Source organism: Pituophis catenifer, unplaced genomic scaffold (assembly GCF_029215685.1).
Source record: "Pituophis catenifer annectens isolate HBS135680 unplaced genomic scaffold, rPitCat1.0.hap2 SCAF_17, whole genome shotgun sequence".
NCBI classification, from domain to species: Eukaryota; Metazoa; Chordata; class Lepidosauria; order Squamata; family Colubridae; genus Pituophis; species Pituophis catenifer.
Window position 1 is genome coordinate 6,176,033 of NW_027256897.1, and position 71,599 is coordinate 6,247,631.

A 71,599-nucleotide genomic window follows, 5' to 3' on the forward strand; every position below is an offset into this window, starting at 1 on the left:
AGCTGACAATGCCAGCTTATTTTACATGGATGGATGCCCTGATTTAACAGAAGGTGACAGCTTATGCCATCAAGGTGCGGGAGGGAAAAAGAAAAAAATAATAATAACATGGCTTGCTTTCGGTATGATCCAGGTATGTCGGGACTGAAAAGGACAAAATAGCAGAGTTGGAAGGGACCTTCGAGGTCTTCTAGTCCAACCCCTTGCCCAAGCAGGAGACTTTATACCAGGGGTCTGCAACCTTAAACACTCAAAGAGCCATTTCCCACAGAAAAGAAAACACCGGGAGCCACAAAACCTGGGTGGGTGTGGCCAACTCGATGTCACTCACTTCCACCAGTCACATGACCCCTCCTAGCCATGCCTACCCAGCTGGTCATTAGGGAAGAGAACTGGTTGTTAAAAAACACCGGGAACCACAAAATCCTTTTGACATCTGTCTCTTTCCTCTCCCTCCCTCTCTCCCCCCTCTCTCCCTCTCTCTCTGTATCTCTCTCTCCCCTCTCTCTGTATTTCCCCGTCTCTTCCCTGGCCACTTCTCCATCCCCCACCGTCGCCCTTACCTTCTCAGGCCAGGTGAGGAGAGAGTAGGAGGGGAGGGCGAGGGGTGGGGCCAGCCAGTGGTTGCTCACTCGACAGGGAGCCACAGCAGAGGACCCAAAGAGCCGCATGCGGCTCCAGAGCCGCAGGTTGCTGACACCTTCTCTATACCATTTCAGACAAATGGTTGTTCAATCTCTTCTTGAAAACCTCCAGTGTTGGAGCACCCACAATTTCATTCCACTGGTTTATTGTTCTAATTTGTCAGGAAATTTCTCCTTAGTCCTAGGTTGCTTCTCTCCTTGATTAGTTTCCATCCGTTGCTTCTTGTCCTGCCTTCTGGTGCCTTGGAGAATAGCTTGCCCCCCTCTTCTTTGTGGCAGCCCCTTAAATATTGAAACACTGTTATCACATCACCCCTAGTCCTTCTTTTCATTAAATAAGAAATCGTTTAGACAACTTCCTGGACTTTTAATCACAGTTGGCTTCGGCGCAAACTTTTCGTACCATTTTATCTGACCCCCTCGACGGTTTGTTATCTCGTGGCAATGTATTCCACAAATAACCACTGCAATATGCTAAAAATATATATTTATATATCTTTCGACTGATCTGATATTAGTGATTTGTATCTCTCTGCCTTCATCTCCTTCCAAACATCTGCAGGTCTTAGAGTGATCTTGTTCCTCATTTTTTAGCTGCAGCTCAACAAGGCAATCCAGGGAGGGGAAGTGCTAAACAAATTCCAGACCAAGTGAGTCATTTTGGCACAGCTCCGTTTTTGCCTCCAGATGGAACGAAGTGTCTGCAAAATTAGCCAAAGGGGTAATGGGGGAAAGTTTCTACTGAGATAGTTGTTGGGGTTTTTTTTTCAGAAGAAAGGAAAGGAAGATGAAAGGGGATGGAAAACAGAGAAGGTAGAAGCTAGAGGTTTGTGGAGATTCTTGGTCATCCAGGTCATGGTTGTCCCAAAGGTGCTTTTTCAAAAGGCAACTGGACTTTATTTTTCCTTGAAGATGTTTTGCTTCTCATCCATGAAGTATCCTTAGTTTTGAACTGATGAGAAACGAAACTTCTTCTTCTTCTTCTTCTTCTTCTTCTTCTTCTTCTTCTTCTTCTTCTTCTTCTTCTTCTTCTTCTTCTTCTTCTTCTTCTTCTTCTTCTCCTCCTCCTCCTCCTCCTCCTCCTTCTTTTCCTTCCTTCTTCAACATAATCTGCTCTTCTTCTTCTCTTCTTCTTCTCCTCCTCCTTTGTCTTCTTCTCTTCCTTCAACATAATCTGCTCTTCTTCTCCTCCTCCTCCTCCTCCTTCATCTTCTTCTTTTCCTTCCTTCTTCAACATAAACTGCTCCTCCTCCTCCTTCATCTTCTTCTCTTCCTTCCTTCTTCAACATAATCTGCTCTTCTTCTCCTCCTCCTCCTTTGTCTTCTTCTCTTCCTTCCTTCTTCAACATAATCTGCTCTTCTTCTTCTCCTCTTCCTCCTTTGTCTTCTTCTCTTCCTTTCTTCTTCAACATAAACTGCTCCTCCTCCTCTTCTCCTTCTCCTTCTCCTTCTCCTTCTTCTTCTTCTTCTTCTCCTCCTCCTCCTTCTCTTCCTTCTCCTTCTCCTCCTTCGTCTTCTTCTCTTCCTTCCTTCTTCAACATAATCTGCTCTTCTCCTCCTCCTCCTCTTCCTCCTTCTCCTTTGTCTTCTTCTCTTCCTTCTTCAACATAATCTGCTCTTCTTCTTCCTCTCCTCCTCCTCCTCCTCTTCCTCCTCCTCCTCCTCCTCTTCCTTTGTCTTATTCTCTTCCTTTCTTAATCAACATGAACTGCTCCTCCTCCTCCTCTCCTCCTTCTTCTAAAAAACAATCCAGTTGTCTTTAGAAAAAGCACCTTTGGGACAACCATGACCTGGATGACCGAGAATCTCCATAGACAAGAATTTTCAAAATCGTCCTATGCCCCTTTCTCAAAAAAAAAATTCTGGGAAGATCAGGGTACATGGATGTTATGATGCAACTTCTTGAACAAAGGCCCATTTGTTTCTTGTCCCACCAGGATGTCCCAAAGCCATCGGTGGTGAAAGAAGACCCACTCAACCCAATGTCTGGGGAGATTCTCAGTCATCCAGGTCATGGTTGTCCCAAAGGTGCTTCTTCAAGACGCAACTGGATTTTCTTGGTTTTTCATTGAAAAACCAAGAAGCTTCTTCGGTTTTGACTGAGGTCTTCAGTTCTGACTTCATGAATGAGAACTGAAACAAAAACAAAGCAAGTCCAGTTGCCTTTTGAAAAAAGCACCTTTGGGTAGAAGCTAGAGGTAGAAGAAGCAGACAGAGAACTAGCAAAAATTGGAGAAGGAAGTGTTTATAGGCCCTGTCAGGTATGGACATGGCATCCATTGATAAGACAGTTGTCAATACAGAGATAAGATAGCATTGAAGACTGAGTGACTGCAACGTGTAGATTGTAGAAGCAATGAGGAGATGCGGTGTAAAGATAGAAGCTGCAGAAGAGAGAAACTGCCTGGGTTATCCAGACTTCTTAGCCAGAGGAGAGAGGTTCAATCAATCAGAATAAAGCTGGAAGAGACCTTGGAGGTCTTCTAGTCCAACCCCCTGCTCAAACAGAGGAGACCCTATATGCCATTTCAGATAAGTGGATGTCCAGTCTCTTCTTAAAAACATCCAATGTTGAAGCACCCACAACTTCTAGAGATAAGCCATTCCACTAATTATTTGTTCTCACAATTAAAGACATTTCTCCTTAGATCTAGCTTGCTTCTCTGCTTTTTTTTTTTTTTTTTTGCTTTAATTTATATGCCGCCCTTCTCCGGAGACTCAGGGCAGCTTACAAAGCATTAAGCAATAGCCTTCATACTTTTGTATATTTATACAAAGTCAGCTTATTGCCCCCACAAACTGGGTCTTCATTTCACCTACCTTCGAAAGGATGGAAGGTTGAGTCAACCTTGAGCCTGGTGGGATTTGAACTTGCAGTAATTGCAAGCAGCAGGTGTTAATAACAGTGCTTTAGTCCACTGTACTACAGGCTCCTAGTTTCTTGATTAGTTGCTTGATTAGTTTCTATCTTGTCCTGCCTTCTGGTGCTTTGGAGAATAAATCAGAATAACAGAGTTGGAAGGACCCTTGGAGGTCTTTTAGTCCAACCTTCGGCTCAATCAGAAGACCTTGTGCCATTTCGGACAAATGGTTGTCCAATCTCTTCTTAATAAACCTACTGTGCTGGAGCCCCCACAACTTCTGGAGGCAAGCTGTCCCACTGATTCATTGTTCTCACAATTCAAGAAATTTTTCCTCAGTTCTAGGTTGCCGTCTTTCCGTGATGAGTTTCCATCCATTGTTTCTTATCCTGCCTTCTGGTGCTTTGGAAAATAGGTTGACAAACCCTCTCTTCTCTGTGGAAGCCCTTCAAATATTGGAATACTGCTCTCATGTCACCCCTAGTCCTTCCAGGTTAGGTGAATGTGGGAAAGAAGACAATTTCACCTTCAAGATCATGGGCAAGCAAACAATGATCTTGACAATGATCAATGACAAGCAAACAATATATTTTTAATCCTCAACCTCATTTCTGGACAAATCAGAGATTAGGAACTTTGGTCTTCCAGATATTATTAAACTCCCTTCAGCAACACCAAATACGATGAGTAATAAAGACACTGGAGATCATCTAAAGCCTATATAACTTGGATGATATTAATCTTCTTTAAAGAGAAAAAAAAAAAAAACACATCTCAGACCCATTCATCCCCAGGTCGATGCCATTTAAGTCCAGTGGGGTTGTTTCCTTAGTAACAATGGAGCATGGAGTCAGATATTATGGGCTGTGCAAAAGAGCCCGAGTTGACTGTTTATGCCTTTGATATTGTCAGATTATTGCGAGGGTCTTGACATCCCGGTAAAGATACCCAAGCTACGGTATTCTCTTTGTTCGTTTTTTTAAAAAAGTTGTTTGTTATATAGAGTACTTTAATTTATCATTGGAACGACTTGCCTCCAGAAGCTGTGAATGCTTCAACACTGGAGGTGTTTAAAAAAGAGATTGGACAGCCATTTGTCTGAAATGGTAAAGGGCCGTGATGGTGAATCTATGGCATGCGTGCCACAGGTGGCACGCATAGCCATATCAGTGGGCATGCCAGCTCAGCTCCTAGAGAGACTCTAGAGGCTGGGGACAGCAAAAAAGTCACTTCCTGTCCCACCGGGAGTTGGGAAATGGGCCGTTTCAGACCTCCGGAGGGCCTCCAAGGGAGTGGGGAAGGCTGTTTTCGCCCTCCCCAGATGCATAGAGAGGATCTGGAGCCAGGTGAGAAAGAAAAACGGGCCTACCTGGCCATCGCGTGCCAGGAGCGGGGGAGGAGGGTTGTGCATGCATGTGCAGGGTGGGGCGCATAGAATTATGGGTGTGGCCACACACATGCACGCATGAACCTCCCCCGCCCACCCCTCCTGGCACGCGATGGCAAAAAGGTTAGCCATCACTGGTATAGGATTTCCTGCCTGAGCAGGGGGTTGGACTAGAAGACCTCCAAGGTCCCTTCCAACTTAGTTATTTTGAGTCTGTTTTCCATCTCTTCTCTTCTCTTCTCTTCTCTTCTCTTCTCTTCTCTTCTCTTCTCTTCTCTTCTCTTCTCTTCTCTTCTCTTCCGTTCCTATTCCTATTCCTATTCCTATTCCTATTCCTATTCCTATTCCTATTCCTATTTTGAATCCTATTCCATTCCATTCCATTCCTATTCCTATTCCTATTTCTCTTCTATTTTGAATTCTATTCTGTTCTGTCCCGTCCCGTCCCGTCCCGTCTCGTCCCGTCCTATTCCTATTCCTATTCCTATTCCTATTCCTATTCCTATTCCTATTCCTATTCCTATTCCTATTCCTCCCTCCCCTTCCCTTCCTTCATGTCAAAAATGGTCTTAAGTCACTTTTTTCAGTGCCGTTGTAACTTTGAACAATCACTAAACAAACCGTTGTAAGTCAAGGGCTACCTGTATTTAATAAATACAGCCAACAGGGGTTTAGTGAGTTCTGTGCATGCACAGTGTCTCATCAAGAATTTATCTTTTGTTTGGGTACAACGTCATATGCGGGAAGCACATCCCGAACTCAGAAAGTAACCGTAACAGAGTTGGAAGGGACCTTGGAGGTCATCTAGCCCAACCCCCTGCTCACGCACGAGACCTGGACTAGGGATTTGAACTGCCCGAACTGCCGACCTTTCTGATCGACAAAGCTCAGCGTCTTAGCCACTGAGCCACCTAGCCCTGCTTTGAACTCAATTGGTGAATTTTCGATGCGGGATCATGATAAAAAGTTTCCACCCTGTTTAAGACGGCATTCTTTCCAAGTTGTTGCTGTTGTTGTTGTTGTTGTTGTTGTTGTTACTTTGTTCCTGCTTGGAAAAACGGAACGCGGAAGGCGTCTAATCAATCTCGCGCGCCGATTAATTATGTGCGAACTTTACAAGTGCAAAGAGGCTTTTTTTTTCATTATCGGGTTTGACAGTGTTTTGATTTCCCCCAACTGTCGCAGGAACATAGGTTGCACTGGATGGGGGGGGAGAAGGGGGCCAGAAAAGCGAAAGAACATCTCGTTTGCAAAGGGAACAGATGTTGAGAAGCGGTTGTGAGGTGCGAAGGGGGGGGGAAAGTGTAAAGTGGACTTGGTAGTCTCTGGCGGGCTTTAACAGAAGGGAGGCAAAATTGAAATGGGACGTTTAACGGACTTAAAATAGCGCTGTCTCCGGGTTGCAAGGCAGAATATCACCGCGGGAGGGAAATAATCCAGCTGGATCATGCCAGCTGCTCACCAGATCTCGCATGCATTAGTTCACACTATCCAATTTTAATTGTTGAAGAATATATTACCACTGATGATGACGGAGGTAGGTAGGTTTATGTCTCCTGCACAAATTTATATTTAGTGGGGATTATATGGGTGAGGTCCTTGGTCCCCTCTGAACTTGGTTGCCTGCTCGCAGATGTTTCATTACCCAACTAGGTAACTTCATCCATGCTGGGAGAGTGTGGGGTTTGCAGAGTGGAGGAGGAGGAGGAGGAGGAGGAGGAGAAAGATGGCAGTTGGGGTCCTTGGTGCTTTCTGAGCTTCATTGTCTGCTTGTGGATGTTTCATCCCCTAACTAGGTAACATCATCAGTGCTAGAAGAGAGTGGGGTTTGCAGAGTGGAGGAGGATTATGGGGCCCTTGGTGCTTTCTGAGCTTGGTTGTCTGTTCGGAGACATTTCCTTATCCAATTAGGCAACATCATCAGTGCTAGAAGAGAGTGGGGTTTGCATAGTGGAGGAGGAGGAAGAGGAGGAGGAGGAGGAGGAGGAGAAGGAGAAGGAGGAGAAGGAGGACTGACTTTGGTTGTCTGCTCAGAGACATTTCATTATCCAACTAGGCAACATCATCAGTGCTATTAGAGAGTGGGGTTTGCATAGTGGAGGAGAAGGAGGAGGAGGAGGAGGAGGAGGAGGAGGAAGAGGGAGGAGGAGGAGGAGGAAGAAGGAGAAGGAGAAGGAGAAGGAGAAGGAGAAGGAGAAGGAGAAGGAGAAGGAGAAGAGGATTGAAGGAAGTGGGGTGTGGGAGGAGGAGAAGAAAAAGAAGAAAGAGAAGGAGAAGAAGAAGAAGAGGAGGAAGAGGAAGAGAAAGAGGAGGAGGAGAAAAAGAAGAAGAAGGAGAAGGAGGAGGAGGAGAAGAAAAAAGAAAGAGAAGGAGAAGAAGGAGGAGGAGGAGAAGGAGAAGGAGAAGGAGAAGGTAGACTGAGCTTCGTTGTCTGCTTTGCAAACATTTCATTACCCAACTAGGCAACACCATCAGTGCCAGAAGGGAAGTGAGGAACCACAAAGACTGACAGGACAAGCTACTAGTAAATAGAAAGAGAACAAACCCCATTCCCTATTAGCACTGATGATGTTACCTAGTTGGGTCATGAAACGACGGCAAGAAAACAGCCAAGCTCAGAGAGCGCCAAGGACCTCCGAGTTCAACCTTGTGCTCTGTATATTCTCTTCAATGGGATTTATTTATTTAAGAATTTAATGAGCTGTGTTCAGAACCATATTTATACAACAACTTGCAGAAACGGTTTGACAATAATGCATAAATAAGTTGCAGAGCCTCATAAAAGCTTACATAAAATACGTTGGAGGAGATGGGTGGCAGGCAGGTTGAATAAGTAAGTAAATAAATATTTTAATACAAATCGTTGTCTTCTTTTCCTGCCATGTGCCACCCCTGAATCTATAAAGGGGGAGATTTATCCTAAATCTCCCGCTATAAATTTAAGAGAGTTGGCACGGTCGCAGCTGCTTAGTTGGATCCAAAACCAGATCCTGGGATGACACTATTAAAGCATCACAAATCCTGACCTTTTCTCTGGAGTAACTTTCCACGTTTTCCTTTGTTCCTTAAGTTCCTTTTTTTTTTTTTTTAATGACACCATCCATCCATTCCGATGCGGCAGCCCACAAATCATAGGCTTAATTACTCAACGTATTTACCTAATCGCTTCTGACAATGTTTAATTGCCTTTTGTTTCTTAATTGCTCGGATGCAGAGCTAACTTAGAAGTAGTTTGCTAACTGGAAGATGAGGGAGTCTAACTTCCACGAGAGTCCAGCCATAACCATTGGGACATAACTCTTCGAAGAGTCCCGTCTGCTTGCCAACTTCCGTGCGGTCACTATAAACTTTGGGTTATTATTTTTCCTGATTTGAACCACAAGTTGTATTTGAAGGCAGTTTAAAACAGATACCTGCTTCATGTAGTCCTCAATTTATAACAGTTCTGTCAAGCTTCGATGTGTATTCAGGCTGCCTTCACTTTTACGGCTTCACAGCTTGCCAACAGACCCCAGAAAAGGGAGGGAGAAATTGGAATGTTTATTCCAGACGATAACAAGAAACTGTCTCATGGGAACCAAGGACATTTCATCCGCCAGAGTCATGGAGATTTTCCCATAACAACACCTGGACAATGTGATCTGTGCTAATTGGGGGTGGGGGGAGGGTGGATTCTATACTTTTAATTATATTGAATTGCCCAGGAATTAGCCAGAGCTGGTTTTGCTTTCATTCTGTGCTAAAATAATATATTCAATAAAGTTTTGCATTAAGAGATTGGATCATCTCAACGGTGCTTGCTTGGCTGGGTTCGTCAGTCGGAACCTTGACATGTTCATTTAGTGACTGTTTGAAGTTACAGCGGCATTGAAAAAAGTGACTTAGGACCGTTTTTCACACTTATGACCGTTGTAGCATTTCCATGGCCACATGACTTACATTTAGGTGCTTGACAATGGATTCAACTGATTTCTGATGGTTGCAGTGTCCTGGGTTCATGAGATCACCTGCGAAGCTTGTTCCCGACAAATGCCCCTCCCACCAGCATCTCAGTCCCCAAGTGTGCCTTGTGAAGGTGGGCGGAGCACTCTCCTCTCTCGTAGCTGGCTCTGCGTTGTTCTCACCTTCTCTCTTCTCTCCGTGTTCTAGGATCAGGAGGGGATGGTCCTTGCTCTTCCCCTGAGCTCTGTCTCCCCTGCTCTTCCCTGACTGAAAACCTTTCTAATCCTGAAAAGCCTTGCCCGGACTGACTCTGCCCTTCCCCAGTTTCCTCCAAGGCCAACGGAGCTGCTTTGACCTAGGCTTCCTGAGAAAGCATAAATCATAATTTTAGTCCCCAAAAAACCTCTTTTATTGAGACGGCTATGAATGAAGTTCATTCACAGCCCGTAATGAGTCCTAATCAGTTTGTGAATAGTCCGACAGAAGTCTGCCACAGTCTTTCAGGATAAGGCTGATAAGCACCCACCTTTATCTCCCTTGAAACGCTGCCAAATACCTAATTGTTAATTAGCTTTGCAAGGCCAAATGGAGCACAAAGTCAAAACGGAGCTTCAGAGTTTAAACCGACCAGAACAAACAAAGTTGCTTCCTGCAAAGGCTCATGTCCCTTTGCTCCACTTTTATGTCTCATGGGAGGGGCCAATCATCTCCAAGCCTTACTCCCGAGTCACCCCTTTTGTCTTAACTGTTCTTGCCTTCTGGCAGCTCTGTGCATGCGCGCACTGGGAACAGGCTCCTCCTGTTCCTCTGCCTCGCTGACGTCAGACACTGGAGGCTCCGGAGTCAGCACAAAACTCTCCGGTGGCCCTGGCCCCACTCTGCCTCCAATGCAGAGCCCTTGTCTGAGCCTTCCCCAGATGGTTCCAGGACTGGCCCATGTTCCTCCCCAGCCTCCTCACTGTCCGACTCTGCTGCCAGCTCTGCAGGCCGGTGGCGGACAAGAACAGGAGCCACCCTCTTGATCTCTGTCGGCTCTTGTTCCAGCTCATCTTCCCCCACAGATTCAGATTTTGACAGGAGCATGACATCACCTTTTGTAGTCCATGGGGAAGCTGAATTCACCCTTTCTCTCTTTCTTTCTCTTCCTCTGCAGGAGTCCACGGAATGGCGCAAGAATGAGAGGGAAAAGGCAGACAGAAAAGCATGAGCTGGAGGGTTACTGAGTTCCTGTACTTCCTCTTTATATGGGACCATCTCACTGTCCACCCTTCCCACCAGGAGCCTGCCGTGACCAACCAACATGTCTCCAAGGAATTTGATTGGCTTATTTCAGACAGGGGGCCGTTCCACCATTCGCGGAGCTACTTATCCTTTGTGGAAAGACATCGTCAGGGATTTACAACCCGGTATAAAATATACAGGTAGGAGGAACGATGATGTAATCGTACTCGCAAGATCTGGGGATGTTATCGCCCAGTGGAATCTGATGCTGGCGGTCTGATGCTTTGGAATAAAGGGCGCAAACCATTCTTATCTGCTTAGGTACAATATACAATGGGGTCCTTGGTGCTCTCTGAGCTTGGTCATTTTCTTGCAGACGTTTCATTACCAAACAAGGTCGCATCATCAGTGCTTGAAGGGAGTAGGGTTTGCAGAGTGAAGGAGAATGAAATGAAAAGGACTATGGGTTCCTTGATGCTCTCTGAGCTTAGTAGTTTTCTTGCAGATGTTTCTTTACCAAATTAGGTCACATCAACTATGTACTGGAGAACCAGTAGCGGAAATTTTGAGTAGTTTGGAGAACCAGTAGTAAAAATTCTGACTGGCACCACCCCTCATTTATTCTCTGCCTCCCAAGTCCCAGCTGATTGGGAGGAAATGGTGATTTTGCAGCAACCTTCCCCTGGAGTGGGGTGAGAATGGAGATTTTACACGCCCACCAAGCCACACCCACAGAACCGGTAGTAAAAATGTTGAAACCCACCACTGTCCCGCTGCCTTTAGAAAATTCAAAACATTCTTAAAAATCCATCTCATCCTGGTCACCCCCCCCTTTTTTTTTTTTTTGAACTATTACCATCTGGCAGACGGTACCGGATCATAAAAACAAGGACAAATAGGCTGAAAAACAGCTTCTATCTCAGGGCAGTAACTATATTGAATTCAACTGTATTAATGCAATAGTAATGCAGTATCAGGGGTTTTCAATTCAGTTGTATAGAATGTGAAGAATGTGTCTTTGTGTTTCATTTTGATAGTTATAATGAACCCTGAAGGTGGCATTTAATTTCGTTGTACGAGGTGCCATGACAATAAACTAAACTAAACGAGAGAGAATGCTTGTGGGAATGCCCTCCCCTCGCGCTAGTGAAACTTCATGCGTGAGCCCAAGTGCGTTCTGCTCGCGTGAGTGAAGCTTGCTGTGCGAGGGGAAAGGCCCACCACTTGTGCAAGGGGAGGTTTGCACGCATTTGTGCTTGCTCGTCATTTATTAGGCCCAGTTTCATACAGGCTGCAACCATGGGGTTGGGTATCTCTGCTCTACATCACAAGATTGACGAGGACTTGTTATGGCAGACTTGTTATGGTGCGCGGCTCAAAAAAGAAAAAAATAAGAAGAAGGTATAACTGCCTGATTTGCAGAAGATTGGCAAGGATTTCTGAGCTCCTTGTTTCGCTAATGCAGCAATAAAACCCGTCTCTTTTATGCACCCACATGTGCCGTATTGCTGAAAGAAGAGCAATAAGAGGTAATTAGAAGTTAATTTTGAGGGTTGGAAGAGACTGTGAATTGGGTTTTGTGTTCTAGTATTCAAAACAAATTCCGAGATTCAGAATGTTGTTAGTTCTCATCTTCCACATTAAGCAACTTTAGTTACAGAATCCCAGGCTGCATAAACAGAGGGACAGAATCAAGATCACGTGAAATAATAGTAGTAGTAATAATAATAATAATAATAATAATAATAATAATAATAATAATAATAATAATAATAATATTGGTTGATACCTAGGACGCTGGCAGCAACCCGTATCAACCATTAGCACCAGTCAATGGTATTTGTGACACATTTTTTGAATGTTCAGTTGACTGAGTTTCATGTTTAATGAATAGTAAATAATAACTTTATTGTCATTGTATGTCGGGGGTGAAATGCTCCCGGTTCGGACCCAATCTCCTGATCTGGTAGCGATGGCGGAGGGTGGTTCAGAGATCCGGTAGCAAATTTCCCTGCCCCTTTCATGCCCAGCGCGATCATCAAAGGCTTTTTTTTTTTTTTTTTTACTTTTAAAAGCATTTTTTTCTCCAACCTCTTCGGCTGAAAAAATGCTTTTAAAAATAAAAGCCTCTGATGATCGCACGGCTTAGCTGGGATCGTCAGAGGCTTTTAAAAGCATTTTTTCTACAACCTCTTCGGCTAAAGAGGTTGTAGAAAAAAAATGCCTTTAAAAGCCTCTGATGATCCTAGATGAGTTGCCTGATTGTCAGAGGCTTTTAAAAGCATTTTTTTCTGCAACCTCTTAAGGTTGTAGAAAAATTGCTTTTAAAAGTAAAAAAAAAAAAAAAAAGTTGGCCACACCCACCCAGTCACATTATCCCCTCCCCACCAAGCCACGCCCACAGAACCAGTACATTTTACATTTCACCACTGTTGTACGTGTATACACAATATACCCATACAACGAAATTCACTTAACACCCAAAGACCAGGTCCAACACACATAACAATCCCCAAACACATTCCCACCCACCACAATTCTCCACCTCTAAATCACCCAAACATCCACACAACAGACCAAGTAATATTGTCCAACAGCTCACTGATGGTGGCTCTTTAGTTCATTGTTGAGTGCAATTATAACTATGGGATAAGAACTATTCAGAAAACGTGTGGTCCAGGGTTTTAATTGTTATAATACCTAATTATAATACTTTAATATTTATAATACCTTGGTAAGGCCACACTTGGAATCCTGGATCCTGTTTTGGTCGCCATGATGTAAAAAAGATGTGGAGACTCTAGAAAGAGTGCAGAGAAGAGAACAAAGAGGATTAGGGGACTGGAAGCTCAAACATATGAAGAACGCTTGCAGGAACTGGGTATGGCTAGTTCAGGGGTCTGCGACCTTAAACACTCAAAGAGCCATTTGGACCCGTTTCCCACCGAAAAGAAAACACCGGGAGCCACAAAGCCCTTCCCGTGCCCGACTATTCCTTGAGCAGCCGCAAAACTAGCATACAGTATGTAATTGAATTAAACGTTCTGTTTTCTTCTGAAACTTTTCTTTTCTTGGATTTATCCATGGTTGGCCAATCAGAGGTTGAAAAGCTCAATAAATTGCGTGCTGGGCGGGTGTCGCACATTGGTGGTTGTGATGCATATTTTGAGTGACAGGGAGCTGCAGCAGAGGGGTGAAAGAGCCACATGCGGCTCCAGAGCCACAGGTTGCTGACCCCTGGGGAGACATGATAGCAGATAGAAGGACTAGGGGAGACATAATAGCAGTCTTCCAATATCTCAGGGGCTGCCCCAAAGAAGAGGGAGTCAAGCTATTCTCCAAAGCACCTGAGGGCAGGACAAGAAGCGATGGATGGAAGCTGGTCAAGGAGAGAAGGAACCTAGAACGAAGGAGGAATTTCCTGACAGTGAGGATAATCCATCAGTGGAATAGCTTGTCTTCAGAAATTCATCACTGGAGGCTTTCAAGAAGAGACTGGACAGCCATTTGTCTGAAATGGTCTAACCTCTCCTGGGTGATCAGACAGTTGGACAAGAAGACCTCAGACACATAGTTACAATGATCCGTAAGACTGATCTTCTTCCTGCATGGAAGCGTTTTGGAGTTTCTGGAAATCCAAGATAGGATTTCAGGAAGGTAATTCTATCTACTCCTGATTTGACTGATTTGATCTTTCGGATGTTATATGGGTGTGTGGCTCCACGGAGATTAGATTTCAGCTTGACAAATTGATTTGAACAGTCCATTCAAGCTGCCAGGACGCATTGATTTGATTGGATAAAAGCATGTGCAAGAAGTCCTTCAGATCTTCAAATTGATTTTGAAGGCCCCTGATTGGATCTGATGTAGCAAATCGATCCGGTGATTTGACCTAAGGACACGGGAGGTTGAATTATCCTTATGCTGTAAATTCAATATGGGCGGATTGCCCTTAAAGCCAAGCATTGTATCACTCTGCTATCATCTTACTACATTTTAGGGTGTTAATGGTTTTTTTTAATCAAGTTTTTATTATTATTATTATTATTTTTAAATTGATACCTATCATTGTGTGAATGGCGCGATGTTTGAATAGCATGCATTTCAATACATATAAACACATTCCTAATTATTACATTCCATTTTCCTTATTTCATATTATTTACTCCTACCTTTTACACAAAATTTTAATTTTCATATAAATAATAACTAGCATGCAATAACATCAGAGGTGGGTTTCATCAGGTTCTGACCAGTTATGGAGAACCGGTAGCGAAAATTTTGAGTAGTTCAGAGAACCGGTAGTAAAAATTCTGACTGGCCCCACCCCCCCATCTATTCTCTGCCTCCCAAGTCCCAGCTGATCGGGAAGAAATGGGGATTTTGCAGTAACCTTCCCCTGGAGTGGGGTGGGAATGGAGATTTTACGGTATCCTTCCCCCTGGAGTGGGGTGGGAATGGAGATTTTATGGTATCCTTCCCCTTGGAGTGGGGTGGGAATGGAGATTTTATGGTATCCTTCCCCTGGAGTGGGGTGGGAATGGAGATTTTATGGTATCCTTCCCCTGCCACGCCCACCAAGCCACACCCACAGAACCGGTAGTAAAAAAATTTGAAAACCCACCAGAGTAACATCTAAACTGATGTGCTTTAGCATCCATATTATCTTCCATTATAGTTTCAATAGTATAACCCTCAAGAAAAACAAACAAACATGAAATTGTCCGTTTTCTCCTGTACACCATATTTCACGCATTTTTACAACATTCCTTTCCTTTTCTCTTCTTCCTCCTCCCTCTCTTCTCTCCTCCCCTCTCCTTCTCTCTCCTCCCCGCCTTCCTTCTTCTCTCCTTCCCTTTCTCCTTCTCTCCTTCCCCTGTTCCCCTCTCTATTTCCCCTCTCTTTTCTTCTCCGCTGTTAATGTTTTCACAAGGTATTTTTTTGTTGATCTTTAGGTGTGTTTCTCATTCTATTATGAGAGGGTATCACAGCGAATAGACTACCTTGCGCGATATCCCAAGAAATGACACAATTTTCAAATTCCTAGTGAATGGGAAATGTTTATGGCCAATGCTAAGAAGGGGACCAACCTCTGAGGAGGTTGTCAAATTGTATGGAGCATTCACAACTTCTGCCTCCAGAAGTTGTGAATGTTCCAACACCGGAAGCTTTTAAGAAGATGTTGGATGACCATTTGTCTGAAGTGGTGTAGGGTTTCCTGCCTAAGCAGGGGGTTGGACTAGAAGACCTCCACGGTCCCTTCCAACTCTGTTATTCTATTTCTATTCTGTAGAAGATGTCATAACATGTTTTGGATGATCAACATCTTCTCAGCTTTGGGGTGAGTTGACAGCTTCTCTTCTTGACATGGAAAGTCCACTGGCTTGTTCACTAACTGTCTTGGGAACGTCAGGGTGTTTCCCTCGTCGACGGTCATGGAAAAGGGGTTCGGTTTTAAATCTAGATTTTAAATGGTTGTTTACATCTGGAGACAAATTTGGTTTGCTTATTTATTTATTTATTTATTTATTTATTTATTTATTTATTTATTTCTATATGCCGCCCTTCTCTGGAGACTGAGGGCGGCTTACAATGCGTTAAGCAATAGCCTTCATACTTTTGTATATTTTATACAAAGTCAGCTTATTGCCCCCACAAACTGGGTCCTCATTTTACCCACCTTAGAAAGGATGGAAGGCTGAGTCGACCTTGAGCCTGGGGAGAATTGAACTCGCAGTAATTGCAGGCAGCTGGATGTGAAATGCTGTCTTAGTAGGAGGCATTAGCCTCCTACGCCACTCAGGCTCCTCTTGAGATCCGAAAACCTTCTAGAGAGCTTTCCGTGGAACCTTTGGTAGTCCACTCCTCCAGGCTAACTAAGATTGTAATGAAAAGCAGACACAATTCAAAATCTTTCCAGCTTTCTCTGTCATTTCCTCATGATAGCTTAAGATAGTCCAAATCCTCACCATCTCATTTATCTCTCTTTCTCTCTCTCTCTCTCTCTCTCTCCCTCTCTCTCACTATCACTATCTCTATCTATCTATCTATCTATCTATCTATCTATCTATCTATCTATCTATCTCTATCTATCTATCTATCTATCTATCTATCTATCTATCTATCATCTATCATCTATCATCTCTCTCTCTCTCTCTCTCTCTCTCTCTCTCTCTCTCTCTCTCTCTCTCATCTATCTATCTATCTCTCTATCTCTCTATCTTAGTACATATAACATAGAATCATAGGGCTGGAAGGGAGTTCAGAGATCTTCTAGTCCAACCCCCTGCTTCAGCAGGAAACCCTATAGCAGGGGTCAGCAACCCGTGGCTCTGGAGCCGAATGTGGCTCTTTCATTCCTCTGCTGCGGCTCCGTGTTGCCGATCGGCTCCACGATTGATAGGGCTTTCGGTTAGGACAGGTAGAGGAAAAAGGATGCTGTGCTAGGAAGAGACTCTATGGTGGGGGAACGGGACTTCCGGTCAGCAGAGGAAAAAGGACGCCGTGCTAGGAGAGGAGACTATGATGGGGGAACTGGACTTCTGGTCGGCTCCAGAATTGAACAGGGGGCTTCCAGTTAGGACCTTTGTGGCTCTTTGAGTGTTTAAGGTTGCCGACCCCTGCCCTATACCATTTCACACAAACAGCTGCCCAATCCCTTCTTAAAAACCTTCAGTGACGATGGAGCACTTACAACTTCTGGAGGCAAGTCGTTCCACTGGTTAATTGTTCTCACTGTTAGGAAGTTTCTCCTTCGTTCCAGGTTGCTTCTCTCCTTGCTTTGTTTCCATTCGTCACTTCTCCTGCCCTCAGGTGCTTTGGAGAATAGGTGGATGTAGACCCCATCTTCTCTGTGACCGTCCCTTAAATATTGAAACACCGTTATCATGTCGTCGTTGTCCCCCGTTATCCTTCTCTTCCTTAGACTAGACATACTCTAAAAACTATATAGCCCTTCTTCACTCGACAACCACACAATGGTGTCAAAATAAGCTGTAAATTGGAGATAGGCCCTCCTGCAACTGAGGCCAAGCCTTCACTTGGCTTTCCTTGGTAGACTTGATACCTTCGCAATCTTTGAAGTTGGAACCGAATTTTCCTTCTGATCGCACTGAGGAAAAAGTATTTTGTTTCCTTATGGTTTGGCGAGTCCCTTTTCTTCTTGGTTTCTACATTCAGTTGTCGCTATACAACCTCTCCTTCCCACCTTCCTTCCAGCACTTTCCTTCATTCTGAAGAAAGAAGAAAGTGCGCTTTTCAAATTACTTTCAAACGGAAAAGATGTTTCCCGAAAGGCTCAGAGGTATAGTGCGGTATATTGTTGAGTTTAGTGATGCTACGCTGAAATTTGCCTTGCGTGTCTCCCAAGTTTTTTTTTTTCCTCCCCTGAGAAAAAGTCTTTTTTTCTTCTTCTTCTTTTTTTTTTAAAAAAAGCTTATTCTCAAGGTGCTTTAGAATTACTTTCAAATTTCTGCTGGGGATGTTTTTATCGTTGTCTTTATTGCTGAAAGCCTCAAAGGAAGTGGCTGTTCTTTTCACTTAAGACTGTTTTTTTTCTCCCTCGTCGGATTGAGATAGTCTGACTGGCTGTTCACATTTGCCAATTCTAAAATAAAAATAATAATTGCACAGTCGGCCAAATGTTTAGATGGATCTGGAGGTTTGGGTCCACCTCCAGAGTCCTTCCCAAGGAACTGGGACAGAATGATATCTATATTATTATAATAAGGATATTTATATTTTTAGAAGTAGAATAACAAAGAGTTGGAAGGGACCTTGGAGGTCTTCTAGTCCAACCCCCTGCTTAGGCAGGAAACCCTACACCATTTCAAACAAATTGTTGTCCAACATCTTCTTAAAAACTTCCAGTGTTGGAGCATTCACAACTTCTGGAGGCAAATTGTTCCACTGATTAATTGTTCTCACTGTCAGGAAATTTCTCCTTAGTTCTAGGTTGCTTCTCTCCTTGACCAGCTTCCATCCATCGCTTCTTGTCCTGCCCTCAGGTGCTTTGGACAATAGCTTGACTCCCTCTTCTTTGGGGCAGCCCCTGAGATATTGGAAGACTGCTATCATGTCTCCCCCAGTCCTTCTTTTCGTTACTCAATCCCAGCAACTTTAATAGTCCTTGGCCGGGTCCTTGGTTAGGAGCTGAATTATTAAGTTTCCAGCAGTCTTAGACTGTGAATCTAATCCACACATAATAATAATTTTAGTTATCAATAGCTCTTAGAGAGAGGTTATGTGCCATGAAATGGCTTGTTAAAGACTTATATACTGCTTCACATTGCTTTACGGCCCTCTCTAAGTGGTTTGGTGGAGTGTCAGCATATTGCCCCCAACAGTTTGGGATCCTCGTTTTACTGACCTCAGAAGAATGGAAGATTGAGTCAACCTCTGCTGGCAGTCAGCAGAGTTATCCTGAGATATTGCATTGTAACAGTGGTGAAATGTAAAATTTGTTACTACTGGTCCTGTGGACGTGGCTTGGTGGGGGGGGGGGATAATGTGATTGGGTGGGCATGGCCAACTTTTATTTTTTTACTTTTAAAAGCATTTTTTTCTACAACCTCTTTGGCAGGGTCTTATTTTGGGGGAAATATAGTACTAAATGCATCCATCTGGCTGACGATCTTAACTGGGGCTTATTTTGGGGGGTAGGGCTTATATTAAGAGCATCCTGAAAAATCATGCTAGGACTTATTTTCCGGTTGGGTCTTATTTTTGGAGAAACAGGGTAATATATATTAATACATTTAATATTTAAATAATCATATATTTTAAGAAGGTACTTGGTTGATCCCTAGGATGCTGGCAGCAACCCGTGTCAACCATTAGCACCGGTCAATGGTATTTGTGACACATTTTTAAATGTTCAGTTGACTGAGTTTCATGTTTAATGAATAAAAGAGATAATAATAATAATAATAATAATAATAATAATAATAATAATAATAATAATAGGAGGAGGAGGAGGAGGAGGAGGAGGAGGAGGAGGAGGAGGAAGGAAGGAAAGGAAAGAAGGAAGGAAGGAAGGAAGGAAGGAAGGAAGGAAGGAAGGAAGGAAAGAAAGAAAGAAAGAAAGAAAGAAAGAAAGAAAGAAAGAAAGAAAGAAAGAAAGAAAGAAAGAAAGAAAGAAAGCATCAGAAGCCAGGCGAGGCTATTCTGTGTGTGCCTCGTGAACCGTGGGCTCTTCAGTAAAACTGGATTAAATAAACTATGGCTTAGTACGATATGCTAAATCCATTTAGTCTCTCCATTAGGGAAGAACTTATAATAAAGCAAAATCAAAAACCAATAGAATAGGATTTCTGGGAAAAATGTACAGGGTCAGAATTTTGTCTCTGTCTTAGAAAACAGCCTTTCTCCCCTAAGTCATAATTGGCTGACTAAATAACAGTTAAGGCTGATTTAATTATAATTATAATGAAAGGGTACAGAGAGACATCCCCCCCCTTCCTTTTATGGTTTAAAATTACTTATTTCACAGGATTTTTTTTTTTTTAAAGCCATTTCATGGCACATAACCTCTCTCTCCTCCCAAAATAGAAAGAATCAAGACATTTTTTTTTTTTAGAAAAAGAGCTGCTAGAAGATATTTACTTAATTCAGAGGGGAAAAAAAATCATGGTGTCATGTGAAAATGGCTGCATTTATTTCCCATTGTTGTGTGGGATGTTCGCACATTAATTTACAGGCTTTGCACGTCAATAAATGGCCATGCTTAGCTGGGTGATTTAATGGGAGAGTCCACTGGATATGGAGAAGAGAGATTTTATGGTGGTCGCTTATAAATGTAATTAATACCTACAGGAGCAACCCTACAGGAACAGATCAAGAGCTTCTCATTCAGGCTCAAATAGGTTTCTGCCTCCCCCCGAAAAAAATTAAATTAATTTATTAAATTTGCTAATGGACTGACTCCCAGCAACTCTGGGCAACCCACAGTTACTGATGAACACTTCCATTTGAACACTGATGATGTTACCTAGTTGGGTCATGAAATGTTTGCAAGAAAACAACCAAGCTCAGAATGCACCAAGGACCCCACAGTCCTCCTCCTCCCCACCTCCACAAATCCCACTCCCTTCTAGCACCGATGATGTTACCTAGTTGGGTCATGAAACGTGTGCAAGAAAACCACCAAGCTCAGAGAGCACCATAGAGCCCACAGTCCTCCTCCTCCTCTTCCTCTTCCTCTTCCTCTTCCTCCTCCTCCTCCACCACCATCACCCTTCAAACCCCCACTCTTCTAGCACTGAAGTTGTTACATAGTTGGGTCATGAAACGTCGGCGAGAAAACCATCAAGCTTAGACAGCGCCAAGGACCTCACAGAACACGTCCTTTGCAGCTTGATGACTATTTTTTAATTTTTTTTTTGAAATAATAATAATAATAAAAAATAGAGTAAGCTCATGTGCCAAAAATGCACGCATTGGTTCTCTCCCATCAACTTTTTGCCTAGCGGAAGGTATTTGGAGCCCACGTTTCTCTCCAAGGCCTTCTTGGAAGATACAAAAGGAGAGTACTCTTCAATATAGGGCCTGGTGGCTCAGCAGACTAAAAGCATTGTGATTAACACCAGCTGTCTGCAATTACTGTAAGTTCGAATCTCGCCAGGCTCAAGGTTGACTCAGCCTTCCATCCTTTCTAAGGTAGGTAAAATGAGGACCCGGATTGTGGGGGCAATAAGCTGACTTTGTATAAATATACAAAAGGATGAAGGCTATTGCTTAACGCACTATAAGCCGCCCTGAGTCTCCGGAGAAGGGCGGCATATAAATCAAATTAAAAAAAAAAAAAAAAATATTCATACAAGCAATGCATGTTGATTAGATCCTTGCATAGTGTGTGAAGTATGGAAGGGTGCGGTGGCTTAGAGGTGGAGCTCTCGCCTCACAATCAGGAGGTTGTGAGTTCGATCCTAGGTAGAGGCAGATATTTCTTTCTCTGGGCATGATGAGAATATATCTGCTGAACATAACTCTGTATTGGCGTCAGGAAGGGCATCCGGCCAGTAAACCCTCAGCTCCATTCAGTTGCCCAGATTCTCCACCCTGCAAAGGATTATGGGGGTCATTAAAAGACAATGATGATAATGTGTGAAGTATGACACCCGGTGCTTTTTTTTTTTCTAGAGACACTTTCCATATTGTTCTTCTCCATTGGTGAAATCACCTTAGTGTCATCCTCACTAATTGCTCCACTCTACAGTTTCGCACTACAGTGTGTCAGAAGACACTCGGGTTGTAGAGATCACTCCCCTTCAGCCACTCTGGGTTACTGCGGAGATAGCCTTGACAGAGATATGGCTGGAATGTGCTTTCGTTTTGACTGCCACACTGCCTTGCCGCAGCTGCAAAGTTTGTTCTCCCGTCCCCCTTACCTATGGCAACTCGAGAGCAGGCCAGGGATGCTTTGGAAGTTGGCACACTCCTTCTGGCTATGCCAGTAGGTTTCATCACACTAGCAATGAATTTCAGGTCCTCTGAAGTTCCAGAGAAACACCTCGCTGGATTCTTCTTGCATAATACATCACTAGGAAGGAATCAGAGATGGTTCTTTCATGTTAACTGCATTGTGGGAAGTAAGGAGACAAAGGGCATCATCAGGAGGTAGGGTGGGGATGGTCCAAACAAGACAAGAGCAGCATGGTTGAAATCTCGAGAGCAGGAAGATCATATGGAAGAACAGAATAGCCTGTTGGTACGTTGTAGCACTGATGCTCGATGCGAACTGGATTTTAGTTGCTTGTAGGTCTCAATTCTCCATCGTCAGTTCATTTGCTCACAAGGCATGGGTGTCTTTACTCAGGTGCCGGTTCTTTGGGCCAGGCACCCAGCTGGCATTCTCTTTTTGCAGCCGTTTCAGCTTCCATCATGGCTCGGGAAGGGGAGTAGATGGTCTTGACATGGATCGCCGAGCCAGCTCCTGTGGTTCCCTCCATGGCTTTCTTGTCCTCCTCCATCTTCCCTGAGTCTTTGGGTTGACGTTCTGGGTTCAGGACCCTGGACAGCATCCTGGTATTTGGGGAACTGGCTGACTTTTTTAAAAGGAGATTCAGGTTAATGTCAGGGTTCCAAGTAACACCCCCAATGAAAGAAGATTCCGAGGCTTGAAGTTCCTCAAAGTTTCATTTTATTAGAAATGTCATATTGGGTTTTCCCCACCCAAAGGAAAGTCCAAGTCCCTTCCCCTGCACCCAAGGTGCTTTTTTCCTTGAAAATATTTCACTTCTCATCCAAGAAGCTTCTTCAGTTCTGACTGGACTTTCTTTGTTTTTATTTATTATTTATTTATTGGTTCAATTTATTTATTGGTTCGATTTATATGCCGCCCTTCTCCGGAGACTTAGGGCGGCTTACAATGAGTTAAGCAATAGCCTTCATACTTTTGTATATACCTGCTTAGTAGGGCTTTTGACCCCACCCTAAGCGGTGTTCTTTTATATACAAAGTCAGCTTATTGCCCCCACAATCTGGGTCCTCATTTTATCTATCTCGAAAAGATGGAAGGCTGAGTCAACCTTGAGTCTGGTTCAGAAAAGGTTGAACCTTTTTCCTTGAAGACGTTTTGCTTCTGATCCAAGCAGCTTCTTCAGTTCTGACTGGACTTCCTTTGTTTTTCCTTGAAGATGTTTCACTTCTCATCCAAGAAGCTTCGTCAGTTCTGATTGGACTTTCTTTGTTTTTCCTTGACGATGTTTCACATTTGGAACATTTTCTGGGAAGGTTAACTTAAGTCTCACGTGGTTATTCAACTGATACCACTGATATACTTGATTGCCTTAAAAACATCCTCAATATGCAAAGGAGGTTTGTCAAGATAATTAATTCAGGCTCCTAATGAGAGATATGAAGATTTACTTTCCTGCACAACTTCCTATCTCGACCCGATAAGAATAGCATGGATTTTCTAATCTTGCCGAGAATATGCGAGTGGGGAGAACTTGAAGTGTCCTCGAGGGGGAAAAGCCGAGAGAAGAGTTGAACCGACAGAGAGAACCATTAGGGGGAAAAAAAATAGGAATGATTTGAGTCATGACATCAAACAAAGCTGCTGAAGGCAAATCCCTTGCCTTCTTTCTGGAAATTGCTGTTGTATATTCATTGGATAACTTAGGCCTAGGAGGTCTACAGTAGGGAGTAGCTGGTGCCTCTAAGATTTGCTTGAATGAAGGAGAAGAAGATGCTCTCCTTAATTCAAAACAGTTTGCTCCTTATAGGTAGTTCTCAACTTAACACCACCATTCAAAGTTACAATGGAAAAAGTGATTTAGGACCAGATTCAGCTGGTTCGGGCCGATTCGAGCAAATCGTTAGCAGAAATTTTAAGTTCGATTTTTTTCGTTCAGAGAACCGGCAAATACCACCTCTGGCTGGCCCCGCCCCTGCCCTGTCCGCTCGCTGCTCGCCCCGCCTGCCCGTCCCACCCCACCCCACTCCGTCACTCCTCATCTCGCCTCCCCCGGCATAGTTAGGACCATTTTTCATGCTCGCAACGGTTGCAGCATCTCCATGATCACGTGATGCAAATTTGGACGCAAGGAAACTGGCATGAACTTATGTCGGTTGCAGTGTCCCTGGGTCACGTCATCCCCTTTTGTGACCTCCTGACAAGCAAAGTCGATGGGAAACCCGGATTCGTTTAATTGTTCACTTAGCAACTGCAGTAAACAACGGGGGGCAAGAAAGGTGGAAAAAGGGGGCCAAGCTACACTTAACAATCGTCTCGTTTAGCAATGGAAATCTTGGGCTCAATTGTGGTCGTAAATCGAGGATTATCTGTACTGTCTCCTAACGAAATTTTAGCCCAGTGGCATTTTTCTCTAGTTTTGGTGTTCCCGCTTAGGGTTGTCCAAAAAACTCTACCAACTTAGCTTGGATGCCTGAAGACGAATATTGCTCTAGAGCAGCTCTAACCGCAGGCCCCATTTTGGGAAAGGCTGCTATAATGGTTATTCTTGGAGACAGGCCTTTCCCAGCAGACGGATCTGCAGCAGACAGGAAGGCACCACCAGAAAGGTGAAATCAATTACAGTTCTCTTGATTTTTACTTAAGATGTTTATCCTCTGCACTTCGGCCTGAAAGAACTTTCAAGTAATGAAAGTAAAGAACTTTCAAGTAATTAAAGTTCCAGTATCTGCCATGTGTGTGTGTGTGTGTGTGTGTGTGTGTGTGTGTGTGTGTGTATACAGGTGGAAGGGGGGAGGGAGGAGGAGGGGGAAGAGGAGGATGGATTCCAGGGTCCTTGGTGGTCTTTGAGCTTGGTTGCTACTTGGCAGGGGGAGGAGGAAGAAGAGGAGGAGGAGGAGGAGGAGGAGGAGGAGGAGGAGGAGGAGGAGGAGGATGGATGGATGGATTCTAGGGTCCTTGGTGCTCTTTGAGCTTGGTTGGTACTTGGCAGACATTTCATGACCCAACTGGGTAACTTCATCAGTGCTGGAAGGGGGGGAGGAGGAGAAAGAGGAGGGAGAAGGTGGAGGAGGAGGAGGAGGAGGAGAGGGAGGAGGAGGAGGAGGATGGACTCTAGGGTCCTTGGTGCTCTTTGACCTTGGTTGATACTTGGCAGACATTTCATGACCCAGCTAGATAACTTCATCAGGCCTGGAAGGGGGAAGGAGGAGGAGGAGGAATGAAGACGGAAAAAGAAGACAAAATAAGGTTGACATCAGCTCTTAATAATTGGGGGTTTCTATCGTGCAATTTTTCATGGAATTGAGTTTCTCAAAGCAATCCAGATTTTTTTAAAAAATTAAAACATATCTTAACCCCTTGGAACTATTTGGGATCTTCTACTTTGCTTTCTGTTTAGCTCCCAAAGTTCAGCCAAACCTCATTTGATAATTGATATTTTTTTGGGAGGCGTGGGTAGATTTACGCTGACCAATTTTCTGCCAATCAAGAATATTATTGGGTGACTGGTCTCTTAATGTTTCCACTGTTGGCAGCCGTAAATTGCCTTGAGGATTACCCCTTCGCAGAGTGCATGTTTCACAACGGCGTAAATATTAAGATTAAATTACTCTCCCCTTCCTCCAAATGATGGATGCTACTCTTAGAGGTGGTCCATTCACACTTGGAAGCTATGTGTCATTTTTGGCAGGGCTCAAAGTTGGTTTCCCCATATGTTTTGCTTCATGGAACTTCGCTCTGAGTCACCAGTTTTTGCCATCAAATGTTGACGGAAAGTGTGATCATTGCAAGGGAGTTATTCATGGCGGTTGGGCGAATCTTTAGAGGATTGGAAGCTGAGCGGATAGGATCATAGCACACTGATATTTCTAGACCCGATGAAAAACGCATGAATTAAGAGCTCCTAACTGCATTTCAAAGTTCAGCGGCAGTACGAGTGGAATTTCACTCGTTCTAACAGCTCAAGAGAGGCAAGCTGTGAAAAGGTTCGTCGTTCGAAGTTTTGCGAAGGATGGAGACGTGGTTTCTTCGACAAGGTTTTAAAAAAAATCGCTGTAAAGATTGCTCCCTGAATTGATCCCAAGATAGGCGAGTTGACAGCTTCGGAACCAGGAGTGGGCTGCTGGGGGTTCGCACGGGTTCGGGAGAACCTCTAGCTAAGATTCTGTGCAGCTTCAGAACCAGGGGTGGGCTGCTGGGGGTTTGCAAGGGTTCGGAGAACCCCCAAATCCCATTCCTGGCTGAGCCCGCCCACCCCACCCCTTCCCTCCCAGGAGTCCCCACAAGGCCTGTTTTGGATGCAGGTAATTGCAGGGTGCGTGTGGAGGCTCGGGGAGGGCAAAAAATGGGCCTACTGGAAGTTTGGGAAGGCTGGAAATGGGCCCATTTCCAGCCTCCAGAGCCTCTGGAGCCTGGGGAGGCTGTTTTCGCCCTCCAGGAGGCTCAAGAAAAGCCTCTGGAGCCTGGGGAGGGCAAAAAAAAGCCTCCCCGGCATGGTGCAGGAGGCTGACTAGGCCATGCCCACCATGCCCATGCCCAACCAGCAACCGGGCAGAGAACCCCTTGCTAAAATTTTTGAAGCCCACCCCTGTTGGGAACTAGAGGAACAAGACAGCAACGTCAAAGAAGCGGTGTGGACCGAAGCAACTCGGTCCAGGCGGAGACATTGATGGCTGTGTAACGTTGTCGATGTAGGGTTTGTGAAACCGGACATAGTCATGTGAGATAAACAAGTGGTTTGGAAAACTGAGAAAGAGAGATGAATTTGACACGGGGAGGGGATGAAGGATGGAACGGGGAGACAAGGGTGCAGAATGGAGAAGACCATCTGCCATGGATCGTCCCATTATCATCTAGCAGGATGGTGGTGATGCGGTCCTGAATGGCAATTCTCTTAGCCAACTGACAGGATCTGAACAAATGTTGTAGGAATATTCGTTGGCTAAGGACTTTAAATGTGTTATGCTGCTGGTGAAGTGATGCTTTGTCTATGGGTAAAATTTCAGATGATGCCTTGGTATTAAGTCAAGATAAAAGAGTCAATGGTGGGCTTGTTTTGGATCTGTTCCAAGCAATGCTATGTTACTTATGAGTAACATCATTGTCAAATATTATCTCTTCTTTTAAAATAGCCAATCTCTGTGCCTCTCTCCTTCCTTCCTTCCTTCCTTCCTTCCTTCCTTCCTTCCTTCCTTCCTTCCTTCTTTCCTTCTTTCCTTCCTTCATCCCTTCTCTCTCTCTTTGCCTTCCTTCCTTCCCTCCTTCTTTCTCCCTGCCTCCCTTTCTTCCTTCTTTCTCCTTTCCTCCCCTCCCCTCCCCCTCCCCTCTCCCTCCTTCCTTCCCTCCTTCCCTCTCTCTTTGCCTTCTTTCCTCCCTCCCTCCATCCCTTCTCCCTCTCTTTGCCTTCCTTCCTTCCATCTCCCTCCCTCCTTCTCTTTGCCTTCCTTCCGTCTCCCTCCCTCCCTCCTTTCTCCCTCCCTACCCTCTCCCTCCCTCCCTCTCTCTTTGCCTTCCTCCCTCCCTTCTTTCTCCCTTCCTCCCTCTCTTTTTCTGCCTTCCTTCTTTCTGTCCCCCTCTCCTCTTTCTCCCTCCCTACCCTCTCCCTCCCTCCCTTCCCTCCCTCTCTCTTTGCCTTCCTTCCTCCCTCCCTCCTGCCCCTTTCCTTCCTTCCTTTCTTCCTTCCTTCTTTCCCTCTCTCTTTGCCTTCCTCCTTCCCTCCCTTCCTGATCTGTCTAAACCACCCATCTTTTTTATGTGTCGTGTGAGAGTGAGAGTGTGTATCCCAACAGACCCGCCTATTATGGAGAGAGAGAGAGAGAGAGAGAGAGATAAAGGTCAGTGGGAAAGAAACAAGGAGTGAGTCAAGTGGGTGGGAGAAATAAAGATGTTATTTGGAAATTCTGGCTCTGTAATACACCCAGCGCATGGGGGTGGAGCGTCTGCCCAAGGGAGAATATCTTTTGAAAATATCTGTTGAGAAAATCTCATCATGGCAAAATGTGCCTGCAATACAAGAATGCGTATCCTCGGAGAAATATTTATTAGAGTTGTCTGGAGATGAAGAATAGAAAAGGAAGAAGGAGAAAAGGAAGAAGAAGGCTGCCTTTGTGCTGGGTTCTGCCCAGGGAAAGATGGAGCCATCAGTACAGAAAAGCAAGACTACCTGGCCCCCAGCCCCTTAAATCTGCCAACAGGGTGGGATATCCCTTCTGTATTTCTGGAACTATCCAGTGAAAGTCACATCAAATCTATTCTCTGTGGGAACATTATTGCCCAGTCAGCATTTCCAAAAGTCTGTTATTTGGCTTGGATTCTCTGATTCTAATAATGATAAATCGTGATACTTATGGTTGACATTGATGATGAACCCCCCGATCATCCCCTCCTCTGCCTCCTCCTTCTTTTCCACTACTTCTTCTAGCACTGATGATGTTACCTAGTTGGGTAATGAAACATCTGCAAGAAAACAGCCAAACTCAGAGAGCACCAAGGACCCTGCAGTCCTCCTTCTCCTTCTCCTTCTCCTTCTCCTTCTCCTTCTCCTTCTCCTTCTCCTTCTCCTTCTCCTTCTCCTTCTCCTTCTCCTTCTCCTCCTCACTACTTTTTCTAGCAACAGTGGTGTTGGGTAATGAAACATCTGCAAGAAAACAACCAAACTCAGTGAGCACCAAGGACCCCACATCCTCCTTCTCTTTCTCCTTCTCCTTCTTCTTCTCCTTCTCTTTCTCCTCCTCCTCCTCGTCCTCCTCATCATCTACCTTCTCCTCCCCTTCCATCTTCTCTTCCTCCCTGCCAAACATTTTAATTGGCAGAAGCATTTGAAGCCCAAAACGGAAGCCAAACCTCTGCATCGACGTTACATCCTGAGCATCAACTGTTAACACCCCGCGCCATCTCAGCTCATCTTGAAGTTTTATCTCTCGCCCAGTTTCCTTCCCTTGTTTGTTGTGCGCGGTTAACGCGTAGCTCTTCAAGAAATGTCTCCACAGCAGAAGTGGGTTTTGAGCTTCTCGAGATGTCAAAATAGACAGCTGCACGTTGATGGCAACATATTTGTTTATTGTTGATTTTATTATCTTGCTGCAGGGGGTTCTTTCCCCTGCTCTCCTCCGAGAGACAAGGTGGCTTCCCATTACTCAACAGAAATCAAATGCTTCTGTTGAACGATTTTTTTTTGGAACTGTGTGGAATCTGCCACCGGTTCCAAAATAAACAGTTTTGTTTTGTTTGTGTTTTTTCCCTTCCTTGTGCGTTTCTCGTCTGGGTGATGTCTGCCGCCATTTGAATCTTGAAGGATCTTCTATCGGTGGTTCTGAATAGAGTTGCATGCCCATCAGCTAAGAAGTGAGAAAGGAAGGAAGGAAAAAGGAAGGAAGGGGAAAAAAATGAGACAGTCAACCAAATGTTGAACTATAGAGAGCTTGCAGTCAAGGTTTTTAAACTTGATTTCTTAAGTCGTCTTTTCCTGAGGCTTCGGTTCCTCTGCCTCATCGTCAGGATGTTTCGTTAGATGTGGAGCTGATTTTTTTTTTATCAATAAAGGAGAATATTTGTAGCTCCGGGTTGTTCCTGATGCTCTCTGAGCTTGGTTATATATTACATATTTCAGCCTTCAACACCTGAAAGGCCCTTGTTCCTCCTCACCTTCTTGATGATATGGCTTTTGTAGAGAGGTCGTTGGTGCTCTCTGAACTTGGTTGTTTTCTTGCAGATGGTTCCTTACCCAGACTAGGTAACAGTGCTAGAAGGGAATAGGGGTTACAAAAGAGAGGAGGAAGAGGAGGAGAAGGACTGTGGGTGGTCCTTGGTGCTCCCCAAGCTTGGTTGTTTTCTTCCAGACGTTTCATTACCCAAACTAGGGAACATCATCGGTGCTAGAAGGGAGTGGGGTCTATAGAGGAGGAGGAGGAGGAGGAGGAGGAGGAGGAGGAGGAGAACTGTGGAGTCCTTGATGCTTCCCAAGCTTGGTTGTTTTCTTGCAGACATTTCATTACCCAAATTAGGTAGCATCATCAGTGCTATTAGAGAATGGGGGTTACAAAGAGGAGGAGGAGGAGGAGGACAATGACTGTAGGATCCTTGATGGTCTCTGAGCTTGGTTGTTTCCCTGCAGGCATTTCATGACCCAACTAAGTAACAACAACCGTGGTAGAGGGCGTGGGGTTTGTGGAGTGGAGGAAGGAGGAAGAAGAGGAGATCCTTGGTGCTCTCTGAGCTTCCTTGTTTTCTTGCAGATGTTTCATTACCCAAACTAGGTAACATCATCAGTGCTAGTAAGGAGTCCTTACTAAAGTCAAGAGAGCATCAAGGACCCTTCATTTCAACTCTAGGCTGCAAATGTTCCCCTTTATTGGTGACTTCCGTAGACCAATTTGTACCAGTCCACCCCACCCTGCTGTGACGACGTTCAATGCAGCAGATCAGAAGCTGACCCAGCAGCTAAGGAGTGAGGCTAGGAATAGAAAAACGTTAATGCGAGCATCTATGGAGAAAGGGCACCAGCTGACAGATCAGCTGGTGGGTGGCACGGAGCAGATGGTGTCCCTCGGGAGACCTTGAATAATAAGCCAGAAGAAGGAGAAAGGGCAACTGAAAAACATCAAAGTGTGCCAGAAGATTTTGTTGGTGGCAAAATCCTGGCTGAAGCTGAATCGTTCTACCTACCTCCCAGGTCCCACTTGGTTTGCCTTTAATTTTTTCACTTGCCTTTTCTGTTCTCTTGTCTGTGGAGATTCTCAGTCATCCAGGTCATAGTTGTCCCAAAGATGCTTTTTCAAGAGGCAATTGGACTTTCTCGTTTTTCCTTGAAGAGGTTTCGCTTCTCATCCAAGAAGCTTCCTCGGTTCTGACTGACTTCCATCCTCCACCTGAACTGAAGACGCTTCTTGGATGAGGAGCAAAACATTTTCAAAGGAAGTCCAGTTGCCTCTTGAAAAGGCACCTTTGGGACAACCATGATCTTGGATGACCGAGAATCTCCATAGACATTTACCTACGCCAGAACTGAAGAAGCTTCTCGGATGAGAAGCAAAACGTCTTCAAGGAAAAAACAGAAAATCCCAGTTGCCTCTTGAAAAAGCACTTTTGGGACAACCATGACCTGGATGATGGAGAATCTCCATAGACATTTAATCCTGAAAAAACATCTTCAAGGGAAAACAAAATCCAATTTTAAAAAGCATCTTTGGGATATTCTTTTCTCTTGCTTTCCTAAGCTCGTTCCCTTTTCCCTCCCAGCCCTGTGGCTTCCACGCTGAATTGGAGAGGATGGTTAAGAAGCCAATGTTACCCTATTATGGATGATGGATTTAACAATCTAGTGGAAAGACATCAAAGAAGATACTAAATGGATTTATAAATTTATGAATTATAAATTTAAAGTTATTGTCTTTTCTCTTTTTATAAAATGGAATGTATATATAGACATATGTATATTTTAGCAGAGTGGGCAGTGGATTATATTTAGAATTGTAGTGTATGGTAATCTTGCAGGAAACTGGGTTGAAATAGGCTAGTTTAGTGATTGATTAGTTTAAGAAAAAGGATTTTTAAGTCATATATTTTGGGGAGTGGAAGAATTGGATAGAACTGAATAAATGTTAAATTTGGAGAAGGCTGCTTTGAAATGTTATATTAATATATATAAAAGATTAAAGGTTATGTTGTTGTAATAATAATAATATTTTATAAGTTTGGGGGAGGAGAAAAAGGGTAGATTATTGCGAAAAGCGGAGAAAAGCGGAGTTATAAGAATATTATGCTAAGGGTCAGTACTTTGAGGAGTGAGTAAGGGCATGGTAAAATATTATGTAATTAATTATGAATTAGCTTATTGTTGTGAAGAAGAAGTCACAGGGGGGGATGGGTGGTGAGGGGGGGTTAGGGAAGAGGGGGGGAAAGGGGGAAAAACTTGTATTTGAAAACTTTTTCAATAAAAAAAAAGAAAAGAAGCCAATCTATATCCAGAAGCTCTCCCTTATGATTCCTGGCCCCGTGGTTTGAACCTTCTCAGCAATTTCCCACTATTCTGCCTAGTGCTAACAAGCATCCGGATTGCCTCCGGGTGACTCCTTCCGTTATTTATTTTTTTGGGGGGGGCGGGGGAAGAAATAATCTGTATTTCCTCCGCCTTGTGCTCATTAATCAACTCTGCCTTTGGGTGAAATAGATCTTTATCGCCTTTTGCTCCGTTTCAAAAGCAGGACAATTTCCTTCCCCCCCCCCTTTTTTTTCTTTCTTTCTTATGGATGCCAAACGTTCCCCCGTGGCTCAGTACTAGAATCACAGCAAAATGGCTTTCTCTCTATATATATTTTTTCCCTTCTTCTTCTTCTTCTTTTCCCCTCTGGCTCTTTTCCTTTGATCTTGATGGAAAAGAATTTGCTACGTGTGTGTGTGTGTTTTTAAGGGGATGGAAATGGCTGAGTAAGTGCAGATCGGATGTCCTGCCTGACCTTCACCCAACCTCCCCTTCCATATTCTGCGGGTACCTCCCAGCCCGCATGATAGCCTCAGGAATCCCTTTTCCAAAATAGGGGCAGTGGGATGACGGGGTGGTGAGAGAGTTGGGTTTGCTCAAAAAGCAAAGAAGAAGAAGAGGAAATAAAACACACATACCCCTCCCACAATCTTCCAGGGAATAACGCAAGCTTGAAAGCTCCGATAAAATAAATTTGAATTTTAGTCCTCTGGGAACGAACGTTCAAAGAAGAACAGGAAACAGTTCCTTCCTCAAGAGAGGAGAACATTTGTAGCAACCCTCTAGCAGCTGCTCAACACCAGAAGCTTAGATTCACACTGTCTTATTAACTAGGTTTATGGACAGCCAAAAAAAAAGGGGTTAAGTTACAAAATCTTGGAAGCCGGGAGAGATATATATTTCAACTGCCCCATGTTCTCAGTAGGTTTGTTAAGGTGGACAATCTTCTTGAAGCAGTCAGGAGGTTCCTAAAGGTAAAGGTTCCCCTCGCACATGTGTGCTAGTCGTTCCTGACTCTAGGGGGCGGTGCTCATCTCCGTTTCAAAGCCAAAGAGCCAGCGCTGTCCGAAGACGTCTCCGTGGTCATGTGGCCGGCATAACTCAACGCCAAAGGCGCACGGAACGCTGTTCTCTTCCCACCAAAGGTGGTCCCTGTTTTTCTACTTGCATTTTTTTTTTACTTGCTCAAAGAGCAGGTGGCGGTCGCGGCCAGGAGGGTCTTTGTGCAACTGCGAGTTATGCACCAGTTATTCCCTTTCCTGGACCTGCAATCCCTACTCACAGTCACTCATGCTTTAGTCACTTCCCGTCTTGATTATTGCAACACGCTATACATGGGGCTGCCCTTGAAGAGCATCTGGAAGCTCCAGTTGGTGCAAAATGCAGCGGCCCACATTGTTTTGTGCAGACCCCGGTATGCACATGTATCACCTCTCCTGCGGAAGCTGCGTAGGTTTCCGATTTGCTTCCGGGTGCAATTCAAGGTGCTGGTTGTCACCTTTAAAGCCCTTCATGGCTTGGGATCAGGTGATCTGAGGGACCATCTCTTGCCGGTCACATCTACCTGACTCATCAGAGAGGGGAGGGTCCCATCCCTGAGGGAGATACACCTGGTGGGACCCAGAAGAAGGGAGCCTTCTCTGTGGTGGCTCCCTCTCTCTGGAACATCATCCCCCCCAGAGATTAGAACGGCCCCCACTCTAATACTCTTCCAGAAGGCACTGAAGACCTGGTTCTGTCAGTGGGCCTGGGGAACCCAGACCGGGATGGAGCCCATTAAATGGCTTGTGTGATTGGGTGTCGCCGGGCGGGAGGTGGGGGGGGTGGGAGGTGATTTTATTACATTAATGTATTCGATTTTTTAAATTAGTTTTTAAATGTGGTTTTTATATTCTTGCGTTGCCATGGGCGAATAGGCGGCAATATAAATTTAATAAATAAATATTTATGTCGGATCTTGGCCTTCTGCTGAAATAACCTCTTCCCTTCTCCTCCTTTTTCCTTTCTGCTTCTCCCATCCTCTCCTCCCTTTCATCTTTTCCCATAAAAAAACCCCCCAGAAATTCAGGGGTTCAGAATATTGGGGGCGGGGGGTGGGAGGGAACGTTTCGTGGCGTTCCTTCTTGTCCACCATTTCCCATCCTGACCATCTCCTCGTTGTCCCGCCCAGATTCAGAATTTCACCCACGTTTCTCTTGCTTTCTCGTGGCTCAGGGAGTTTGCCCGTTGGAAGGTGAGGAACACTGCCATTGAACGGAGGGATTTACTCCGGAACCCCGTCCCCTTGATGCCTGAGTTCCAGAGGAGCGTACGCCTGTTGGGCAGGAGACCTACAACACAGCAGTTCATCGATACCATCATCAAAAAATACGGCACCCACATCCTCATCTCTGCCACTTTAGGAGGTAAGCGACGGTGGGCTCTGCCCCTTCTTTCAGGGCTCGGATGTATGGGTGACTTTTGGACTTGGGTTCACCTTGACCTTTCTGTTAGAAATACAGATAGTCCTCACATCATGACTGCCCTGTTATGGTAGCAATAGCAACAGCACTTAGATTTATATAACCGCTTCACAGGGCTTTACAGCCCTTTCTAAATGGTTTTACAGAGTCAGCCTCTTGCCCCCCAACAACAATCTGGGTCCTGCTTTTAATAACATTGGAAGGATGGAAGGATGGGTCAACCTTGAGCCGATCAGGATCGAACATCTGGCAGTGGGCAGAGTTTGCCTGCAATACTGCATTCTGACCACTGCGCCACCATGGCAATAGGATAGCATAGCATAGCAAAGCATAGCACAGCACAGCACAGAATATAGCAAATAGAATAAAAAATAGAAAATAGAAAATAGAATAGAAAATAGAATTAGAATTAGAATTAGAATTAGAATAGAATAGAATAGAATAGAATAGAATAGAATAGAATAGAATAGAATAGAATAGAATAGAGTACAGTACTGTACCATACCATACCATACAATACAATAGCAATTAGACTTATATGCTACTTCACAGTGCTTCACACCATAGAAGGAAGGAAGGAAGGAAGGAAGGAAGGAAGGAAGGAAGGAAGGAAGGAAGGAAGGAAGGAAGGAAGGAAGGAAGGAGAAAAGGGAGGGAGAGAAAGAAGAAAGGGAGGGAAGGAACGCCCGAAAAATATGGTAGATATCTCCAAAGCAGTAACCCAAGAGGTGACGGCTTGTCTAGTTCTAATTCATTTTCTACTAAATGAAACTGCTTTTTCTTGGAAACATACCTTGTTAGTTTCCTGACCTGATCTGCCCCCCCGCCCCGCCCCCCTTTTTTAAAAAAAATATATCCCAGAGCACATCATTCAAAAGTCTGGTTTTGTTTCCCTGGTTGCACACCACTGGTTAAAAAATGGACTGGGCAGGGTTGAACAGGAGAAGCTAATTGAAAAGGGGTCCGTAATCTGTTTGAACGGCTTCGGAAAATACATTTTGCCTTGGAATAATGTGAACCCAGATTTCGGTTCATAGATCACAAAGTCTCACAAAGTTATTCGGGAGGAGGTGTTTTTTTAACCCATCGAGGGCGGTTGCGAGAACAACAACAAAGTTCAGCATTTTGTGTGCTCTCAAATGTGGCTGGAGGTTAATGCATCTTAGCCAGGGGTGGGCTGCTAGGGGTTTGGGCGAACCTCTAACTAAGATTCTGTGCAGTTCGGAGAACCCCCAAATCCCACTCCTGGCTGGCCTCACCCACCCCTCCCCTCCCAGGAGTCCCAACACAGCCCATTTTGGATGCAGGTAAGCGTAGGGCGCACGTGGAGGCTCAGGGAGGGCGAAAAATGGGCCTACCGGAAGTTCAGGAAGGCTGGAAATGGGCCTGTTTCCGGCCTCCAGAGGGCCTCCAGAGCTGGGGAGGCCATCTTTGCCCTCCTGGAGGCTCAAGGAAAGCCTCCGGAGTCTGGGGAGAGCAAAAACACATCCATCCCCGCCCTGGTGCAGGTGGCCGACTAGGCCACACCCACCATGGCCACACCCACCCAGCAACCGGGCAGAGAACCCCTTGCTAAAATTTTTGAAGCCCACCCCTGATCTTAGCTGTCCTCGTCGATGGATTAATTGCTGATTTTTAAAAAAATTTCTTGGAGTGTGTAGCTTGGCTTTGCACGTCAACTTTGGTTCAACCCTTAAATGTTATTATTCTAAGGCAAAAAGTAATACCTTTAAAAAAAAATGCATACTTTCAGCTGGAAATGGAGAAAATCCCTGCAGGGCACTTTTTGATATGTTATTTAGGAGTTATCAAAGGTATCCATTTCCAAAGTGGAGGCACAGAAGTATTTTTTTTTAATCCTTCCTTAAAAATTGTGTTGACTAGGACTCAGGCACGCATCTGTTCTGTTGGCATTTCGTCGCTTTTCGAATCAAGCATCTCACCTAAAATGCTTTTTATCTTTCGCTTTCTCACTTCTGAAGTTTGCAAATGTTGATACACAGCTCTGCATATACATGCATTTAATAGTCCAAAGCCATGTGAAGAATGTAGGGCTAAATATGCATAAATATGTATGCTAGATAAAACCAAATGTTTGAGGTGTTAATTCGGAAAAAAGGTTTGAGCAAAATGGACTGGAATTCTTAAAGTTATTTATTTCTTAAAAAAAAAAAAGAATCAGACTTTCTGCAGCTTTGTTTTATATTTAAAATGTCATCTATCCTTGTTTTCCTGCCTCGTTGTTATGCTTTCTGGTTTCTGGCTGTGTGCAACTTCACCGCCATGGTTTTTCTCCCCAAACGAAAAGGATAGAAACCTAGCTGAACAAAGAATTAAAAATCTAACTGGAGATCGGTTCAGGATGCCTCTGAGTATATGCAGAGTCCCTTTGCAGGCCAGCGATGTCCCTGAGAATCACTTCAAAAGAGGAATGGAAATGGGAGGTTTGTAGGGATCGGATAGATTGCTGTGGTGGAGTGCGGCCTGGATTCCCAGAAGGGAGGGGCTGCATTCCAGAAAACCAAGAGACAGCTAAGTTAAGATAGTCTGGTTGAGAGGAAGAATTAAGAAGGCTCCTCCCTATCAATTGCCATAGTATACCTTTTAAGCTGAAAAAGATACTTTGCCAACCAAAGAGAATATTTGTAGTGCAGGCTTGAAATGAGGACCAGTACTAGTGCTAGTAGCACTGATAATGTTACCTAGTTGGGTCATGAGATGGCTGCAAGAAAACAACCAAGCTCAGAGAGCATCAAGGGCCTCACAATCCTCCTCCTTCTCCTTCTCCTTCTCCTTCTCCTTCTCCTTCTCCTTCTCCTTCTCCTTCTCCTTCTCCTTCTCCTTCTCCTTCACCTTCACCTTCTTCTTCCACCTCCTCCTCCTCTTCTTCTCCTTCCTTCTCTTCCTCTTCCTCCTCCTCTTCATCTTCCTCTACTTCTCCTTTTCCTTTTCCTTCTTCTTCCTCCTCCTCTTCCTCTTCCTCCTCCTCCTCCTCTTCCCCTTCTCCTTCCTCTTCCTCTTCCTCTTCCTCATCCTCTTCCTCTTCCTCTTCCTCTTCCTCTTCCTCTTCTTCTTCTTCTTCTTCTTCTTCTTCTTCTTCTTCTTCTCCTCCTCCTCCTCCTCCTCCTCCTCCTCCTCCTCCTCCTCCTCCTCCCAACCTCCCCTAGCATTGATAATGTTCCCTAGATGGGTCATGAGATGTCTACAAGAAAACAACTAAGCTGAGAGAGCTCCAAGGATCTTCAATAGTTGCTTTCGTTGGACAAGTAAACGAGGAACAAGGGGTCCTTTTTGTGTTTCAGGGTCTGGCAATCCCAGAACTCTTTACACCGTTTTACTTATTAAGATTGCGACGATGTACCTTCTTAACTGTGAGTTAAATCCACAAAACGAGGCGTCCCTTTGAACAAACAGGCAGAGGGGAAGCGTTGAGAAAGCAAGACATAGTTTTCTTTTGTTTTTCTCTCTCTCTTTTCATTCATTCCCACCACCTGGGCGGCTTTGTCCCTGGCCTTTCCAAACCACACCGACCTTTGGAACGATGAAATATATTTTTAATTTTGCCCGGGTTTGCTGGTGAATTATTCACCGCGCGCTTTTCCTCCGCGCTCCTGTTTTTATGACGCTTCGCTTTTAAAATATGCACAGGCATGGAAGGGAGAGCGAGCGACGCGCCCGATGCAGGAGGGAAAGCTGCCAGGAGAATAATGCAGGAAGAAAAATTTCTCTTGACAGCAGTAAAAGTGGAAGACACTCCCCGAGAGCATGTATTGTTCATGAATGAGAGTGTTTTCCAGCCTCGGTCGCATCACAGAGCCCCAGCAGCCCAACTCAAGAGGATCAGCTGATCTGGGAGGCGAGACTTGCAACGGCTCCTTAAAATTAAGCACAAAAATAACCCATTTGGAAATCATTGGCCGTTTGCTCAGCACCAGTGGGATCCTAGAATACCCCAGAGGACTATTTGTGGGAATCCAGACAAAGCGATGATGATAATTCTCAGTGCATCAGACGCTCAAGCCTGTAAGGCATTCGGCAACTTGTTTATAGCAGGAGCTTCACAGAAACGACAAAGCTGTTTAAGATGCTTTATTGGAAGCAGGAAAGAAGACATATATGTCTGTGGTGGTAGCAGCACACCAAGCCAGCCCTCCCTTCTTCCTTCTCTCTCTCCTTCTCTGTCTTTGCCTCTACCCCCCCTCCCTCTCTATCTATCTATCACCTATCTATCTACAGTGTCTGTCTGTCTGTCTGTCTGTCTGTCTATATATATCTATCATCTATTTACATCCATCTCTCTGTCTGTCTGTCTGTCTGTCTATCTCTATCTATCTATCTATCTATCTATCTATCTATCTATCTATCTATCTATCATCTATCAGTTTATGTCTATCTATGTACAATATCTGTCTCTGTGTGTAACTATCATCTATCTGTCTATCTATCTCTGTCTATCTATCTATCATCTATATATCTATATCTATCTATTTATCATCTATCTATCTATCATCTATCTATCTATCTATTTATCTATCTATATCTGTCTGTCTATCTATATTTATCATCTATATCTATCTATCTATCTATCTACAATATCTGTCTCTCTGTGTAACTATCATCTATCTATCTATCATCTATCTATCTATCTATCTGTCATCTAACTATCATCTAACTATGTCTATCTATCTACAATATCTGTCTGTGTGTAACTATTATCTATCTATCTCTATCTATCTATCTATCTATCTAACTATCTATCTATCTCTATCTATCTATCTATCTATCTATCTATCTATCTATCTATCTATCTATCGTTTATGTCTATCTATGTACAATATCTGTCTCTGTGTGTAACTATCATCTATCTATCTATCTATCTATCTATCTATCTATCTATCTATCTATCTATTTATCTATCTATATCTGTCTGTCTATCTATATTTACCATCTATATCTATCTATCTACAATATCTGTCTCTCTGTGTAACTATCATCTATCTATCTATCTATCTATCTATCTATCTATCTATCTATCTATCTATCTATCATCTATCTGTCTGTCTGTCTGTCTGTCTGTCTGTCATCTAACTATCATCTAACTATGTCTATCTATCTACAATATCTGTCTGTGTGTAACTATCATCTATCTATCTATCTATCTATCTATCTATCTGTCATCTAACTATCATCTAACTATGTCTATCTATCTACAATATCTGTCTGTGTGTAACTATCATCTATCTATCTATCTATCTATCTATCTATCTATCTATCTATCTATCTATCTATTTATCTATCTATCTATCTATCTATCTATCTATCTATCTATCTATCTATCTATCTATCTATTTTGTCTATCATTTATCTATCAACAGTCTCTCCCCCCCCCCTCTCATCTGGCCCCATTTTCATGTTCACAGCAAAGATCTCTCAATCCTCAAAGGCATTCTTCCCAAGCCTTGTGTGATTTTTTTTTTCCTACCACGTACCTCCAACTGTTCCTGCTATATAAATAGCAGCTAGTGAGAATGCTCTGCAAAGCGGCTGCTTGCTTCTAATGGAAGTGGGTTGAGTCATGGTGGATGGAGATGGCTTAAAAACAGGACGCCTTGGAAGCCCAGTTGGGTTGGGAAGCCCGTCCAGCCCTCTCAGTTTCATCTGAACCTTTACGTCCACCGGCCCTCCCACGGCCACTAAAAGGGGCCTCTCTGTTCTTAGTTACTATCTAAAGATACTACCCTGAGTCATTCCTCCTGCTAATTCTGGAGATTGGAGAAGCGTCGCGGAGAGCTAATTTGCATGGAATACCCTGAAGGCAAGATGACTTTGAATGTTTTAATAAATGAGAAATTAGGACTTAATAATGCAGTGAAAATCTATTAACCCTTCTTGATTGCTGTGGCTGCCTTTTATTTCGAGGCGATGGTTTTTTTTTTCTTTGCTCATACGAACTCAAGTTGTTTTTGCAATTGGGTGTTGGAAAGGCACCCGCCATTTTAACACCCTGGTTCTCCACTGTTTAACTTTCTCATTCGCACGGTTCTCAGCCTCCTCGTTTATTCGTTGCCAAAAGCGAAAATCTGAAACTCTCCCTTGGTATTCAAGGCTGTGGCGGAATGTATGGAGGGTTTTAATTTTAGCTCGTAGGCTGGGCATATCTGAACGCCGTTGCGGTAATGCGTGCATTTACTAAATTGTCCATTCCAACTGGATTTTGCCTGATTTGCATGGGAACAATAGCAATAGCGTTAATAACATCTGCCTCTTCTAAAAAGTTGGTTGGCTGCCATCCCAATATTATTGAGGAAGGGTTGTTAAAACAGGGCGATTCCAAAGAGCCCGTAATAACGGAGAATCTTGGTAGCTCAGGGTTCAAATGAGGGGTCCTTGGTGCTGTCTGAGCTTGGTGGTTTCCTTGCAGGCATTTCATTACCCAACTAGGTAACTTCATCAGTGCTAGAAGGGTGTGGGCTCACTCAGAGAATAGACTAGACTAGACTAGACTAGACTATGGGATGGGATGGGATGGGATGGGATGGGATGGGATGGGATGGGATGGGATGGGATGGGATGGGATGGAATGGAATGGAATGGAATAGAATAGAATAAGGAAATAATTGGATTGGAATGGAATGGAATGGAATGGAATGGAATGGAATGGAATAGAATAGAATAGAATAGAATAGAATAGAATAGAATAGAGAATAAGGAAATAATTAGAATGGAAGGGAAAGGGAAGGGGAGAGGAGAGGAGAGGAGAATAAGGAAATTAGAATGGAATGGAATGGAATGGAATGGAATGGAATGGAATGGAATAGAATAGAATAGAATAGAATAGAATAGAATAGAATAGAATAGAATAGAATAGAATAGAATAGAATAGAATAGAATAGAATAATAACTTTATTGTCTCTTTGAACGTACACCAGTTGGCATACATTAAAATGACATTTCATGGGACCATCGGAGGCACTGCAATAGTCGTAAGTCACTTTTTTTCTGTGCCATCGTAACTTTGAACGGTCACTAAATGAATTGTCATAAGTTGAGGACTACCTGTATGGGGGAATTGGGTGTTATTATTTCATTATTTTTTCCCCTCTCTTCCTTTAATTTACAGTTGCCATGCTTACTGTTTTTATGGCTGAAAACGTTCTGGAATATGTCGTTATAGAATTGAAGAAAGAAAGAAAGAAAGAAGGAAAGAAAGAAAGAAAGAAAGAAAGAAAGAAAGAAAGAAAGAAGGGAGGGAGGGAGGGAGGGAGGGAGGGAGGGAAGGAAAGAAAGAAAGAAGGAAAGAAAGAAAGAAGGAAGGAAGGAAAGAAGGAAAGAAAGAAAGACAGAAGGGAGGGAGGGAGGGAGGGAAGGAAAGAAAGAAGGAAAGAAAGAAAGAAGGAAGGAAGGAAAGAAGGAAAGAAAGAAAGAAAGAAAGAAGGGAGGGAGGGAGGGAAAGAAAGAAAGAAGGAAAGAAAGAAGGAAGGAAGGAAAGAAGGAAAGAAAGAAAGAAGGAAGGAAGGAAGGAAAGGAAGGAAGGAAGGAAGAAAGAAAGAAAGAAGCTATCTAATCATGGCAGGAATAAGGAAAAAAGTGTTTTATCCTTTGGTTGAAGGCCCTGTTGCCATGTCCTGGTGTGTGTGTGTGGGGTGTGTCTACACACACACATACACACACATACACATTTGCAGAAATAGGGCAGTCCTCCCTCTCTTCTTCTCCCTCCCCCCTTCCCTCTCAATCTATCTATTGATTGTCCTACTTCTGCAAATATTTTAAGGGGAAATAAAAGCCCACTCTTCTATCATTAGTAGGTTGCGATTGCCTGTTCCGTGTCACAAGCAGATAATTAATTATCCTCTAATGACCGGAGTGTTAGATCAACAGAAGATTCCCCCCTCCCACCACCACCACGGTTTTGGCATGGGCTGAAACACCCTAATTGGACCTCGCTGAATCTGATCCAAATGAATCCCGTGGAAAAAAAAATACATTTGCCGTCTTTTGTGTTGGAAATGTCACATTATCCCCCCTCCCACTTTGAAAGAGATTGGCTTTTCGTGCTCGTTCGGTCGCCCCTTTATATTTCTTCGTTTTGGGGATTTATCTTACGATGAAGGGGTTTGCGAGACATAAGGGATGAGGAACGGGACAGAGCTGCAGGTGGGAGACGCGTGCCAAGATATCTAAGGCTCTCGGCCTAATTTTTTTAGATTTAGCGATGCTCGTTAGTTTAGTTTTTGAACGATGGAATGAATTTGAGGGCTTTTCAAGGAAATACCATCGGTTTGGCATAGAAGATACATCAGCCTTTGAGATCTTCTGGTATGGAAAGTAAAAGCTCTTTTTTTTTTTAATTGAACATTTTTTGTGGAGTGTATTTTTTCTACCGTCTTTATAAGTTTATCTCCGAATTTCATATTTTCTAACTGTAAAATAAGAAATATTCCAATTGAAGTTATCGAAGGCTTTTTGTGCGTCCAAATATATTAATGCCAATTGTTTATCTGGATTTGTTTCATAATATTCTAATACATCAATTATAATTCTGGGTATTTTTTTAAAATTTGCCTTTTTGGCATAAATGTTCATAATTGAACATTTTTGATTAAACACATATTAAAACATTAGACACAGTGTAACCGTCTGGGCATTATTTTGCCATATATACTAAAATAAGCAATAAGTATCATATGCAGTATATCTTGCTACTTATATACATTTGGTCTATTCAGTATTTACATATATAAAGACATCATTTTTCTATCTATATTTGTCTTTATCTTCTTTCATTCTATTGTAATTACATGCATACCCTTAGTTCTCTGTTCTATAAGGTCTAGTCAGTTCATATTTTTCATCCTTTCCATTCCAACCATTGATAAAATCTGTTCCATATCTTATAATAATCTTATTATTATAAGACAGATTATTTTATAATAATCTGTCTAAAAGCTTTTGATGGCATGGCTTGAAATGCCATTGATTGATCAGTGTAAAATGGCTGCAACTCAAATCACAACACCAATTGTATGTTTTTTTTATTTGTTGGCATCAGCAGTAATTTGACTCTGATCTCCTCCCATTCTTCCTTCCTTCCTTCCTTCCTTCCTTCCTTCCTTCCTTCCTTCCTTCCTTCCTTCCTTCCTTCCTCCTTTCCTTTCCTTTCCTTTCCTTTCCTTTCCTTTCCTTTCCTTTCCTTTCCTTTCCTTTCCTTTCCTTTCCTTTCCTTCCTTCCTTCCTTCCTTCCTTCCTTCTCTCTTTTTCTTCCGTCCCTCCTTCCTTCTCTTCCTTTCTGCCTCCTGCTTCCACTTTCTTTGGTGCCTCGCTAGGAGAAGAAGCGCTGACCATGTATATGGACAAAAACCGACTTGACCGGAAGTCAGGCAATGCCACCCAAAGTGTTGAGTCCCTTCACCAGCTTGCCTCTTCGTATTTTGTGGACCGGGATGGAACCATGAGACGCCTCCACGAAATTCAGATCTCCACGGGAGCAATCAAGGTAGAGCTGGGTTTACATACGTAGTTAGTTTGTTTTGAGCAAGACGAGTGTGGGGAAAACCAGATCCTGGGAAAGGCGGATCTCCTTTTCTTTTCTTTTCTTTTCTTTTCTTTTCTTTTTTCTTCAAATTTTGCTTCCACCAGGGTGGATCAGGGTGATCTTTCATCTTTTAATAACCCCATAATCCCTTGCGGGGTGGAGTCTGAACAACTGAATGGAGCTAGGAAAGTTTTTACTGGCCGGATGCCCTTCCTGTCACCAATGCAGAGTTTTGTTCAGCAGATATATTCTCATTGTGCCCAGAGAGAGAAATATCTGCCTCTACCTAGGATTGAACTCACAGCCTCCTGATTGTGAGGCAAGAGCTCCACCTCTAGGCCACCGCACCACTCTTCCACCACCCTGATGTCAGGTCCTAATTTCTCTCCCCCTCTGCCCAACACCTATATAAGGTCTAGATGTTCTGGTTGACCTTCTAAGCGGTCTTAACTGTAAGCCTGGGAACATATTCTGGATTCATTTTTTTTCAGAGGTGTGCCTGATGGTGTCCAAGTTGCAGGAATTGGGTATGGCTAGTCTAGAGCAAAGAAGGACTAGGGGTGACATGATAGCAGGATTCCAGTATTTGAGGGGCTGCCACAAAGAAGAGGTGGTCAATGTATTTTCCAAAGCACCAGAAGGCAGGATACGAAGCAATGGATGGAAACTAATCAAGAAGAGAAGCTTTTTCAGTTCTTCAGAAGGCAACTGGACTTTGTTATTCCTTGAAGACATTTTGCTTCTCGTCCAAGAAGCTTCTTCAGTTCTTCAGAAGTCAACTGGACTTTGTTTTTCCTTGAAGAAGCTTCTTCAGTTCTCACTCCAGAACTTCAATCAGAACTGAAGAAGCTTCTTGGATGAGAAGCAAAACCTCTTCAAGGAAGAACAAAGTCCAGTTGCCTTCTGAAGAACTGAGGGAGCTTCTTGGATAAGAAGCGAAACCTCTTCAAGGAAAAACAAAGCCCAGTGGCCTTTTGAAGGAGCAACTGCAGGTTCCGTGTGCCTTCGAGAGAGGCAGCGTGGAAAGGCCTCTCTCATCCTTGGCAATCCTTTTCTCCTGCAGACCTGCTTAAAAGTCAGTTAAGTGGCTTTTTGGTCTGTGAGTGAACGGAAAAAGCACCATGCACCTAGTCAAAAACCTCAGAAATGCTCGGTAACACAGTTCAAAGGACGGATAATGGCCAGGGCAAAGGTCCTTTGAGAGCTTCAGAGTTAATGTAGCTGCACCAGTAAAGAGAAGGGAGCTCCTATCTGGAGCTCCTTAGCAATTGACCTACAAAACAGTAGATGGAAGAGAGTTTCCATAAAGGTTTGGCCTTTGTCATCGTACTGGAGATCCGTTTTATATATATATATATATATTTCTGAGGCTGAGAGTGCTTGAAGATGCCAGAGAGGTGGGCTGAAAGCATCTGAAGTTTGGGAAGAGGGGAGTTAGGTGCACTTCGAACGGTTGATGTGGAAGGTTTGAAAATAGACATGTTCCTTTGATCTACTCGCTAGAAAGTTATTCTGCTCAGAATGTACCTTTCGCAACTGCCTCAAAAGCAGCACAGTGATGGTTAGAAGCGTGACCACAACTTCAGTGCTTTCAGGCAAAACTAGCACAAAATATGGGAGGGGAGGGAGAGAGAGGGAAAGAGAGAAGAGAGAGGGCGGGGGGAGAAAGAGGGAGAAAGAGGGAGGGGAGAGCTAGGAGAGAGAAAGAGAGAGAGAGAAGAGAGAAAGAGAGAGAGAAGAGAGAGAGGGAGGAGAAAGAGAGAGAGAGAGAGAGAAACAGAAAGAGAAGGGAGAGAGAGGGAGGGAGGGAGGAAAGGAGAGATAGGAGAGAAAAAGAGAGAGAGGGATGGAGAGAGAGGGGGGAGGGAGAGAGATAGGAGAGAAAGAGAGAGAGAAAGAGAAAGAGAGAGAAAGAGAGAGGGAGAAGAGAGAAGAGAGAGGGAGAGAGAAAGAGAGAGAGAAACAGAAAGAAAGAGAAGGGAGAGAGAAGGGAGAGATAGGGAGAGAAAAAGAAAGAGAAAGAGAGAGGGAGGGAGGGAGAGGGGGAGGGAGGGAGAGATAGGAGAGAGAAAGAGGGAGAGAAACAGAAAGAGAGAGAAGAGAGTGAGAAGTGAGAGAGAGGGAGAGGGAGAGAGAGGGTTTCCTTTTGTAGGAAACAGTTCGTTCATTCCATGACTCTGAGAGACTCTGTGCCGAGTTTGGCTTTGTACTGTGGTTGGAAATAATTCACGTGGCAGCTTGCCGAACGAGATAAGCTGTGTTGAGAAATATTCCATTGAAAAACTGTTTGGACGAACCTTGCTGACTGTGAATGAACGTAATTCACAGTCATGTAAATTAAAAGAGGTTTTGCCAGTAATTCCTGCCTCCTGCTTGTTAAGGGAGCCTAGGTCAGACCACTGCTCTTCAATGGTGGGGGCAGCTGCTATGGTTTCACTTTCTTTTGATGTTCTCCAGGTCACCGAAACGCGGACAGGTCCTCTGGGCTGCAACAGTTATGACAATCTGGACTCTGTGAGTTCTGTCCTTCTGCAAAGCACGGAGAGCAAACTCCATCTCCAAGGTAAGGGGGGAAAGGGGGAATAAAAAGACACAAATGCACAGACTTAGTGACCATGGTATCCTCCACTCTCTAACTTATCTGTCTGTTGTGGTCCAACGGCAGCCTGCGGAACTGGCAGCAGAGTCGGACAGTGAGGAGGCTGGGGGAGGACAATGGGCCAGTCCTGGAATCTGGGGGAAGGCTCGGATGAGAGCCTCAGAGACAGAGAGGGAGCCAGGGCCATCTGGGAGTTATGTGCCGCCTCCGGAGCCTCTGGAGTCGGACATCAGCGAGGCAGAGGAACAGGGGGAGCCTGTTCCCAGTGCGCGCATGCGCAGAGCTGCCAGAAGGCAAGAACAGTTAAGACAAAAGGGGAGACTCGGTAGTAAGGCTTGGAGATGATTGGCCCCTCCCATAAGACTTAAAAGAGGAGCAAACGGACGTGAGCCTTTGCAGGAAGCGATTTGTTCATTCTGATTGGTTCAAAGCTCCATTTGACTCTGTGCTCCATTTGGCCTTGCAAAACTAATTGTCAAGTAGGTCTTTGGCAGTGTGTCAATGGAGATAAAGGAAGCCTAGGTCAGAAACACTTCCTTTGCAAGGTGTTTCATGGAACTGTATGCAGGTGAGATGCGGGATGCTTCATCCTTGGCTGGCATCCTTCTTGCATGTCTATGGAGATTCTAAACCATCCAGGTCGTGCTTATCCCGAAGGTGCTTTCCAAAAGGCAGATGGGTTTTCTCGGTTATTCTTCACCTTGAAAACATTTCGCTTCTCATCCAAGGAGCTTCTTCAGGTCATGAACTTCTTGGATGAGAAGCAAAACGTTTTCAAGGGAAACAAAAAAAATCCAGTTTTCCTTTGGGACAAGCAGCTTTTGGGACTCTTGCACTTTGCTTTGAATTTATTTACAATAAAGGATATATGTAGCTCAGGGTTGAAATGAAGGGGTTGCCCGGTGCTCTCTGAGCTTGGTGGTTTTCCTGCAGAAAGAGAACAAACCCCACTCCCTTCTAGCATTGATGATGTTACCTAGTTGGGTAATGAAACGTCTTCAAGAAAGAAAGTTCAGAGAGCGTTAAGAAACCCACAGTTCTCCTCTTCCCTTTCTCCTTCATTCAAATTATTGAATGGAGGGAGGGGGGATCAAATTATTCTACAAAGCACCAGAAGAAACAATGGATGGAAATTAAAACTAATCAAGGAGAAAAGCAACCTGGAATTGAGGAGAAACTTCCTAACAATGAGGACAATTAACCAGTGGAACAACTTGCCTCCAGAAGTTGTGGGTGCTTCATCACTGGAGGTTTTTAAGAAGACTGGACAACCATTTGTCCGGAATAATGTAGGGTTTCCTGCTTGAGCAGAGGGTTGGACTAGATGACCTCCGAGGTCCCTTCCAGCTCTATTCTCTCCTAATGGGGAAACTACTCAAGGAGAGAAACAACCTGGAATTAAGGAGAAACTTCCTAACGGTGAGGACAATCAACCAATGGATCAGCTTGCATTCAGAAGTTGTGGGTGCTTCATCGCTGGAAGTTTTTAAGAAGAGACTGGACAGTCGCTTGTCTGCATTACAACTTTTATCTAAAATTGTGCGTTGTATGCGTGCACAAGGGTGCATAGGACCGTTCCTTCCTCCCAGCTTCCGAGTGGTTTCCAGTCGAAAATAATAGACGTCGGTGAATTGTGGGGCTACAGTTATTGTTGTTTTCTGCCACCACAGTTTCTTGCAACATCTTATGTCGGGTTGGCAAAGCAATCGGAGGAGAATGAAGTTGTGGTCCGTTACCGGCAGCCCTGTAAATAGTTACTAATGAGGGAGTTATACGGCAGCTGGGAATACAAAGGTTTCCATTAATTATTCTGAGATGTACCTTCTAGATGGTGGAGCGAGTAGAAAAATGGAGAAGGTAAAAAGGCACACTTTTAAAGGTCGCTGGTAATGAGAAGCCTTGTTTATCCGTCTCTCCCGCGGAGAACCTTCCATCATTCTTGTCTATATACTTTTGACTGATACGGAGTCACAGTGTTGGTTGATTTTCGTTCTGGACTCCCAGTTCTGAACGTCACATTTTTAAAAGGATCCGGGCAAACCTGAGCAGGTTCAAAGAAGAAGAAACTGGAGCTGTGTTTGAGATAAAGGCAGCTGTGTATGTGTAGTCATGAGAACAACTGGCAAGAGAGAGGATTCTGGAGAACATCCTTCAAGGACCAGAAAGGGCATCATGTAGAAGAAAGTCACAATTGGTTAATGGAGAGAAGAATGACTTCAAGTTACAGGAAGGGAGGGTTCAGTTAAATGGGAGGAGGAGGGAAGGAGGAGGAGGAGGAGGAGAAGGAGGAGGAAGAAGAAGAGGAGGAGGAGGAAGAATAGGAGGAGGAGGAGGAGGAGGAGGAGGAGGAGGAGGAGGAGGAAGGAGAAGGAGAAGGAGGAGGAGGAGGAAGAAGAAGAAGAGGAAGAAGAAGAAGAAGAAGAAGAAGAAGAAGAAGAAGAAGAAGAAGAAGAAGAAGAAGAAGAAGAAGAAGAAGAAGAAGAAGAAGAAGAAGAAGAAGAAGAAGAAGAAGAAGAAGAAAGGTGTCTGTTGAATTGTGTCTGATGCTTGGTGTTTTTTTGGGCAAGGTCCCTGCATGTCTTCCGATCTTGCATTTCTTTTTTGAAATTGTTCTATGTTCTGGCTGGTGGCGGCTTTGATAGTGTCCAGCCACCGTGTTCTTTGGCGGCCTGGTTTCCTTTTACCGCCAATTCTTCCATGTTAGGAACAAATTCCTAACGGTAAAATTATCTGACCTGGAATACATTAGTAAGGAAGGTATCATGTTCCCCTTTGCTGGAGGAATTCAGGTAGAGCAGCCAGTCTGTCGTGGAGATTCGAATTTGGGTTCTTGCGCTGAGCCAGGCACTAGATTAGTTGATCTCAAGTTCCTCTTCCAAGTTCCAATTTCAGATTCAAATCTGGATGGCCTCAACTTCCCAGAGTCCATCTGTGATAACTCATAAGCCTACTTGTAAGAGGCTGGTTCTTGAAGAAGACTTTAAACCAAAATGCATTGGGGTGTCTTCTTCAAATGGTTGAGGGCAGCTTCAGACCACTCTTGTATCATATTTCATCCCTTTATTATAGTATTCAGAGGGACACGGTGGCTCAGTGGCTGAGACGCTGACCTTGTTGATTGAAAGGTTGGCAGTTCAGTGGTTCGAATCCCTAGTGCCATGTAACGGGTTGAGCTCCTGTGACTTGTCCCAGCTTCTGCCAACCTAGCAGTTGAAAAGCACGCCAAAAATGCCAGTAGAAAAATAGGGACCACCTTTGGTGGGAAGGTAAGAGTGTTCTGTGAGCCTTTGGTGTTGAGTCATGCCGGCCACATGACCACGGAGACGTCTTCGGACAGCGCTGGCTCTTCGGCTTTGAAACGGAGATGAGCACTGCCCCCTAGAGTTGGGAACGACTAGCACAGATGTGCGAGGGAAACCTTTACTTTTACCTTATTATAATACCGAAGACCCCCAAATAGTGAGATGGTCAAAAATGGCCTCTCTCTTCCCAGTAGATCTCCAGGTCATCTTTCCTCAGTATTTGAGAGAGAAATTTGTGCACTTTCATTTTTTTTCTTCTCCAAAGTTCTCCAAATGAAGCTGCTACTTTTGGGCCAATTCCACCCCCTCCTCATCCCTCAGGAGATTCTTGCTCCCCTTCCCCATCTCCTTCCTCCCCCCCCTTCTGTGTCCCAAATACCATTTCCATCGATCGGGTTGCAGGAAATTAGGTCAAAGACAGCAAAATGATTTCCCAAAGCAGGCGACAAGAGATTTCTAATTCCGAAAAGCACAGTCCCTTAAAGACTGTGACTTGACTTATTTTTTTCCTCCCCCCCCTTTAATTCCAAGTTGCCATGGATGAGGCTATAAATGGAACTCGTCACCAAGGACTGTTTGCATCTTCATATAAGTGGAGTGAGCTCGCTTTTTCTAATGCTAATCTTCTATGAGTTGGAAAACCACCCCCTTCCCACCAATCAAACATTTTCTCCAGTCTTCTTATTTAACGTTATGTAGCTACAGGTAATCTTCAATTTAAGACCAGAGTTGGTATTCAGCCGGTTCGAGCAAACCGGTTTGTCGGAACCGGTAGTGGAAATCGCGAGTGGGCCTGCCCACCTGCCCCAGCTCTATGCCATCCTATTTAGGCAAGTTTTTGAGGCCGGGGTCATCCGCGGAAGTAGGAAGCAAAGCACATTCGTGGAAGGCTGGGTGCATGCGCGGAGGTAGGAACGCGTGTGAACCGGGTGCGTGCGTGGCGAACCGGTAGCAGCATAATGCGAAACCCACTGCTGCTTAACACAGTTCATTTAGTGATAGTTTGAAGTTACAACGGCACTGAAAAAAGTGACTTGTAACCTGTTTTTCACACTTATGACCACCCCCCAATGATTCGTGATCAAAATTCACATGCTTGGCAACCAATTCTTATTTATGACGAATGCCGTGTCCCCGGGGGGGAAGGAGGGTCATGTGATCCCCTTTTGCAGCTTTCTGAAAAGCAAAGTCAAGGGGGAATTCACTTAACAACCATGTTAGTACCTTCGCATCTGCAGTGTTTCACTTAACAACTGTGGCAGGAAAGCTCGTAAAATGGGGGGGGAACACTCACTTAACAGTGTCTCATTTAGCAACAGAAGTTTTGGCCACTATAGTGGTCATACTCATCATATTATTTTTCAACAAATTCTTCTTCTATTTCTTTGTCCCCACTACACCAAAGGTGGGATTCAGCTGGTTCGAATCGGTTCCCGGCGAACCAGTAGCGGCGACCTGTGCACCCCCGCCCGGGTGCAATCCCGTCCTATATTGTTGTGTTTTTTATGTCACACGCATACACAAATGGCGCGTGCAAGTGAATTGCTGTGTTTTGTGACATCACACGCATGCGTGCGCGCACTCACATTTTCGGTCTGGGCGAATCGGTTGCTACAGTATGTGAAGCCCACTCTGCACTACACCCACCTACCCAAAAAATGAGATTTCTCCTTTCTCTTTCTTTCAACAAAAGTCTCTGAAGTTGTACATATTTCGAAGTTAACCTGAGCAGGTTGGTGTTCTGATTCCTAGAAGCGGAGGTTTTTTGTTTTTTTTTTAATTAGAAGGAGTACATTTTTAAAAAAACCTATTACATTCTTACTCATCTCCAAAGAGATCCAACAAACACATATGGCATTCTCAGAGTTTTGTTTGGATGGAATGAGAATTCTAAAGTCTCCCATACTGTCACGAAGCCAAATGTTGGAAGAGGGGAATATTTCTTTTCTATTCTGAGTAAGGGAAGAGAAGAGAGGCATGAATCAGAGCCTGCGAGGACATCATTCTTGTTCTGATAAGCAAACTGAAAATTGTATAACAATTCACGGCTTTTTAATCAAGGCCTGTCACTGTGTGAATTGGGGCGTTCTTGCTCAGATCCGGATAGGTTAAATTCTTCCTCCAGTTATTGTTAAACTCCCCTCCTTCGGATAAGATCTGATTGATACCATGACTGCCTTCTCATTTTTACATTTCTTTGTTGTTCCCTTCTGCACCAGTGAGGTTTGTCAACAGGGTTTGATAACTTACCTTTACCAATGGTTCGCTGAACGCCTGCTTTGCGCGCATGCACTCATCGTCCGCGCCTCGAAAACGTGCCTAAATAGCATGATTTGGAGCTGGGGCGAGTCCATCCACCATCGCCACTACCGGTTTGCCGAAACTGGTATGAACTGGCTGAATATCATCTCTCTTTGTCAAGTGGCCTCTGGAGGAATTGCAGTCCTACAAATGGAAGGGTAGAAAGTCAGTGCCTCCCCCTCCTTAGAAGAATGAAATATTTTGGGAAATATTAAAAAAAAAAAAAAGGCAGAATGTTATATTTCTCCAAAGGGAGAAATGGAGAAATGTGTTTTTTTCAGAGTCAGAAAGCAACCCCCACTTTCCTTAATAGCCCACAGCAGATGTCAGCACTTAAGAGCTTATTGAAAGAGGAAGACGAGTATCTAGATAGCTCTATTCATAAGCAAATACTCTCACCCAAGATCCAAAACAGGACAAAAGCCATTGAGCCACAATAGGAATTGCCCAACACCCTGTCAGAACATAAGCCCCTTCGTTGCATCATCCCAGAGCAGTCCAAACTTCAAACCCGGGAGCCCAGGGTTTATAAACCAGCGGCTGACCAGATTAGCTCAGACAAACATCTAGGATTTGTATTTCCTCTTTGCCTATAGAGCCAGCTATGACCCCTACATGACCCCATAGGAATGTGACAACAGCCAATAGAAGATATGTTCTTGCACAGGAACAGGAAGCTCAAATGCAAATCCCAAAAAAGGTATAAAAAACCCTCCCACTTTCAACTCCATTTGGTCAGCTGCCCAGAATCACAAGTGCTTGATGGTTCTGCTTCACCAATAAACGGGCCTTCTTTTCAATCAGCCTCCAGCCTCCATTTTGTTTCTCCTGGCTTGGAACTGAACCAGATGGATATTTCTTCCCACAGAAGAATAATTAGTGAGGCTACGGTTTTCGGCTGCTTCATCTGCCACTGTGAGATTTAGGCCTACATCTGGCTGAGTGAGACACGCAGGCAAATATTTCAAAGATCCGCAGGAAGGCTGGACTTTTTGCAGTGCTTGTTCACCATCCTTGGATACCTCCCGGAAGCTGATCGGCTTTGACAAGCCGAGCTTCTCGAATGTGAAGAAACAGCTGCAGAGACATTACAGGCCTCGGGCTGCCCAGTGAAAACTGCCGACATGAACAGAAAGCACGGATTGCTGAACGATTGCGTTGCCAGCCACTTGTGCAAAACCCCTGATGTCCACTTCACCAAGAAAAGTTGGTTTCTTGCAGTGCCCTTGCAAACGTTCGTTTCAGTTCAGCGTCTGGGACACCAGAGCTACCAAAATGGCAGCTGGAGGGAGACATTAAAAGTCTGCAAATGTATAGACCGTGTTCTCACAAGGTCTTTAATGAGATCAGATACGGGACCTCACAAATTTGTCAAAGAGTGAGCCCCCATTTGATTAGGGGGTTGGACTAGTGTTTATAGTGAAATTCTGTTTATATATAGCACAACAGAGCAAACAAAAGTACAGTCACCATGTGTTTTACTGCTCAGCTATTGAACTGTAACAGGAAACAGGAAACTCTACTCAGAACAAAAGAGCATAGAGTATATACCATAGATCCAAACCCGTAAATAGTGCCACCTACTGGCTGAATACTACTGTAGTATTGGTAGTATTAGTAATATTACTGTAGTATTATGGAGATTCTCAGTCACCCAGGTCATGGTTGTCTCAACTGTAGTTGTTGCATATAAATACATTGCAACAATGAACTCCAACATCTAGAAGACCTCCGAGGTCCCTTCCAGTTCTGTGATTCTATGATTAGACCTTTCTGGATGTGAGGTTCAGCATGTTAGATCAGCCTTGCCTGTTGGATTCTTTATGGTTCAATATTATTGCGCAGACCTCAAAAGTAGGTCAGCTCTCCCACCACACAGGTTAAGCAGGAAATGCAAAACCAGCCCTTGGTGACTCCGCTAGAGAAGTCAGGGGAGATTCCCTCTCCTTGTTCCTATTTTGACCTCCCTTTCTCTCTTCTTTCTTTCTCTTTTCCTCCCTGTAGGTCTCCAGGTCATCTTTCCTCAGTATTTGCAAGAGAAATTTGTGCAGTCGGCCCTGAGTTACATCATGTGCAACGGAGAAGGGGAATACATTTGCCGAGACAGCCAATGCGGATGCCAATGTGCCGAAGAGTTTCCCCAGTGCAATTGTCCCATCACTGACATCCAGATAATGGAATACACGCTGGCTAACATGGCCAAATCATGGACAGAGGCCTACAAAGATCTAGAGAATTCAGGTAATTGTGGGGAAAGGCAAGAGTGTTTTGGTGGGATGACATAGTAAGCAGGGGTGGGCTCCTGGGGGTTCTGCCAAGGATCGCCAGGGTTCGGTGAATCACAAATGCCACCCCTGGCTGGCCACACCCACCCCACCTTGCCCCTCCCCTCCCCCCTGCCCCATCCCTTCCAGGAGTCTCCATGCGGCCTGTTCATCATTCCAGGTAAATGCAGGGGCCGCGCGGAGGCTCTGGGAGGGGAAAAATGGGCCTATTGGAGGTTTCAGAAGTCCAGAAACAGGCCTGTTTCCAGCCTCCAGACCCCAGGGGAAGCTGTTTTCACCCTCCCGGAGGCTTGAGGAAAGCCTCCGGAGCCTGGGGAGGGCAAACCCCCCCCACACACACACAGTGTGGTGCAGACAGCCAACTAAGCCACGCCCACCATGGCCACACTCACCCAGCAACGGAGCAGCAAATCCATTGCTAAAGGATCTGAAGCTCACCCCTGATAGTAAGTGGCTTTATGCCCAGTCAAATTAGCCCTTTGGAAGATGCTCAGAAAGAGGGCTATGGAGATTCTCAGTCATCTAGGTCATGGTTGTCCCAAAGGTGTTTTTTCAAAAGTTAGCTGGAGATTGTTTTTCCTTGAAGAAGTTTCGCTTCTCACTCAAGAAGCTTCTTCACACCTGAAGAAACTTCTTGGATCAGAAGCGAAAATGTTTCTTGGAACGGAAGAAGCTTCTTGGGTCAGAAGCAAAATGTCTTCAAGGAATGCCCAATTGTCTTTTGGATGATGCTTTCTCATCATTGGTGGTGAATCCTAGAGCTGGAGATCTCCTGAGCATTTTCTCATCATTGGTGGTGAATCCTTGAGCTGGAGATCTCCTGAGCATTTTCTCATCATTGGGGGTGAATCCTTGAGCTGGAGATCTCCTGAGCATTTTCTCATCATTGGCGGTGAATCCTTGAGCTGGAGATCTCCTGAGCATTTGGTCCTTGAATTTTCTCTATGGGATGTGGATGGTTTTTGTTTTTGTTTTTAATTTGATTTATATGCCGCCCTTCTCCGGAGACTCAGGGCGGCTTACAATGCGTTAAGCAATAGCCTTCATCCTTTTGTATATTTATACAAAGTCAGCTTATTGCCCCCACAAACTGGGTCCTCAATTTACCTACCTTAGAAAGGATGGAAGGCTGAGTCAACCTTGAGCCTTGGCGAGATTCGAACCTGCAGTAATTGCAGAAGGCTGGTGTTAATCACAATGCTTTTAGTCTGCTGAGCTACCAGGCCCTACCAGGATGTTGAACTTATGGTTCTTTCTCATGGAATCCTAGGACCGGAAAGGGACCTTGGAGGTCTTCTAGTCCAACCTCCTGCCCAAGGCAGGAATTCCCTCTGGTGATTCCTTGAATTGGAGATCCTGAGCATTGAGCTTTGGACTTTTTTTTATGGGATGAGTTAAACTCTGATTCCTTCTCATAGAATCATAGGGTTGGAAAGTTGGAGGTCTTCTAATTCAACCCTCCTCCCAGCCCAAGCCAGGAGTTCTTATACCATTCCAGACAAATAGTTGTCCAACCTTTCTTAAAAAACTCAAGAATGTAGATATGCCCAACATTCTATGGTGGGAAGAAAGATGATCTACAGGTTCTCCCATCAAATGATCCCATCTTGGAGTTACCTATATGTAGACGTGTTTGTATGCATGATTTTCCTAGATGAATTTAAGTCCTTCATGAAGAAACTACCTAACAACCATTTCCTGACCATTGGGAGCATCCATCAGCACTGGGGGAATGACTGGGATCTTCAGAACCGCTATAAGCTCTTGCAGAGTTCCATGGAGGCACAACGGCAGAAGATCCAGCGCACTTCCCGTAAACTCTTTGGCCTCAGCATCCGTTGTCGGCACAATCCACACCACCAGCTGCCTAGGGAAAGGTACTGGCGCTCTGCTTTTAGCTGGCATATTGGGTGTAGGAGTACAAGGTAGTCCTCTACTTAAGACGACAATCGGGATCAGAAGTCCTGCTCCGAAACAAGGTGGCTGCTGAGTGACAACAGCCAAGGTATAAGCAGATCCTCTTAAGGCCCTGCCAGTAGAGGTTGAAGAATAGCAATAGATTTATAAACCACTTCACAGTGCTTTTCAGCCCTCTCTAAGCGGTTTACAGAGTCAGCATCTTGTGTCCCCCTCCCCAACAATCTGGGTCCTCATTTTACCAACTTTGGAAGGATGGAAGGCTTAGTCAACCTGGAGCCAGTCAGGATCGAACACCTGGCAATGGGCAGAATTTGCCTGCAATCCTGTATTCTAACTACTGTGCCACAACAGCTCAGAATAGGGTAGGGTAGGGTAGGGTAGGGTAGGGTAGGGTAGAGTAGAATGGAATGGAATAGAATAGAATAGAATAGAATAGAATAGAATAGAATAGAATAGAATAGAATAGAATAGAATAGAATAGAATAGAATAGAATAGAATAGAATAGAATAGAATAGAATAGAATAGAAAATGGAATGGAATGGAATGGAATGGAATGGAATGGACTAGACTAGACTAGACTAGACTAGACTAGACTAGACTAGAATAGAATAGAATAGAATAGAATAGAATAGAATAGAATAGAATAGAATAAGCGAAAGCACTTAGACTTATATACCACTTCACAGTCCTTTACAGCTCTTTCTAAGCAGTTTACAGAGTCAGCCTATTGCCTCCAACAATCTGAGCCTTCATTTTACCGACCTCGGAAGCATGGAAGACTGGAGCTGGTCAGGATCGAACATCTGGCAGTGGGCAGAGTTTGCCTGCAATCCTGCATTCTAACCACTGGCCCCAACACAGCTCTTTTTTTAAGTGTCCCATCCCAACCATCAAAAGCTTGCTTGGCACCAAGTCTGTGTGGTTTTTGTCTCCCCTAGAAATAAGGAGCATATTTTGCAATGCACCCACTCCTACCCCCAAATTTTTGCCATGAGGTTACCAAATATCCTTTGCACCCAATGAGACCCCAAAGAAGCATCGTCCTCCGCGGCAATTTTGGGCTGCGTGAAATGCTCTGGACAAGAGACAGCAGTATTTAATATGCGGGGCAGGCTTCCAAAAGATCGGGGCGATAATATTAACAGCGTGAGATTTCCCCCCCCCCCCCCGGTGCCATTCACAAAGCTTTAATAGAAATAGCATGTTCTATATTCAGATTATGGCCTGAAGCAACAAACTGACACTCAACTACCCTTTATGGAAATGAAGGCAAATAGAACGGAGAGAGAGAGAGAGAGAGAGAGAGAGAGAGAGAGAGAGAGAGAGAGAGAAATAAACTTGCATTTAGCTAATCTTAATGGTTCGGAAAGGCACGAGTTAAAAAAGAAAAAAAAAGCTCTTTGTAACTCGTGTTTGCCTCTGCTTTTTTCTTCGTCTTGCACATTAAGAGTTTTGTTTGCAAACCAAGCCCAGTCAATGCATTAATTAAAAACAATGCCAGAGGTGACTCGGATGGGGGGGTGGGGGGGGGGAAGGAAGAAGCGAGCTGAGGATTTGCATTTCTCGTTTCTTTGCTGACCTGGTTTTGTAATTTCTGAATGGGAAGCATTGCATGATTTATAAAGGCCCTGGGCAGAGCTACTGACTGGAAGAAGCCATGGATTGAAGGGGTTGCCCTGCATATGTAAAAAAAAACAAAAAACCCAAAATCTCATTCTCCCCACCCCCACCCTCCACCACCAAGGGATGTACCGATAGCTCTTTCTAACAGGTGAAAAACTGACAAATGGCAGGGAGAGAGCTTTGTGCCAAGTTCAGACCGGATCTAAACAAAAGTAAAGGAGTGGAAAATAATTCTCCAATTCAGCTGGAGTGTATCACAAGATTTTGGAGACGCTCCCTTATTTTGTATGTCATGGAATCAAGTTCTGGGTTTTTTGCATTTTTTTTTTAAAACTAGGAAGAAACTAGAATTTAGAATAACAGAGTCGGAAGGGACCTTGGAGGTCTTCTAGTCCAACCCCCTGCTTAGGCAGGAAACCCTACACCATTTCAGACAAATGGTCTCTTCTTCTTCTTCTTCTTCTTCTTCTTCTTCTTCTTCTTCTTCTTCTTCTTCTTCTTCTTCTTCTTCTTCTTCTTCTTCTTCTTCTTCTCCTTCTCCTTCTCCTTCTCCTTCCTCCTCCTCCTCCTCCTCCTCCTCCTCCTCCTCCTCCTCCTCCTCCTCCTCCTCCTCCTCCTCTTCTTCTTCTTCTTCTTCTTCTTCTTCTTCTTCGAATAGAATAGAATAGAATAGAATAGAATAGAATAGAATAGAATAGAATAGAATAGAATAGAATAGAATAGAATAGAATAGAATAGAATAGAATGACAGAGTTGGAAGGGACCTTGGAGGTCTTCTAGTCCAACCCCCTGCTTAGGCAGGAAACCCTACACCACTTCAGACAAATGTTTATCCAACCTCTTCTCAAAAACTTCCAGTGTTGGAGCATTCACAACTTCTGGAGGCAAGTTGTTCAGGATTTTATCTAGGATCTTTCCATTTCTTGGAGCTATCTGTAATTCTGGGTGGAAATGGAGGTCCAGAGTAGGTACGAGCATGTCAGGTTTTCTGGGTGGTAGATGTGAGAAACTGGTTGGGCTTGTAAGGGAGACGTGATTTTGCGAAAGTCATCCTTTAGGTTGATTAGAAGGCATGCCGTTGAGTTGGAGAAACTGATCTTGGGCTAACCCAGCCATTGAGTTTCCTCAGAAGTACTTTGAGATGTGGTAAGAGATGCTGTCTTATAGCCTATGCTTTGTCCCTTGTAGGACGATACAGCAGTGGCTCTCCCGAGTCCAATCTTTGCTCTACTGCAATGAGAATGGCTTCTGGGGGACCTTTCTGGAGAGCCAACGGAGCTGCGTCTGTCACGGGAGCACCAGTCTGTGCCAACGGCCAATCCCGTGCATCATCGGCGGCAACAACAGCTGTGCCATGTGCAGCTTGGCCAACATCTCCCTCTGCGGCTCCTGCAACAAGGGCTACCGTCTCTCCCGGGGCCGCTGCGAGCCCCAGAACGTGGACTCTGAGCGCAGCGAGCAATTCATCAGCTTCGAGACCGATTTGGACTTCCAGGATCTGGAGCTGAAATACCTCCTTCAAAAGATGGATTCCCGCTTGTACGTCCACACGACTTTCATCAGTAACGAGATCCGCCTGGACACTTTCTTTGACCCCCGGTGGCGCAGGCGCATGTCCCTCACCTTGAAGAGCAACAAGAACCGGATGGACTTCATCCACATGGTCATTGGGATCTCCATGCGGATCTGCCAGATGCGCAACAGCAGCCTGGATCCCATGTTCTTCGTCTACGTGAACCCTTTCAGCGGGAGCCACTCCGAAGGTTGGAACATGCCCTTCGGAGAATTCGGCTACCCGCGTTGGGAGAAAATCCGTCTGCAGAACAGCCAGTGCTACAACTGGACTCTCTTGCTGGGGAACCGGTGGAAAACTTTTTTTGAGACTGTCCACATCTATCTACGTAGCCGGACTCGGTTGCCCTCTTTGATGCGCAACGAGACTGGTCAAGGGCCTGTAGACCTTTCTGATCCGAACAAGCGCCAGTTCTACATCAAAATTTCAGACATTCAAGTGTTTGGATACAGCTTGCGCTTTAATGCCGATCTGTTGCGTAGCGCTGTTCAACAAGTCAACCAGTCCTACACACAAGGTGGGCAGTTCTACTCCTCTTCTTCAGTCATGTTGTTGATGTTGGATATACGGGACCGAATCAACAGATTGGCACCCCCGGTAGCCCCTGGAAAACCCCAGCTGGATCTTTTCTCTTGTATGCTCAAACACCGTCTGAAATTGACCAACACAGAGATAATCCGGGTGAATCATGCGCTGGATCTATACAACACCGAGATCCTTAAACAATCGGATCAGATGACTGCCAAACTCTGCTAACCCCCAATTTTACATACTTTATCTATACGAACTAATCCTTTTTTTTTTTTTTTTTGCTGTAAACAGACACACTCAAAACAAAACAAAAACGAAGAAAGGAAATCCACCGACGTTTAAAAACGAAAAAAAAAAAGAGGAAAAAAAAAGATTTAAACAAAAATACGGAGGGGAAAAATAATGTAAAATGTAATTAATAAATGAAAGAGTGGGAGGGAAGAGAATCGGAGGTCCTTATACACCGGGAAATGAAATTGCGATTGGATTGGGCGGCCGTGTAAACGAGACGAGCGTGTTTTGTTGCCTCCTCTAATCACACAACACACAAAAGGAAGTGCAGGATGTGAGTTTCCGCACGGTTGTTGTTCCGTCGGATTTTGAAGCGGCAGAGGTGGGTGGGGGACAGACTGTCTTTGGAGAGCTGTTGTATGTAACTGTAAAGATTTCAGCTATGCAGGTGCCAAATAGAAGACGGTAAGAGTGTGGAAGAGACAAAAATTCTGTGTACATGTACAAAGAATTGCCATTTCTCCCGGTTGGGGGTGAATGGCCAAAGATAAAACATATTTCTTTTGTGAAGTGTGAGAGCAGTTTTATTCTGAATCATTTTGTCTTGCCATCCTGAGATAAACTGGTCTTTTTTTTTTTTTTTTTTTGCCTACCATCCTGAGATAAAAGAGGTGTTGTGGCCCACCAGCGGCCAGCAGATCTGACAGCAGATTCAGACAGTGAGGAGGTTGGGGAGGAACATGGGCCAGTCCTGGAGTCTGGGGAAGGCGCTGATGAGAGCTCTGCGTCGGAGGCAGAGAGGAGTCCAGGACCGTATGCCGGTTATCAGCTGCCTTGGAGTCTGACATCAGTGAGGCAGACAATCAGCTGGAGCCTGTTCCCAGTGTGGGCATGTGCAGAGTTGCCAGACGAAGGGAACAGCTAAAGAACAAGGGTCAACTAGGGAGTAAGGCCACAGGTGGATGGTGAATGGCCCCTCCCAGAGGGAATAAAAGAGGAGCGAAAGGGGAATGGAGTTTGCAGGAGACAATTAGTTCATTTCCTGCATTCTTGGTGTCTGAAAGTTATCGGCCTGGCCACTTTCCAAGCCTGATAAAGGTCGGTAATTGTGAACTATCTTGAAAGAGTGTGGGAGAGGAAAGACTTTGCTGGAGAGGAATTCACCGTAAATTAAATAAAAGGGGTTTATCGGGACGAGGACTCAGCTTCGTGCTGCTGGGGAAACCTAGGTCAGAACAGGAGGCAAATTGTGATTAGGTTGCCAGACCGGGCCATAATCTGTTTTAAAAAAGGAAGAAAATTGGAGTTAGGTTTATGTGGCGATTCGATTTGGAGATGGTACTATCTTAGTTTCCAAACTGAATTGACGATCGGAATCAAGTTGATGCAGTATATATTACCTCCTTGAGTTGGTGGCTTCTGACATGGTCCCTCAACTGGATGTCTCATACAGAGAAAGGCCTCCCTCCCCCCACCCAAAACAGTCCAAATAAAATGAATTTAATTTGATGATTAGATCTGAAAAATGCAGACTGAATGGATAGAGAAGGAAACGGAAGCCAATTTCAATTCTGAATAGAGATGGAAGGGACCTTGGAGGTCTTCTAGTCCAACCCCTGCTCAAACAGGAAACCTTACACCACTTCAGACAAATGGTTATCCAATCTCTTCTTAAAAACTTCCAGTGTTGGAGCATTCACAACTTCTGGAGGCAAGCTGTTCCACTGGTTACTTGTTCTCACTGTCAGGAAATTTTTCCTTAGTTCTGGCTTTTTCTCTCCTTGATTAAGTTTCCACCCATTACTTATTACCCTACCTTCTGGTGCTTTTGGAAAATGAGTTGACCCTCTCTTTTTCAAGGCAGCCCCTCAAATGCTGGATGCAAATTGTGCATTTGTATTAGTTCTCGTGTTTTTTTTTTTTTTTAAACTTGTCTCTAGTTTGGGGTATAATCCGAGTTCAATCAAATTCCCACGATTATTTTCCAATCACTTGAAACAATGGAGGATCTATATTTGTTTACCTCCGCGATAGGATCATAAATGTGGATGGAAGGGAAACTCATTGGATTCATGGGCTAAGGATCCATAGATGACCAACATACAGTTAAACCAGCATTAGTGATGTCCATAATCAAACATGATATTAAAATATCTATGGAGAGTCTCAGTCATCCAGGTCATGGTTGTCCCAAAGGTGCTTTTTCAAGAGACAACTGGACTTTCTGGTTTTTCCTTGAAGATGTTTCGCTTCTCATCCAAGAAGCTTCTTCAGCTCTGACTGACTTCCATCCTTCACCAGAACTCCTGTCTCCTGTGATATCCTAAATGGTGGCATACGTGGGAAGTCATCATGAAGGTGTCATAGTTTGATTCTTCCCATAAATGTTCATGACTTACATGGGTCTATTTTTATTCACTGAGAATGATGTCCCTGCAAGCAGCATAAATTAGATCTCTTACAACATACCGTATTTTTTGGAGTATAAGACGCACCTTCCCCCCCCAAAAAAGAGGGTGAAAATCTGGGTGTATCTTATACTCCGAATGTAGCCCCACCCAGCTTCTCAAATGGAGGTTTCAGAGGCTGAAAAAAAGCATCAGAAATGAAGCTTCAGAAAAAAAACCCCTCAAACAGAGCTTCAGAAAAGAAGCCCCCAAACAGAGCTTCAGAGGCTTTTTTTTCTGAAGCTGTTTTGGAGGCTTTCAGAGGCAGGAAAAAAAGTTTTTTCTGAGTTTCAGAAGTTTCAGAGGCAGGAAAAAAAAAGCAAAAAAAAAGCAAGGCACAGAGCTCACAACCAAGGAACCTGTTGCTAAAATTCACCTCTGGGAACAGCTGATTGGGGGTATTCTGGGAGGCCGATCCACCTGCCAATCAGCTTTCTTCTTATTTTCCTCCCCAAAAACTAAGGTGTGTCTTATACTCCGAAAAATAAGGTATGTAGTTTTGTTCCATTCTAGATAAAGAGGAATATTTGTAGCTCAGAGGGGTCTTTGGTGCTTTCTGAGCTTGCTTGTTTTCTTGGTCTTTTCTAGACCAAGACAAGTTGGAAAATAAACACCAGGGAATTTCTAGAAGCCTGGCATTCTGACAAATTAGCCATCGATAAACACATAGACATTAACAACATCTACAGACTATGCAAAAGTGACCATCAACCAGCCCAAAAGAGAAGAAAAAAGACTCCAGCACCTCTCCATCAGCAAACAGCATCCAGATCAGCATAGATTAACTCCAAAATTAACTTCAGACCAAGAATTAAGTAAGCAACACCCCAATCAAGAAACCGCCAAAGGCGCCAATAAGCCCATTTTTCTCTCTCACCTGGCTCCAGAGCCTTTCTAGGAGCCTGGGGAGGGCAAAAAATAGCCTCCCCCCCAGAGGTCCTCCAGATGCCAGAAATGGCCCATTTGCCAACTTCTGGTGGGACTGGAAGGCCTGTTTTTTGCTGTCCCCAGCCTCCAGAGCCTCTCTAGGAGTCTGGGGAGGGCAAAAACAGCCTTCCCCACCCCACCCCCGGAGGCCCTCTGGATGCTAGAAACAGCCTGTTTCCCTACTTCTGGTGAGCCCAGAAGACCCAAAAATCAGCTGGCCAGCACGTACATGTGCGCCAGAGCTGAGCTCGCGTGCCCACTGATATGGGCGTGCCATAGGTTCGCCATCACAGCACTAGAATATAAATTGAGAGCAAGCCCCATTCCTTACTAGCACCGATAATGTTACTAGTTTGGGCAATGAAACATCTGCAAGAAAACAAGCAAGCTTAGAGAGCATTAAGAACTCTCTTGGTTCCATTCTGTCTTGAGTCCATCATCCATCCATCCATCAACTACCTACTTATCAATCTAAATCAATCCGCTACAGGATGACACCTTGGTTGAAGATTATGGACCATAAACTCCATCATGGTCCAGTAGTACGTTGGTTGATTTATGGTTTTTTTTTTTGACTCCCCAGGGCTCAGACTGAGTGAGGATGACCAGCTGAAGTCGTCCAGCTACTTCCATGGTTAAGGGAGACCTAGAACCTTGGTCTTCCATCTCTTATCTCACCATCTTTAAGCACCATACCACACTGGGGTGAATTCATTCTCTACCCCCCTCCCCCCATCTCTCTCATTCAATTACTGTCTAGCTGGTTATGTGCACGAGCAACTGCCTTGCATCTTATTAGTATGTTGATGTTAAAGCAGCTAAGGATGTTGAATGCCCACTCAGAGAAGGCCTGAGAGTGATGCCTGAGGTTACCATGGAAATGAGAGGAGCTCTTTAATTAGCTCTTACATTAAATCCTTGGGAAGGGCCTTGGATTCTATAGAGGGGAGTTGGGGACTGTAGCAATTGTGGTCCTTTCTCCTCAGTTTCTTCTTCTTATTTTGCTGAGAAGAACGGCAGCCTTCACACTGGTTGAAGGCTGCTGAAGAAAATAGGACAGCAATAACAATAGCACTTCAACTTATATACTGCTTCACAGTGCTTTACAGGCCCACCCCTTCTAAGTTTACAGAGTCAGCTTATTGGCCTCAACAATCTGGGTTCCTCATTTTACCCACTTCGGAAGGATGAAAGGCTGAGTTAACCTTGAGCTGGTCAGGATCGAACTGATGGCAATGGGCAGAGTTAACCTGCAATATGGCATTTTAATCATTGTGCCATCACGGCTCTTAAGAGATAGAGTTAGAGATAGAGATAGGATAGATAGATGATAGACAGACATAGAAAATAGATAGATAGCAATAGCAGTTTGATTTATATATCATTTTGCAGTGTTTTACAGCCCCCTCTAAATTTACAGAGTCAGCCTCTTGCCCCCAACAATCTGGGTCCTCATTTTACCCACCTCGGAAGGACCGAATGCTGAGCTGACCTTGAGCTGCTCAGAATCGAACTCCTGGAGTGAGCAGTGAGTTAGCCTGAAGTACTGTGCCACCGCGGCGGCTCTCTTTCTTTCTTTTGGTGTAGAAATCCACCCAGATCACCAAAATGGATCCAGGTTAAAAATCCTCTAGAGCAGTGTTTCTCAACCTTGGTAGCTTGAAGATGGGTGGACTTCAACTCCCAGAATCCCCCAGCCAGCAGCGCTGGCTGGGGGATTCTGGGAATTGAAGTCCTCCCATCTTCAAGCTTCCAAGGTTGAGAAACACTGCTCTAGAGACATATAGCGATGGGTGGGGGGAAAAAATGCCTCTGAAATCATAAAAGACACTAGCTAAAAATTCCATGGTAGTCTGGCTGTCAGTAGGCGAATGGTTCCTGCGTGTCCAAGATTTTCACAAGGTCTCAACTAGATGGGCAGCTTGTCCATCTGTCAGCTTGTTCATGTCAACAAACCATAACGAGTGAATCACATCTCCTAATTCCAAGAAAACAGAGCAAAGATGATTGATGATGATGATGGGAAGAACTGTTCTCTATGCATATCTGCTTTCCAACACATATACCAGGTAAATTGCTCACTGCCTGTGATGCTTTTCTCTATATTCTGGGTCCAGGAGGCCCTGCTTCTCCATGTTCATGGAGATGAGGAACATCTCCCTCCCTCCCTCTCCCTCTCTCTCTCTGTATCCTTCCCTCCCTCTCTCCCTCCCTCTCTCTTTCATTTTCTGTTGGGCCCATCAATCTGCCTATACCTATTTGGGAGCCTGACCTAAATCTGTCACTACAGAATAAATTTGTCTTAACACTCAGGATTTTTTTTTTTACTGCGAGATAACTGCATTATTATGGAGGGAAGTGTACATTAAGCTGCTTATAAAACACACATGAAAAATCTCCTATGTACACTTCTGACATCAGATAAGTTGTGGGGGCTGAGACAGTTGGAAAATCAGATGGGCCCATGTGTCAGGAGGAAATCCGAGTTCCGCAAAAGGCAATTAAATAAGGACTCTCTCTCTATACCCACCCACCCCCAATCTTGGATTTCCTGAGGGCTCATTAAAAGTTTCCTAGGGTGACAAGTTGCTCAACTCTGCCACAAGGATAGCTTCTGAGATTCTTCTCATCCCCCATTTCTGCCCAGCCTGAAGCCACCTCTGATGCCTACAAGGCAACCGTGGACCAGTTTTAGCATCTATTGTATCTGTATTTATTAAGTTTGTCAAACATGTTCAAGACAGCAGGTATAAATATAAACCTGGATATGAACTAAAGAAATGAATGCAAAAAAAATGGGGACAGTAGGACAGGGATGGTAGGCACACTGGTGCGCTTATGCACGCCCCCTTTACGGACCTCTTAGGAACCACCGGTTCTGTGGGCATGGCTTGGTAGGCATGGCAGGGGAAGGATATTGCAAAATCTCCATTCCCACCCCACTCCAGGGGAAGGATACTGCAAAATCTCCATTCCCACCCCACTCTGGGGCCAGCCAGAGGTGGTATTTGCCGGTTCTCCAAACTACTCAAAATTTCCGCTATTGGTTCTCCAGAACCTGTCAGAACCTGCTGGATTTCACCCCTGGGTCCACAATAGACAGTTTGAGTTTGAAGTTGTGAGGGTTAGAGGATGTAACGACGGACTCAGGTAGAGCATTCCAGGTGTTGACCACTCTGTTGCTGAAGTCGTATTTTCTGCAATCAAGTTTGGAGCAGTTTACTTTGAGTTTGAACCGATTGTTTGCCCGTGTATTATTGACGTTGAAGCTGAAGAAGTCATTAACAGGTAAAATGTTGTAGCAGATAATTTTGTGTACCGTGCTTAGATCAGTTAAAGCAATTCCAGATTGTCCAAGCCCAGAATTTCAAGTCTGGTGGCATAAGGGATTCTGTTGTGAGCAGAGGAGTGGAGGACTCTTCTCGTGAAATACCTCTAGACTCGCTCAATCATACTGATGTCCGATATACTGTGTGGATTCCAGGCAGATGAGCTGTATTCGAGAATTGGTCTGGCAAAGGTTTTGTATGCCCTAGTTAGCAATACAATGTTACCAGAGAATATAGAATTCTATTACAACATCATAGAAGACTTAATTCATACCGTTGAAGAAAATCACAACAGGCCCACCGATGCGGGCTATGGATTTGACTCCGTGCACAAAAATTCATAGTATTGTTGCTGCCTAGAGTAATCGCACAGCTATTTTTGTAAGAAAAAAATAGTTTTGAAAACTCAGTTCTGAAGTTTGCTTTGCAGAAGGGCCCATAAGGAAGGTAAGGAACCCAAAGGAACGGTGTGAGTAGCACATCTAAAGAGCACATAAGAAGGGAGGCATGGTTAGAAAATGAAATTTTAAAAATCTACAGAAACACAGAGGTACGCATGTTCTTTTAAAGGTGCAATTTATCCTTTAAACCTTGTAAAAATGTTTGGCGTGATTTCCCTGAAGGTTAAAATATGGATTTGATCTCCTCATGAAACCCCCATCGCTGGACGACTCTTTTTCCAGAACCTTTAGATCTTTAGGCTTTTTTTCCGGTTGTCCTTTTTATTAGTTGATCATATAAAATTCAAAAATACGAAAGCAAATAATAGGAAGGATCGGGAATAGGGAAAAGGGAGGAGAGAAGTGTAGAAAAGAAGGGAAAAACAAAAGAAAAGACATTGACTTCCGACTCCCTTTGGTGCAGTAGAACAAGGCAGGGGTGAAATCCAACAGGTTCTGACAGGTTCTGAAGAACCAGTAGTGGAAATTTTGAGTAGTTCGGAGAACCAGCAAATACCACCTCTGGCTGGCCCCAGAGTGGGGTGGGAATGGAGATTTTGAAGTATCCTTCTCCTGCCACGCCCACCAAGCCACACCATGCCCGCCAAGCCAGTAGTAAAAACAAATTAGATTTCACCACTGGAACAAGGTAGTAACATCAAACCGCAACTTTTTACTTTTACGTCATAGTATAAATTAGCCGTTTCTATAACAAGAAACCTATCAAGATCAGGTGAAGTGTTAATACCACTTTATAAGGCCTTGGTAAGGCCACACTTGGAATATTGCATTCAGTTTTGGTCGCCACGATGTAAACAAGATGTTGAGACTCTAGAAAGAGTACAGAGAAGAGCAATAAAGGTGATGAGGGGAGGCTAAAACATATGAAGAACGGTTGCAGGAACTGGGTATCTCTAATTTAATGAAAAGAAGGATGAGAGGAGACATGATAGCAGTCTTCCAATATCTCAGGGGCTGCCCCAAAGAAGAGGGAGTCAAGCTGTTCTCCAAAGCCCCTGTAGGCAGGACAAGAAGCGATGGGTGGAAACTCATCAAGGAGAAAAGCAACCTAGAACTAAGGAGGAATTTCCTGACAGTTAGAACAATGAATCAGTGGAACGACTTGCCTCAAGAATTTGTGAACGCTCCAACACTGGAAGTTTTTAAGAAGAGATTGGATGACCATTTGTCTGAAGTGGTGTAGGGTTTCCTGCCTAAGCAAGGGGTTGGACTAGAAGACCTCCGAGGTCCCTTCCAGATTCAATTCAATTAATCAATTGATCAATGGAACAGTGGCCGGAGGGAGGGACTTCTACAACAACCCGCAAAATTGCTTCGTTGGGGAATGTGACTGATGACACACCTTGCGGGAGGGAGGGGAAACAGTGTCAGAGCCGGGACGTAAATTAAGTGGGGTCAGAGTTGGCTTTACTTGGAATGTGCCGACATGAAGCTCCTAATAAATAACTGGATTTCTTTTGAAGCTTGGCGCAAGGCTCATGATTGGATTAGGGCATCTGTTGGAATCCTGACAACTGATATATAGTAGTAAGGATTTTTGCAGCCCCAATCTAATGGCTCTAACCAAGAGACCCTGTCTGAATCAGCGTCATTCTGGTACAAAGTTGGGTATAAATGAAGAGTTTCTACTATCCAAGCCTGCTGAAAAAAAGACTTCGCTGCAGAATTACAGGCTTAGTATGAGTCACTAATGAAATGCACAGTTGAAGAGAACTAATAGGAACGTCATTCCCAGATCTTAAGGGAGATTATGCTAAAAACTCAGAATTTTTTTTTTTCTTTTCAAACTGGCCAATTAACTTCTGGGAAGAGCTGGTTTGAAGTGGAAATGTCGCACGGGTATGAATGTGTTTTAAATATTTTTTTTAAAAAAAGAATGCACATGTTGACAAGCTCAACCCTTCCAAACATTAAGACTACAAGAAGACAGGCAGAGCAAAAATAAACAAAGCAAGGTTTTAAACAGCTGTAGATGATCGATCTATTGATCTATATCTATCTATCTATCTATCTATCTATCTATCTATCTATCTAGCTATCATCTAGCTATCTGTCTGTCTATCATCTCTATCTATCAATTATCTATCTGTCTCTATCTGTCTGTTATCTATCTATCATCTATCTATATCTATCTATCTATCATCTGTCTGTCTGTCTATCATCTATCTATCTATCTATCTATCTATCTATCTATCTATTTATCTATCTATCTATCTATTATCTATCTATTATCTATCTCTATCCATCCATCCATCATCTATCAGTTTATCTATCTATCTGTCTATCTATCATCTATCTATCATCTATCTATCTATCTATCTATCTATCTATCTATCTATCTATCTATCATCATCCATCAATCAATCATCTATCTATCTATCTGTCTATCTATCTATCTATCTATCTATCTATCTATCTATCTATCTATCTTTTCCCAAAACACAATTGGACTTTCTTGGTTGTTTTCTTCAAGGACCTTTCGCTTCTCATCCAAGAAGTGTCTTCAGTTCATTTAGGATTGAGTTGCAACTGGTTCTTCCCCATCCAGGTCCTTACAGCCTCCAGGCACTAAGCCAGCTTCACTTAGTACAGTATCACAAATCACTATTTGAATGCTTTACAGCAACAGCAATAGCACTTAGACTTATATACCGCTTCACACTGCTTTACAGCCCTCTCTAAGCAGTTTACAGAGTCAGCCTCTTGACCCCCAACAATCTTGGTCCTCATTTTACTGACCTTGGAAGGATGGAAGGCTGAGTCAAACTTGAGCCTGGTGAGTTTCAAACTGCCCACCTGCTGGCAATTGGCAATCAGCAGAAATAGCCTGCAGTACTGCATCTAAACACTGCACCACCTCAGCTCTTATTATCATTCGAAGATGGAATAATATATTGCCTTTACAATAAGATTGTAGCAAGCCAATGGACATATTTGCAACGTTTCCCTGCCATTATTTTGTGTGTGAATTCCACTCACTCCAGAATCCATCAAGTCAGAAATCCAGTATAGAAATAAAACATTAAAAAAAAAAAAAAAACAGGACCAGAATTACATTAAGGTCATAGCTTCCCATTCTGAATCAATTATACTATTATAGTATACAATTCTGTCTGTCTGTCTGTGGTTATGCTTGGTGTATGAGTATATTCAAAGCATCGCTAAAATAAAGAATAATGATTCCGCTTTGCACAGAATATTACCTAAATGGAGCAAATGAAGCTGTCTTTGCATGTTTATTACAAAGTGGGGATGAGGGAGGGGAGCCTAACCAGTTAGGGAAAAATGGCATATAATTCGGAAAATCATTCATGAACAAGATATAAAATCTATTCCCCACTAAATGCCAAGTGAAATTCACTGAAAGCAGAGAGTTAATTCTCAGTATTGGATATGGAAGGAGACACTTGGTTCTGTCAATAACATTTAGTTCTATTTTTTTCTGAAGAGTGCCATTACAGTAAATGTTTGTTAATGGGCTTCACCAGCTCATCCTCTGTAGAACAGACATACTTTTTTAAAAAAAATTGATTTATATGCCACCCTTCTCCAGAGACTCAGGGCGGCTTACAATGCGTTATGCAATAGCCTTCATCCTTTTGTATATTTATACAAAGTCAGCTTATTGCCCCCAGAATCTGGGTCCTCAATTTACCCACCTTAGAAAGGATGGAAGGCTGAGTCAACCTTGAGCCTGGCGAGATTCGAACCTGCAGTAATTGCAGGCAGCTGGTCTTAATAACAGGGTGCTTTAGACCACTGTACTACCAAGGCTCTACCAATTTTCTATAAGATTGTGTGGTGGAGTCACATCTCTGGATGACCTCAGCCTGAGTTTGGACCTTTGTCATTCTTTGAGCTGCAGACCTGAAGAATCATTTGGTTCAAAGTTCAGGAGCATCATCAAAAGATCTAAAAGTGTGAGCCAACCATGTGCGGTGGCAGCCGAAAAAGCCAATGCATTCCTAGGCTGCATTAACAGAGGGATAGAATTAAGATCACGGGAGAGATTACTACCACTTTACAAAGCTTATTATGGCCAAACTTGGAATATTGCATCCAGTTTGTGTCCTCACTATATCTATCTATCTATCTATCTATCTATCTATCTATCTATCTATCTATCTATCTATCTACCTATCTATCTATCTATCTATCTATCTATCTATCTATCTATCTATCATCTATCTATCTATCTATCTTAAGTGTTTTTCTATGGAGACACCTGGTCTACCCCAATGTGGGAGGGGGCGAATAAGAGAAGAGCCACAAAGATGATTAGGGGGCTGGAGGCTAAAATGTATGAAGAACAGTTTCAAGAATTGGGTATGTCTAATCTCGTGAAAAGAAGGGCTAGGGGAGACATGATAGCAGTGTTCCAGGATTAGAGGGGCTCCTACAAAGACGAGGGGGTGGGGCAAGCTATTCTCCAAAGTACCTGAGGGCAGGACAAGAAGCAATGGATGGAAACTAACCAAGGAGAGAAGCAACCTAGAACTAAGGAGAAATTTCCTGACAGTGAGAACAATTAATCAGTGGAACAACTTGCCTCCAGAAGTTGTGAATGCTCCATCACTGGAGGTTTTAAAGAAGAGACAAGACAGTCATTTGTCTGAATAGAA

At 44.0% G+C, this 71,599-nt stretch overlaps 1 protein-coding gene across 1 annotated transcript; it reads left to right on the forward strand.

Moving 5' to 3' along the window:
* The first annotated feature begins 10,037 nt into the window (after positions 1 to 10,037).
* On the forward strand, positions 10,038 to 59,825 carry BRINP1 (BMP/retinoic acid inducible neural specific 1). The gene is made up of 7 exons (XM_070955695.1): positions 10,038 to 10,255; positions 33,665 to 33,855; positions 43,239 to 43,408; positions 45,905 to 46,010; positions 53,654 to 53,890; positions 55,589 to 55,811; positions 58,667 to 59,825. Exons 1-7 carry the CDS (start codon positions 10,038 to 10,040, stop codon positions 59,805 to 59,807), a joined length of 2,286 nt encoding a protein of 761 aa, XP_070811796.1. The 3' UTR covers positions 59,808 to 59,825.
* Positions 59,826 to 71,599: the final 11,774 nt, after the last annotated feature.

What these genes read in the sequence shown, in the direction of transcription:
- BRINP1 (XM_070955695.1), top strand. Translation starts at nt 10,038, where the DNA reads ATGAGCTGGAGGGTTACTGAGTTCCTGTACTTCCTCTTTATATGGGAC. An exon ending in GAGCAAACTCCATCTCCAAG is followed by an intron (nt 46,011 to 53,653) that starts GTAAGGGGGGAA and finishes TCCTCCCTGTAG; the next exon opens with GTCTCCAGGTCATCTTTCCT. An exon ending in CACCAGCTGCCTAGGGAAAG is followed by an intron (nt 55,812 to 58,666) that starts GTACTGGCGCTC and finishes TGTCCCTTGTAG; the next exon opens with GACGATACAGCAGTGGCTCT.